This window comes from Miscanthus floridulus, chromosome 19 (genome assembly GCF_019320115.1).
Source record: "Miscanthus floridulus cultivar M001 chromosome 19, ASM1932011v1, whole genome shotgun sequence".
Taxonomy (NCBI): Eukaryota; Viridiplantae; Streptophyta; class Magnoliopsida; order Poales; family Poaceae; genus Miscanthus; species Miscanthus floridulus.
The window spans coordinates 47,595,792-47,667,880 of record NC_089598.1 but is presented as its reverse complement, the minus strand read 5'-3'; the positions used below and the strand labels follow the sequence as shown (position 1 = coordinate 47,667,880).

The following is a 72,089-nucleotide window of genomic DNA, read 5'->3' as shown; positions in this document are numbered from 1 at the left end:
TGAAACAGGCTTAGAGGAGTTTGTTCGATCATGAAACCCTTCTGGCTAGGGGGACTCGAATAGGCAAGAGGCTAAAGAACCATCACAACCAATCGATCACTTCTGCTTCGGCTAAAGGGCCGATTCTAAAAATAGCCGATTCTAGACTCCTGATCTTAATCCCACTTAGGTCCGAAAAACATGGCTTTCATTAAGAGAGACCTTTGATCTCCTATTCTTAGTCACCTGACGCCGTATTCTCTTTGGCATTGATGAAGTGGCGTTCTGCCTTCTATTAACTACGGTTGCCTTTTGCGTGTCCTGAGGCGTCCGCCTCTTCGCTTCGTGCCTTCAAATACCAGGCGAGGGCTTTGGCCTCAAACACATATCCATTCGCAACTATTCTTTTGCTCTCTTCCACCTAACAAAAATCCTACAGCAGTTTTCTTCCCCCCTTCCGCAGATCCAACTATCTCTTATGGCTGGCGAGGGTAATCGAGGCAAGCGCGTGGCAGAGGAGGTTCCCAAAGGGGACATGCCGACGAACCGGCGTCTCTGATGCATGAGGTAAAACTATTAACTTTTCTGTCCCTGTTGATGACCTGTTCTGACTCTCCTATAGGCTCGTCGCGAATGACAGCTTTCATCTTTTCTTCAGGACCGGCAAACTCGCTGTTGCTGCGTCTTCCGCGCCAGTTTCATCGTCGGGCTCGTCTAACTCATATGACGGTGACGATGCCCGGTGCTTCTTCTAGAAATGGAGGTCAGCCAAGGATCGCTATTCCGAGGTGATCCAGAATAACTGCCAGCTCAAGATTCGTCTGGGGGTTTTCCAAGTGGCCCTCAATGCGGCTGAGGAGGAGTCCAGCGCCGTTCGAGCATGGCTGGCAGAGTCTGACGCCACGATAGTAGGTAAGATGAATTCCGAGAATGCTTCTATTCTAGTTCTCATTATCTTCGTCTTGATAGTTTTCTGTAATCGCCAGCTCATACAGTGCAGTTGGAGTCTCTCCAACTGGGGGCAAACGTGGCTATGGATGCCATCAATGTGCGGGGTTCCCTTATTAATGCTCGTCTCCAAGACATTCTGGCCCACATCTAGGAGGTTGCTCTTCATGGCGTTCGCCACGGTGCGTCTGTGGTGCTAATCGTGGTGCAGGTCTAAACCGGGCATGATCTTCATGCCATGGAGGTTGGCTTCTCGACTGGTGATGGCCCTAAGGGGCATGAAGATTTGATAGAAGACTTCACCGCAGCAGTGGAGGCCATTGTGGACATCACCTCCGCTCAGGATGTGGTGAACAAAGTCTTTGATTAGTTTGTACTTAGGGTAATCCTGACGAACAAAGACTCCTGTTCCTCCATGAACATGCTTCAATGTAGTGTCCTTGTGTATGATCGTTTTTGCTTTTGTTTTTTCTCTATAGGCGATACCTATCGTATCGGCTTTTATTGTCTTTGAAGATTTTCATTTTTGAACTAAAGGCGATACCCTCCTGGTACTGGCTATTAGAGCTGAGAATGAATCGGCTATCAAATGTTGACCGGGTGTCAGGATAATGTACCATAGAAACTTTCATATCAAAAGTTGAACGAGTAATCAACCCAGGTCGAACATCCTATTAAGTGAAAAAGAACTTCTTCAAGTCCATTAACTCTGAATTCACCATTCCATCTAGCATTCATACATCGGCCTAAATCTCAGAACTAATGTTTGTTTTCCTTTATTCTAATGGCTGATGTGAAGCCATAACTTTTTCTACTAAAATAAACTCTTAGAGCCGATTGCTTGCATCGGCAGTTGGCTTTCATTGCTGATCTTAATAAAGCCTCCTTCCCATGACTTGCTAGAAAAACATTCGAAGTCTCCTAGTTCCCAAAAGACTGGATCGACTATTGCGATACTTATAGACTCATCAGCATGAACTAGTTTGACATCATCTCCATGCCATTGAATCAAACACTAATGCATGGTCGATGGTATACAGCAATTCACATGAATCCAATCACGACCGAGGAGCAAACTATATGACCCTTTTCCATCAATGACGAAAAATGTTGTGAGTAGAGTCTTGCTTCCGATTGTTAGTTCGACGTTTATTGCCCCCTGGGTCTTAGACGTGTTACCTCCGAAGTCCTTAAGCATCATGTTAGTCTCCATCAGATTCTCTGGTCCCTTGCCAAGTTTACGAAAAGTAGTGTAAGGCATAAGATTGACAGAAGCACCTCTGTCCACCAACATCTTGCTCATCGGCTTTCCATCAACAAGACCTTTCATATACAACGCTTTCAAGTGTCAATGCTTGACTGGTCTGTCAAATATTGCTTGCTGCACGACCGTTAACATGGCAACTATCTCTTCATACTCCAATTTATCGAAATCCGAATAAACTTCTTGATTTGCCAGAGCTCTGAATTCTGATGGCAACAGAAAAGCCATTTGGATATTAGCCGATGGTTGTTTTCTATCGGCTATTTGCTTGGTACGCCACACTTGAGCTTTACTAGGTGCCTGAGCCTATTCCATCTCTTTGTTCCTTAGGCACTGCACCCTCCTCTTTTGGCTTCTTATCAAACCTCTTGGACACCACTGGCCTTCCTGCCATGTATATCTTCTTTTAGTGCCTTCCTATTCATGATCAGCCTAGTCCTGACCAATGACTCTTTTCCCAAGCCGATCATGAACACTTTTGTTTTTCAAGCGGCGATCCATGTTATTATGATGATGTGCATCTTGAGTAAGGATAAACCGGTGGTTGGTTTGAGACTGCCTATATCTCCGATATTGATTGCTACATTCTGGACAGTCATGTCTTTCTTCTTCCAGTCGATGCTGGTACACTTGATCTTTTAACCAATGTCGATAGTCCTTTTCCTTCTACCGCTGCCATTTATTCAACAAAATCTAAGATGTGACCTATGGCTTTGTCGTCCCTGCTTTTGACGTTTCCTCTTGCTCGTATTGGCTTTTTTGCTTGGCGCGACGTCTTCTAATCTCTCTATATTCGTCAGCCGATATTTGCATATTGGGATCAACTGTTCCGGCTTCTTTTGATTTGATCGATGTTAAGACCTTGGTTTTTTCTTTAAACAGCCCAGCATCAACCATGTTCTAATCTCCTAGGAAAGGATTATCATCGACTTTCATCTTTCAATGCGTATCAAATTTGAGCCTCCCCTACTGAATAGCTCTCTGTATATGCTACCTGAAGATTCTGCATTCATTACTGGAATGAGAAGTGGCGTTATGGAATTTGCAGAACTTCTTATTCTTCAACTGATTAGGGGGCAACATGACATGACCATCGGGCAACTTGATCTGCCCCTTCTCAAGCATGAAATTGAAGAGCTTGTCCGATTTGGTGACATCAAAGTCATAACTCTCCTCAACTCCTCTCCCCCAAGGATTTGGCACCATCACTGTCTTCTTGCCCCAATTCCATTCAGCTGCAACAACCTCTTCTTCTTCATCTTCATAGTCGTCATCGACTGAGTATGGATCATAAGCTTTGGCTACTGAGGTACTCTTCTAGAACCGGGTATCTCTACGCATACTTTAGAATTGGCTATTAAGCGCTGCCACTCGTTGAGCCAATTGACCCAAGTTGTCAAATTCTTGTCCCAGCAACTTTTCTTTCCACATCAGCAGCATTCCTTGAACAGCTAAAGCGGCTTGTTGATCATCGAACAAGTTTAAGGAGAAGCACAAGTTCCTAGTTTCTCAAAATCTCTGAAGAAATTCAGTGCCTGATTCATTAGTCTTCTGTCTTATAGTTGTCAGATCGGTAATCTACTTTTCTCTAGTTCTAGTGTAAAAATATGTATGAAACTTCTTTTTCAGGTCAGCCTAATTGGTAATGGAATTGACTGGCAATGATAAAAACCAAGTGAAGGCTGGCCCTGATAGGGACAAGGAGAAGAAACAAACTCGATGGGCATCTTCAACTGATGCTTTGCCCAATTGTGTACGATACCGACTGACATGTTCTATCGTGCTTGTACTATCTTGGCCAGTGAACTTAGCGAATTCTGGGAGCCTATAATTTGTTGGAAGAGCAACCAAATCATACCATTCTGGATATGGGCATTTGTACAAAAAGGTCAGCCCTTTTGGCTTTAGACCGAACTGATTCTTCATCATCTCAATCACCCTTAGTAATAATTCATCAGCTTGCGGATTTGGATTCCTCTACATCTGCTGACCCATCTATGGATTGAAATCCCTCGTGCCTTGATATCCTGGATTTGGTATCATGTGGAGGGTGTTATAATCTGGCCATAGTGATACCCTTGTGGAATCTCAATCTGCTGGTTCCTTTGCTGGCTTATTGCTTAAAGTCTCTGATTATAGATATAAGGATCTATATCCCTATGGATCCTTTGAATTGATGGTGCTATTTTTTGAGCCGACGATGGTATGTGGCCTGTTGTGCTAAAATTGATCACCTGGTTCTGATTTTGCCCCATCGGCTGTTGCACATGCTGTAATGACGGTCCAGGATTGTACTGTGTCTGATTTGCAGTAGTTTCTTGAGCCTATTTAGATGAACCCTGAACTATCTGGACATCACCACTACCAGCTGGCACTGCTTCTTGATGGCTAGTACTGACTTGATTAGTCGCTTGGGTCGATGGATCTAGAATATTGTAATAAGTCGGTCCGCCTTGACCAACTGGAAATCCATGAATCGCCTCTTTCATGGCGTTGTGGAATACGTCCATGAAAGCTTCATTGTGACTTGACATGACATCGCAAATAGATTTGTCTACAACCTCTTTAAAGAAACGCCTATCTTCAGCTTTAGTTGTGTCTGTCTGCCCATGTAACAGAACTCTTGGTAGTCGAAATTTCTGAACAATTGTGTTGTCACGTGTTTTGGTGTAAGACAACAAACATTTGTTCTGAAACTCTTCTATAGCTTTACTGATGATACCCTTATCTCCATTAGGTAGATCTTCATAATGTAGCATAAGGATGTCGTCGTTGTTATGAACCGCCATGACAATTGTGGGGCCCCACTAGGCGTGCCAGAAACGTGTGTCGACACAAAATTTTGTCCTGTACTGAGGACACACGTAGGAAGCCGGAAGGGTCCGCTCGATGGAGCAGATCCGCCTAGCTTCAGCACAGGGGTGGTCGATCCTACACAATCCTTCTGAGACGTGCTAGTTAATTTGACCCTGTAATTGACAAGGAGAGAAAGTTCATCAGTAATTAAGGGCGGAACTTGCTGGTGTTGCCAGACATTCCCGAATGTGCGGCTATGAGAGCTGATATGAAAGGAGATAGACTAAATAGTCGATTCCAGCATATTCATGAGAATAAATCAGTTAGAGTTCATGGGGTTGTGTAAGAAGAATCGATTATCATTCACGATAAACATCAGTGTTTGAACAGATACGAATCAATGTCAATGAGATATCAACGATGATTGGTCTATGTCAAGCCAATGATTACAAGTAACCGAACCCCTTTTTATGTAAAGAAACAATTCAACACCACTTAACCATTTAATAAAGATAAATCTAATGAACATGTTAGATCTTATCTATCACCATGACCAGTGGGGCATGAGGCAGAATCATGCAGGCCGTAGAAATAACAATAGACTCGATGACCCTAACTCATTACTAATATCAGTGGGGCATGAGGTAGAATCATGCAAGCCGTAATACAATAATAAGATCATGGGGCTAACATATCTTTCAACCTATCCTCACTTCAACGGTCTTGTGATGCGAGCTGTTCATGAAAGCACTCGATATCGGCTAAAACAGCCGATTCAGGCATAACGCACAATTAAAGTCATGCCTTACCAGGAATAGATCTACTAAATAACGGTCCCCACTCCATGGTGCAAATAGTGGGGTGTGAGGCAGAATCACACAAGCCATGATAACAGGCCGTGGAACGGTTCTCGCTAGCCAATAGATCTGCTCAAGACGCAACATGCCTTAACCGCACATTATGCACAATTAAGATTGATATAAAACAGCCGATAGAAACATAACTCATCGTTTAAGATGTAGATTAGATCAGTTTTAGGTTAGCAAATGATGGGTAAAATAAGATATAAGGCTGATCTAAATTAATCTCAATCGGGCAGAGTAGTATTGTTATAATTAGATAAATAATGAAAGCAATAAACAATATCGGTAACTTGATGAATCTACCAAAGACTGCCATCCTAAGGTAGAGCCGATAACTTGACCTTGATCTAATTCAAGCAGTGGGGTGTGAGGCAGAATCACACAGGCCATACTTGAATTAAACAAGAATCGATAACTAGCTTATACTAGAGCCGTAGTGGGGGTCGACCGGATCGATGCAGCCATATGAACAGACGTATAAACCATGACGGTACTTATAGACAAGCAGTGGAGGTCGACCGGATCAATGCAGCCGTACTCACTAAAGAACTCACCGAGATCTACTCTACTCCTACTCCTAAGGGGTGGCCGGAGCCAAAAAAGTAATTGACTTGTATTTGGATTGATTGATGTCCTTCTTACAATAGCCGGGGTTTGGTATTTATACCCGGAGTCTAAACATGCAACGTACTCAATCATGATTCGCTACAATCTTAGGTATAAAGGAAACATTCCTAATTTAAGATAACTTGGACTCTAATCTTTCTCTTTTTGAGAGTCCATCACATTCCATCCTGGTGCTGATCATAGCCTTTGTCCCTATCGGCTTGGCGCCACCTGAAGAAAGCCGATTCTAATTCTTGCATCCGAATCGGCTAGTTCCAATTTGTACGTAATTGATTCCTTGATGACATCATCTTGGGAGCTTTTTGAGTTACTGCGACTTTCTTTCCAAATTTTGGTGTAAACAAGTAGGTTCATTAGATTATTATGTACTCACTATAATTTTTGTGGCACTAGAGTAGGATGATAAATAGAATAGCTAGTACTCTTTGTTTTATCTTATATAGAGTAAACCGATATTAAGAATAGGGATTCCTTTAGTTGCTAAGTTAATACATGAAATGTGACATACCTGTTTAGTGGAAATGATAAGTAACATAATGTCTTAGTCGGTAGAGATAGTTTAGTAACTTGACAGATGTATTTTATTTTAACAGTTGCTGTTGTTGTATTACTAAGTGTTGCATCATCATTTCATGCATGTAGATCACGAGTTGGTAGAGTTCGTGCCTACGGATGAATAGGACTATAAGGAGATTATTGAGTACAAGGAGGAGGTTCTCATATAGGAGGGAGCCCCAGAGCCATTCGTTGCTGACTTTGTTGACCCACCGCCTGCCCAAGGCAAGCCCCGGTGCATAACCCCTATTTTTGAATGATTATTGAATATATATATATATATGATGTGCATTTACGTTATAGGCATTTTATGGAAGCTATATGCATAGATATATCTACCTAGAAGTCCTACTAGTATAGGCCATGTAGCTACTATGCTCAGGATTTTGGTAGCATGAGTAACCTACTAGGCAGGGATATGGTTTGGGTATTGGTGGATGTAAGAGGTTGTGTCCTACGGCCAACAGGGCATAGCTTGGTTACACTTTTTCCCTGTCGGTGTCGGTTAAGGACCGACCATTGCATTGGGCTCTAGGCAAGTCACAGATTTATTATCCCAAGGACATACTTGGGTATGGGCACAAAGAAGACTTGTTGCTCTCTTATCGTGGGTTCTAGCTCTTTTCAGACCGAGTGATTGGAGGTAGGGATGGTGGAGGTCCTTGCACCGCACTAAGTCTGGGACTCAGGAGCGAGGGCTTAGAGTCTAAGTTTGGACGGGACCTAGACCCCATGATAGGAGAGTGATGGGTTGGTCCTGCTTGTGTCTGGGGTACAAGCGGCGTGTGTGTTTTCGGGGTACCCAACTGGGGGCATTGATTCGTGAATCACCAGGCGATCCGGTACGGCTTGTCTACGGTCTAGCACCATAGTAAGAACTAAAAGATAAAAGGTGATGAAATAGAACTGATTGCTCAACTCTTGCTTGAAAATAGAATAGGTGCTTACATAGAATGGCTAAATAATAAATTAATCATGGCTGCTAATAATAATATAAATAAGGATCCACTATCAGCATTGCTTTCTGCAAAAAGAAACCTAGCAAACCATAAAGCTTATCATATCCCTTGGAGTCGGGAAATTATTCCCAATAGTCAGATAAGTCTTGCGAGTACATTATGTACTCAGGGTTTATTTACCCTTGTTGCAGGTAATGCTTGAGGAGTAGCAGCTGTGTGAAGGATTCTTCTGGTGGGCACAGACGGATCCTTGTTTATTATCGATAGATGTGTATTTTCATTCCGCTATTTAATATTCCGCACTCTGAATTTGGTACTGTAATAATATATTTTTAAGAACTCTAGATGTATGAAATGGATTAAGTATTGTAACTCGTTCTCAATATTAGATCCTTGGAGAAAAATGTGGATCTTTCAGGCTCTCCCTTGGGGTGTGCCCAACGGATACCGCCCGCTGTAGCTTGCTTTCGGGGGTGCTTAGTGTCTGGTGGAAGATTTGCACCTCTGTAAGTGCGTTATTTTGGGTGGTTCTGCCACAATTGGTATCAGAGCCAATAATAAGTTTACGAGTTTCATCACTCTTTTCTAAAACTTAAAATTTTGACCAACAAAAGTTTTAAGAAAAGTAGGATGTGATAAAATTATCTAAATAAGTATAAGCCATAGCAATATGGTCTATCTAGGATAGCGGCACTGGTTTATCTAATTAGTTTTCTACAGGTACACTGACTTACATTGCGTAAGAAATCGCTTAGCATACGGAAAGTGAGTGTGCGATGTGCCGAAAATTTTGCGAATGCCGCTATATTCCAGCTTGAGTGAACGTACAGGCCAATGCATGCATCATGATAATAGAATTTTGCTAAAACTAAATCCCCCTCTACATGTATAATTTAGATTAGTAAATTGATAGGATAAATTAAAAAGAATGCTTTAATAAATGTCATGTCATTTCTCTAATCCCTTGTTTCTGATCTAGAGGGTTGTTCTAAATGGATGGTTCCTATCTCTTACAGATGAACCTAAGATCCGGTCGTGGGAGCACCAGTGCTAGGGTGGGCCACGGTCTTGGCGAAGGCCAAGGCGAAAGTGGCCGGGCCAATGAGCACGACAACGGGGAGAGCCATGAGGCTCCACTTCTGGCTCCTCCTCCTCCTCCGCCGCCACCTCCACCTCCAATGACTCATGCAGAGATGATGGCAGAGCTATTGGCTGCTCATCGCGAGTCAGCCCATGCCATGGAGCTACTGGCATAGGCTGTCGGTGGCTTCACCATGGTGGTCACAGGGGCAATGGTGGGAATGGGGGTGGTGCCCATGGTCCTGAGGGACCCTGCTCTTATCAGGATTTCCTAAAGACGCCCACACCCATGTTCACACCATTGGCTAAGCCTCTAGATGTGGAGCATTGGCTTCGCATTCTAGAGCAAAAGTTCCTGTTGCTCACCATGACTGATGAGCAGAAGGTGTGCTTTGCAGCGCAATAGTTGTTGGGGTCCATGAGTGCATGGTGGGATACCTTCAATGCCGTGCAGTAGCCATATCATCAGGAGACCTAGCAGGAGTTCACCGCAGCCTTCAGAGAGTTTTATATTCCTGCTAGTGTTCTCAACAAGAAGCTGACTGAGTTCCTAGACCTGCGGCAAGGGAATATGACCGTGATGGACTATGTCAATAAGTTCAATCACTTGTCGCAGTATGCTAGAACTCATGTGGATGATAAGAAGAAGAGGGACCGCTTCTATCACGGCCTCTATTGTAGCATACAGAAAGAGCTATATACTGGGAACTATCAGACCTTTGGGGCAATGATGAATGCTACTATCACCATGGAGGGCTTGCTGCGGGATTCCCAGGCAGAATGGAAGTGCAAGCGGGTGGCTATGGGGTCTTCTAGTCACCCCCGTGCTCAAAAAGTATAGGTTGTCAAGCGGGTCCCCTATCAATCTTCAGGCGGGCATTCATTTCGATAGCCTCAGCAGACTGTTCAGGCTCCTTCCACGTAGTACCGTGCACCTACTCAGCAGGTGCAACATCAACAGCCCCAAGGACAGCAGGTCCCACCTCATCTAGAATAGGGAAACAAGCCGATTGCTTGTTTCAAATGTGGCAAGGATGGCCACTATGCTCGAGAGTGTCCGCAAAACTAGCCAGCCTAGTCTGCTTAGCCATCGACTAACTCCAGGCTAGTCAAGTGGACAGTCATCAAGAAGAAAGTGCCAGTTAGCCGATCTGGATAGGTGAATTTCCCGGAGGCTGAGCATATATTGCAGAATGAACCGGTGATGGCTGGTATGTTCACCATTGATTCCCATCCAGCTTATGTGTTATTTGATTCTGGTGCATCACATTCATTTATGAGCATGGATTTTGTACACCGGCACAATATACCTCTTATGGCTATATCGTCTGCCTATAGAATCAGTACTCCGAGTGCGCAGATGTGCGTTAGTACTCGGACGGACACAATAAGCTTGGTATTAGCCACTCACACTTACCGTCTCCAGTTCATGATACTGCCTAGGCAAGGCATTTGATGAGGACATCACTACTTCATCGCATACAATCCAAGGAGAGGAGGAGGTCCAGCATGGGCATCCAATTCATCTTTTTCATGGTGGAAGCCCAGTCCAACTCAAGTTCGAGTCCGGCTCGGGCTCCAGGACCAGTCTGCCTTAAACTGGTCACCTAGGACGCATCCGGACTCCGTTTTCGACGATCCACATATGGTTGGAAAGATAATTTGATAAGGAAGCCAATCCAAGTGGTTTCACATCAAAAGACCTTCGGAATCAATATGAATTGTCGAAACAAGTCAGCGTCCAGAATCTATTAGGGTGCTGCAACACCGTCTTTGGGTCTGTTGGACCATGTATTGTGTTTGGGCCCATTAGGGGGCGCGTCCAGGGGGGTGACACCCAAGACTCTATAAATAGCAGCCATCGCTCTCCTTAGGGTTTGGGTTTTATTTAGTTCTTGATTTTCTCATGAAACAGACGTCGTTTTGCTGCAACTGTCACCGCCAAGGCCGCTTGCTGTGAACCAGGGCCCCAGTTCTTGATCTTGTTCACCTGTGGTGATTAGTCCTTTCAAATAAAGACTTGAACTTCGTCTTATTTTCATAAGCCTCATATTTATTTGCAATTTTAGATTGCGTTCATCCCGTTCTTGCTTGTGTTCTCGATTCGCTTGCAGGAAAGCCTTCTCGGTGAGGTCAATCGTGTTCGCGTGGTTGATAACCAACAGAGCAGTGGTGTAACGGTTGCAGGGGTCCGAATCAGTCTTGGTTCAAAGCCTAGATCGTGAACGTCGAGTCTCCACCAGTCGATGCTATCATACCTTTCGGAAGATTGGGCCTAGTCTACATTAGCATTGATGCAATTCTAGGAATGAACTGGTTGCGTATATATGGGGTAGTTTTGGATTTGAAGCAGAGAGTTGTGGAGTTACGGCTTCCTTCTTCTGAGGATAGGATGTCTCTTCTGATACCCTCAGATCTAGCCTTACCTATTGCTGCTCATGCTAAAGCCTCTCCTGATCTCACCTCTATTCCTGTGGTATGTGAGTTCCTGGATGTTTTCCCTGAAGATCTACCTGGGTTGCCACTAGACAGAGATGTGGAGTTCTCCATTGAGCTAGAGCCTAGTACTGCTCCTATCTCTCGACGCCCATACCGCATGGCTCTGAAGGAATTGGCTAAAATGAAGAAGCAGTTGGAAGAATTGTTGGAAAAAGGCTTCATCCATCCTAGCTCTTCACCATGGGGTTGTCCAGCCATTTTTGTGAACAAGAAGGATGGCACTCTTCGGATGTGTATGGATTACTGCCCTCTTAATGCGGTAACCATTAAGAACAAGTATCCTTTGCCCGCATAGATACTTTGTTTGGTCAGCTAGCTGGTGCTAAGGTGTTCTCCAAGATTGACCTTCGTTTAGGCTATAATCAAATCAAGATTAGACCACAAGATATGCGAAAGACGGCTTTATCTATTAGGTATGGGCTGTATGAATACCTAGTCATGTCTTTTAGTCTCACCAATGCTCCTGCATTCTTCATGTATCTGATGAATTCAGTCTTTATGCCAGAGCTAGACAAGTTTGTTGTGATATTCTTTAATGATATCTTGATATATTCCAAGAACAATGAAGAGCATGCCCAACATTTTCGGATAGTACTGGCTCGATTGAGGGAACACAAGTTGTATGCTAAATTCAGCAAGTGTGAATTCTGGTTAGATCGAGTGCAGTTTTTGGGGCATGTTTTGACACCTGATGGTATCTCTATTGACCCCAGCAAGGTGCAAGATGTGCTGAATTGGAAGTCTCCAAAGTCAGTGCAACAGATCCATCAGTTCCTTGGTCTTGCTGGATATTACCGGCATTTCATTCTAGATTTCTACAAGATAGCACAGCCGATGACCAAGCTGCTCTAAAAGGAAGCCAAGTTTGATTGGAGCCCAGCCTATGAAGAGGCCTTCCAAGCTTTGAAGAATTTTCTGACCACTGCTCCTGTCTTGGCCCAACCAGATATTGACAGACCTTTTGATGTATATTGTGATACCTTGAAGATGGGGTTGGTATGCGTGCTTATGTAGGATGGGCGTGTGATAGCTTATGCTTCGTGCCAACTAAAAAAGCATGAAGTGAATTACCCCACCCATGATTTAGAGCTGGCTACTGTGGTCCATGCTCTGAAAATTTGGAGGCATTATTTGTTGGGCAACAAAGTACACATCTTTATAGACCATAAGAGCCTCAAATATATTTTTACTCAGTCTAAGTTAAATATGAGACAAAGGAGATGGTTGGAATTGATCAAGGATTATAACTTGGAGATACATTACCACCTAGGAAAGGCTAATGTGGTAGCTGACGCCTTGAGCTGAAAGTCATATCAGGTTTAAGAAACACATTTGTCTCTCAACCATGCAGAGGTGCTGGCTCACATTGCCTTAGTTTTAGAATTACTTGAGCAGATTATTCTAAAGCAAAGGCATGATACTTTAGAAATTCCTCACATCAAGAAGTTAATCGTCGAAGGGCGTGGTCCTCAGTTTAGTGTGGATGAGCAAGGAGTAGTGAGGTACAAGGATAGATTGGTTGTTCCATCAAATGAGGAGCTGAGAAGGAAGATTTTGAATGAAGCTCATCATTCAAAATTGTCTATCCATCCTGACAGCAACAAGATGTACCATGTTTTGCGCCACTTGTACTGGTGGTCCAACATGAAGCAGGACATCACCTAGTATGTTGCGGAGTGTGACACTTGTGGGAGAGTGAAGGCAGATCATATGCATACTCCAGGATATTTGCAGCCCTTGCCCATTCCTGTTTGGAAATGGGAAGATATCTCCATGGAGTTTGTGGTGGGTTTGCCCCGCACATCCAAGGGCTATGATTCTATCTGGATCATTGTGGACCGTCTCACTAAATCTGCTCATTTTATCCCAGTGGACACTAGATATACAGCCAGGAAGTATGCTCAGATATATTTTGACCAGATTGTGACCTTGCATGGAGTTCCCCTTACTATTGTTTTTGATAGAGGGTCAGTTTTTATTTCTTGCTTCTAGGAGCAACTCTAGGAGTGTCTTGGTAATTGTCTCCTCAGAAGCTCAACATATCATCCACAAACTAATGGCCAGACTAAAAGGGTGAACCAGGCACTCGAGGACATGTTGAGAGCTTGTGGTATTTCTTTTCTTGAGAAGTGGGATGGATGCCTGAAGTTAGCTGCATTTACTTGCAATAATAGCTACCAAGAGAGCATTCATATTGCACCATTTGAAGCTCTATATGGAAAGAAATGCAGGACGCCACTTAACTAGGTTGAAGTGGGAGACTATGGGTATTTTGGGCCGGATTTCATAAAAGAGGCTCGAGAGCAAGTAAGCATTATTCAAAGTCACTTGAAAGCAGCTCAGAGCCGACAAAAAGCTTATACGGACAAGCGAAGAAGGCCCTTGTAGTTTGCGGTTGGTGATTATGTGTACCTCAAAGGTGTCTCCTATGAGAGGGGTGCATCGGTTTGGTGTCCATGACAAGCTAGCCCCACGATATGTGGGTCCTTACAAGGTTTTGGAGCAGTGTGGCCTAGTTGCTTATCATCTCTAGCTTTCTGATATTTTATCTACGGTACACAATGTGTTTCACGTATCATAGTTGAAGAAATGTTTGTAGGTCCCTGATGAAGCTATGGAAATTGAAGGGCTTCCTCTCCAGCCTGATTGGACTTATATTGAGCACCCTATTAAAATCTTGGATGAAAAGGAAAGAGTGACAAGGAACAATGTGGTGAAGTTTTACAAGGTGTAGTGGCAGAACTACTCAGAGAATGAAGCCACGTGAGAACAAGAGAGCTTTGTATTGAACCATTACCCCCATCTTCTCTCTAGTTCTGATAGCTAGTTGTTACGTTGAAATGTAATTCCTATCTCCTTTCCCACACTAGGCACATGAAATCTCGGGTCAAGATTTTGTTTTAGGGGGTAGATTTGTAACACCCTTGGTGTTACACTATACAGTCTTTTGCTAAAACACTGCATGTGCATCATATTTATATAATAATGTATGAATTATAGAGTGTAAATCAATTCTTATCACTCGAAACGTTCATCGAAAACACAAAACGAATGTTATATTTCATGTCGCGTTGTATCACTTAGGGTTCTAAACGAATTTTTACTAAATGAAAATGCTATAGAACACATATACAAAACTTCAATAAAGTTCGTAGTACAAACTTCATAGGTGATGATGAAATACTTGCGATCAAGAAATGAATTCCCTAGCTAGCATGGCTAGTAGCTTAGAAATCAAAGTTGACGCGAATCCGAGCAAAAACTTAGTCAATTTTCTAAGTCGGAAGATCGTTCGACGAAGCTAAGTTTGAAAATTTTTGTTGGGTTAAGTAATGGTGCGGTATTAGGGCTTGTTTTAGTAGTTTAACCTACCCTTTTGAGTATAGAAAAACTAGTTTGGCATTTGAATCATCGAGTTTGATTTTTGGAATGCTTTAAAATGCGTGCTTGGCACGTTTCTAGCTGGTGCCAGCGTCTGGACGCAGTCACCGCGCTCTAGTGCCATCATCAGTGCACCAGCCGCACATGCACATGCCATTCATTCTCGGCTGGCTGCGATGGCCGACAGCCTTGGCTGGCGGTGGGCTCGCCTCACCGTCGCGATGCATGCTGTCACCGCTGTCGATGCTCTGGATTCGCCCCTCGTCGCCCCATGCCAGTCCTACTCCACCGGTTGTCGTCGCTGTTCGCTCAGGTGCGTGGCATCACAAGGCCATAGCCGTCCTCGCCAGCATTCGCTTGTGCCTCTGCATCGTGCTGTTACCTCACATACGCTCGCATCACTTGTGTCGCGTTGTCACTGCCACTGCTGCGCGCCTGGTCGCCGTCGTCTTCCGAGTCAAGGCGCTGTGGTTGCATGTCATTGTGCTGGCCTCATATACGCATGGAGCCATCCCCTGTCATGCTGCTATCCTCTTCCATTTAGTGGCTGCGCCACGCCACGCTCCCTGTCACGTTGACTTGAGTGGCATCACGCCGGCCGGCCACACCGCGCCAAGGCAAAACCCACAGAGCCGAGCCCTACCCTCATAATTGCATGTGTCTGGAGCTTGAATTGTAGTCTAGCATCATGCTAGGCCTACCACTATTGCGGCTGTACGATGTCAGGGTGTCAATTTGAGTTTTCCCCATCGCCGGTCACCATAAGATCGAGCTGAGTCGTCCATCTAATTAGCCTTGCGTAGTCCACCTCCTTTCAATTAACTATGCACCCAACTAGCTCTGGTAGTTAGCTCATGAGTGGAGTCGACTGAACGAGCTTTCATCCTCTAGTGAGATAATGCAGGGCATTTTCCTCATGGTGGCCCGCCATGACTATCGAGGCTGGTGCTCGGCCAGGGCATCACTCCATGCTCTGTTGTTTCAATTGAGCGGTGCTTTTGTGTCGCGTTGACTTGGTTGCCTTGCCCGTGTAGCAGTTTCGCCGATAGAGCAGCAGGTCGCTGGGGACACTATCACCATGCTTGCCATGAACCAAAGCAACCCCGCGCTCATGGCCAACCACCCTGCTGAGCCCCATGACTTCGTCCAGGCCATCCTTCACGTATCTGGTGAGGCACCTTCGCTCCTAGGGTAGCGGTAGAGGCGTTGGGCTTGGTTAATTCACCGGCACCGATATCACCATAGCCAAACCCTGCCATGGTGCATGGCCACGCCTCTGTGTAGCACTAATCGTGGTATTACCTCTATAGAATGTGCTTGTGATGAGGAGTGTCGCGGTGGTGAGGATTGCTGCCGAGGAGGTCCGTACTCATCGACGTTTGGCTAGAGATGTCATGGCCTCTGTTAAGTTCCAGCCAGGGACCTTGAAATGGGAATTCGAAGTGAACTGGGGGGTTAAGTGCGAGCGTCAGAGAGAGAGTGAAATAGTAAAAAGGACTGTGGGTTTATTTGGTTGAAAGCCAGGGTCTCTTTTGCATAATCGTCGGAGCGCGCGTGGGTCTCCCCGCGTTGGGCCACTATCGCGCGTGGGCCGTGCCGGTGTGCGGCACATGCGCGCGTGCGGGGCGCTGGAGTGGGCCTAGCCGCTTGCTCGTGGGCCACGCGGGTGGAATTTGGTTTTTTAATTTCCTGTGAAATTATGAATGTTTATTCAATTTAGTTTTGAGCTAAACTTTGAAAAATAATAGTAAATTCTATAGATTTCCAAAAATAGCGAAACAAAATTTGTTAGGTTCACAAAAATGCTATCTATCTATTGGTATAGTTAGTTTATAGTTAGCTATGATAATGATAGGTTCATAAATTCAATTTAGAAAGCTTAGTATTATTTAGCTTAATATTTGTAGGAATTTTTGTGGCAAATTGATGATAGCTTTAGCCATGAAATTTTTATAGTAGGTTCATTAGATTATAATGTACACACTATAATTTTTGTAGCACTAGAGTAGGATGATAAATAGAATAGCTAGTACTCTTTGTCTTATCTTATATAGAGTAAATCGATATTAAGAATAGGGATTCCTTTAGTTGCTAAGTTAATACATGAAATGTGGCATACCTGTTTAGTGGAAATGATAAGTAACGTAACATCTTAGTTGGTAGAGCTAGTTTAGTAGCTTGATAGATGTATTTTGTTTTAAGAGTTGCTGTTGTCGTATTACTAAGTGTTGCATCATCATTTCATGCATGTAGATCACGAGTTGGTAGAGTTTATGCCTGTGGACGAACAGGACTACGAGGAGATTATTGAGGAGTACGAGGAGGAGGTTCTCATATAGGAGGGAGCCCCAGAGCCGTTCGTTGCTAACTTTGTTGACCCACCGCCTGCCCAAGGCAAGCCCCGGTGCATAATCCCTATTTTTGAATGATTATTGAATATATATATGATGTGCATTTATGTTACAGGCATTTTATGAAAACTACATGCATAGATATATCTACCTATGAGTTCTACTGGTATAGGTCGAGTAGCTGCTATGCTCAGGATTTTGGTAGCATGAGTAACCTGCTGTTACTCACAACAGGTGAAAATTATGATCACTCATGATAAAATGGTGGAAAGGAAAAATGGTGACTGGGCAAGGATATGGTTTGGGTATTGGTGGGTGTAAGAGGTTGTGTCCTGCGGCCAATATGGCATAGCTTGGTTACACTTTTTCCCTGTCTATGTCCGTTAAGGACCAGCCATTGCATTAGGCTCTAGGCAAGTCATAGATTTATTATTTCGAGCACATACTTAGGTATGGGCACAGGGAAGACTTGTTGCTCTCTTGTCGTGGGTTCCGACTCTTTTCGGACCGACTGATTGGAGATGGGGATGGTGGAGGTCCTTGCACTGCATTGAGTCCGGGACTCAGGAGTGGGGGCTTGGAGTCCAAGTTTGGATGGGGACCTAGACCCCATGACAGGAGGGTGATGGGTTGGTTCTGCTTGTGCCTGGGGTACAAGCGGGGCGTATGTTTTCGGGGTACCCAGCTAGGGGCATTGATTCGTGAATCACCAGGTGATCTGGTACGGCTTGTCTATGGTCTAGCACCATAGTAAGAACTAAAAGATGAAAGGTGATGAAATGGAACTGATTGCTCAACTCTTGCTTGAAAATAGAATATGTGCTTACATAGAATGGCTAGATAATAAATTATCATGGATGCTAATAATAATATAAATAAGGATCCACTATCAGCATTGCTTTCTGCAAAAAGAAACCCAGCAAACCATAAAGCTTATCATATCCCTTGGAGTCAGGAAATTATTCCCAATAGTCAGATAAGTCTTGCGAGTACATTGTATACTCAGGGTTTATTTACCCCTGTTGTAGGTAATGCTTGAGGAGTAGTAGTTGTGTGAAGGATTCTTCTAGTGGGCACAGACGGATCCTTGTTTATTATCGATAGATGTGTTTTTTCATTCCGCTGTTTAATATTCCACACTCTGAATTTGGTACTATAATAATATATTTTTAAGAACTCTGGATGTATGAAATGGATTATGTATTGTAACTCGTTCTCATTATTGGATCCTTGGGGAAAAATGTGGATCTTTCGGGCTCTCCCTTGGGGTGTGACCGACGGATACCATCTACTGTAGCTTACTTTCGGGGTGCTTAGTGTCTGGTGGAAGACGAGCACCTCCGTAAGTGCGTTATTTTGGGCGGTTATGCCACACAAACTTCATTAGCTTCAAGTCTAGGACATCGCTATTGACCTTAGCACCCACTTCTGAAAATTCTACTTTGCTTTTGGTACACATGACATGTAAGCCATTGGGTCCCATAGGTCTGATGCTAAAGGGTCCCGTAGGCACATGTTGGATGGAGAAAGAACCAAGCAGAGACTTTTATGATGAATTGCAAGCGTCACGGATGAGTAACTGTAGGTCCCATAGGTACACATCGGATGGAGAAGGGTCCCACAGGTACACATCACATGGAGAAAGGATCAAGCGAAGACTTTTATGATGAATTGTAAGTGTCATGGATATATAACTAGTTCAATGATGAAGCCCTATTCGTTATAGATTGAATATTGTTCGTCACATATGTGTAATTAGTTCAATGATGAAGCCCTATTCATCATAGTATTAAAGGTGATTGTCATAAATGAGTCACATGAGTGATCTGCAACGAAACCCTATGCTCTTCTATGATGTTTTTATGACGATGCCTGCTTTCATCATAGATAGGAAGGGTTGGAGGATCATCACCACTAACCTATGATGGAACAGAAATATTCGTAATAAAAAGCGCTCTTCTATGACAATTTTGGATTCGTCATTAAGATTTTCATCATAGAAGTGGATATTTCTAGTAGTGTTTTTTAGTCCACAAGTACACTAGTGTGAGCAACACATTAATCCATGGTGGAGAGATGACTTAGACATGTTGCTAGTGCTCAACTAATGAGATGAAGGAGCTCGTTCCATATGAGACATTGTTGGCGGTCACTAACGATCAAATCCGATCGCCAATTACTATCCAAAACAGGAGAAATTAGGCAAACTTATACACATATGCATTTACTATTGACATAGTTCCACTTGTATTGCAAGCTTACTATTTTGCAAGACCCATATTGGAATACTAGGGAATTATAGTCAAAGTATGATATACATCAAAGCGCAAAGCAGATCATTTGCAAAAAAGGAGAAGAAGGCCCATCCAAATACCAATTCTGGGCCAAGCACCGGCGTAGACATGGTCTAGGCCCACCCAGCAACCGACTAGAGAAGGACGGTGGCTAGGCGCACCAACCACCGCCACCGCCTCTCGGGCCCACATTGCACAGGCAGTATTGTTAATGCTAGGGAGGTCAGTTACATAGGGGTTTCCATGTATAGCACACCAAACCATCCTCACACTAGTATAAGAAGAGGGGAGGTGCTCACGATTCAACACACCAACATTTAGGGCCTCTACCTCACTACTATACTCTTGTACTTTTTTAGCTTTTAGTAGTAATTTTGAGCTAGCAAGAGCTACCTTGAAGAGCTTGGCTCCTTGGAAGAAGAGTAACTTTGGTATGAATACTATGAAGAGATCTTCCATAGCCTTGTTCTCATATCTTCAATATAGTAGTGCATATGAACTACACTATAGTTCTCATGTTATAATCTTGACATATGAACTAGCATATAGTTTGTATGGTATGATCTTAACATGTTCAACTTTATGCTTAACCATTCATACATCTTGTATGAGTATAATTAGAGTTAATTTGAGGTGGCGGTTCATCATGTCTTCGGGTGTGCCCAAGTCCTTTACCTATCGATCCGTAGGGTCGGGGACCTAGGGGGATTTGGGTAGTTTTTGTGTACGCAAGCGTGGTACTTGGGTATGGAGAGACAAGTGAATATATTTCATACTCTCCGGTTGAGGGGTAAGCGGCAGGTGGTGATAGCCCTATCCATCCCTTGTAATCCCCCATGTCCGGATAGGGTGTAGGAGTCTAAATCATCACATGAGGTTGCTGGTAGACCAGTACTCAGTGGCCTCCCAACCTATCTTACACTTAGTTCTAGCTCTAGTCATGTAACTTGTATGATCATTAACTGTTCTTTGACGGCTATATTAGAACATGCCTGCTCCACTTATGAACATTTTTTTATTCTTTGTTTTTCTTTTATCCTTGAGGCTAGTCTAGATGTGTGTCCACTATCCTAAAACTACCATTTTTACCCATGTTATAGACTATTAGTTTACTAATGCAAGTATGTAATCTTGTTCATGCTCATGCTAGACACTTATACCTTACCATCCTTTAGGAAAATATAAATAACGATACCCTAAATACTTTCGGATAAAATGCTACAACAATAGATTCGTGCACTTGCAGATATTTTCTATAATCATTAAGAACTATCGTAGTTGATGTTTCTTGGCGGGGTCACTAAGGTTAACTCAATCTTAGTGATGGTGCTAAGAAATACCAACAGGCATTTCTGGCTCCGTTACCAGGGATGGACTTAAAACCTCCATACTTGGTGATCGCGCTAAGAAATGCCAACAAGCATTTCTAGCGCCGTTGCCGGGGAGGGCATAGGTTAAAGAATCTAGTAGGACATTATCATGAGCACATGCATGTAATGGTAGCCATAGTTTATGCAGGCTAATTCAACTTGTTTTCTTCCTGTTGTGGATAAAAATGGGATAGTGTATGACTGGTTACAACCAGCCAAATAAACTACACTGATAATCTGGAGGCGCCCTTAAGGAAGAACAGGTCACATACTGCTTCTTCCTCTGCTACTCCGCCAACAGTTGAGCTAGTCACCGCCGCACCATCCGCTACTACCGCTATGGCCAAGACACTCCACGACTACTCCACCCCCGTTGTTGCCAACATGCCCGTTGGGCCCGCTGTCAACATGGGAGCTAGAAACTTTGAGCTGCGCACTAGCCTGATTACAATGGTGTAGGCAAACCAATTCTGTGGTTTGCCTACCGAGGACACAAGTGCACACTTGCTACACTTCCTAGAGCTATGTGACACCATCATGATCAAAGACGTTGCACCAGCTTGCATAAGGCTCCGTCTATTTCCCTTCTCCCTCATGGGAAAGGCAAAATAGTGGTTCTATAAGGAGAAGGAAGCTGTCAGTACATGGGACAAATGTTTCGCGGTGTTCCTCGTGATGTTTTTTCCCCTGGGCAAAACCAATGCCCTAAGGGGGGGAATTTCAAACTTCCAGCAAACTTCATTGGAATCCATCCCCGAGGCATGGGAGAGGCTATAGGATTACATCCAAGCATGCCCACACCATGGGATAGAAAACTAGCTCATGCTCTAGAACTTCTATGAGGGGCTTACGCCCATGTCAAACGGGCACATAGATTGTAACACCCCTGGTGTTAAACATCACTAAAACTTGATCTTGTCATCATCATGCATACTAAACATGCACATTAGTTAACCATGTCTTGCATTCACTAAAAACAATGCTATTTTGTTGAAGATGCAATGCATATGTGGTGTGTTGTGCTTCAACCAAAATTTTCTTTTAAGGTACTTTGTGACCTTGTATTTTTGAATTTCACTAAAAGTACTTGGAATTGTGCCCTAATAAACTTTGAGGTGTGAAGTGTGTGGTTTTCATTAGTGTCAAGTGTGGGCATGAATTCAAGTCCAACCAACTAAAATGTGATTCTAGATTTGAATTTGAAAGTGAATTTCAACACTTACTCATTAGTGGGTAAGCATTGGAATTTAAATTTGAATTCAATTTTGGAGGAATTATTAAAATGAATTTTTCAAATAAATTTGATTCAACTATTGCATCATTGATTGGTACAATCCTTATGTTAACCAATGATGGTTTTGGTTGATGAGTTTGACAATTAATTAATCACTAATTAAATCTCCAAAGTAGCAAAACAAATCAATTCTAGAAACCCTAAACTGAAATTGTTGTTTTAGTTTCAAAGTGCTCCTGTTTGGAAACCAAGATCTTGAAAACTAGTGAGTTTTTTATATCTGTTCCTTAAGCAAAGTTGGAGCCTGCATGAAGATGAACAAGTCTTGTTCTTGGAGAATCTTGAGTTGATGTTTGGAATTAGGAGAAAAAGAGGAGAGAAGATTAGGGTTCAGTTGTCTTGTTCATCGGCGGCAGCAGCATGCAGTGTGCCTGCTTTGCTAGAGTCGACGCTGCTCTCACCACTTCACATGCATATGGCATGCAGCAGCTTGCCTAGCCATGTTCTAGCAGCTGCTTGCGCACCACAACTGCCTCACCTCGTCCTTATCTAGATCGAGTCATCGGCGCCCTTCTCTCCCTCCTGTCTTGATCGCCGCCGGTAGAACTCATTTTGTCGATGCAATTTGCCACCACCGCTGCACCATCACCTAATTCCTCATGCTCCCAACTCCGCTTGCTCCTCGCGCATCTCCCTAAATCGCTCATGCCGCCCCTTGCCGATGAATTTGGCTGCATGCGCTGATTCTCACCGTGACGGCTCGCCATCACCACCAAGGTCACCCTCACCGTGGCCAGTCTGTGGTCATCCTTGCTCCCTCCTCTGTCTTGTTCCATATCCACCTTAGTCTTGTATAGCTCGTCTTCATGATGGTTGAACCATTTCTCTTTAGGTTGTGCTAGAACATCACCTCGTTGTCATGTCCACGCCGCCGCAACCGCCCTCAACGACGGCGGCCACCTTTGTTGCTTCCCCGCTTCAACCACCTAGCTCCGTGCTATCAAGGTGTTGATGGTAGTTAACAACCATTATAAACCATCAATATAACATGCATAAGGGCATAAATATAATCACCAATAAAGGTTTAGGGGTTTAAACTAACAAATTCCACTAGTTTTGGTGAATCTATATTTTCTGTAGGGCTAATCTAGAAACCAATCAAGGTGGACCTAGATGTCAAAATTAATCATGCTTATCCATGATGAAAATAACCCTAGAAGGTTCAAGAAGACTCGAGAGGACTCCACACTAAAGCAAAGAGCGAGACACCGCCAGGTAGGCCAGCCGGTCCCTAGGGCTCACATGTGAGTCCCGCCTCATTACATCGGTCCCCCACCACCTTGAGATTGCATCTACGTCATTTATTCAAGTTAGTTTGATATGAGGGCTCAAGATTGATGCTCTAGCCTATATATACCAGCCCTTGCCACCCGCCAGGAGGACACCTAGTCATTAAGTCATTTGAGGAGATAGAAACCCTAATCATCCTTAGAGCTGCATAAATATTTACATGTTTGCTACAATTGTTATGATAACATTGGTATTCACAATATTCATGTTCTTAGTTATAATGTTCATCATCTACTTTGATTATATACTTAGTATAATTGGATTATCATCATGTTCATGCATAAGTTTGTATAGCGCTCACTCTAAGGATCGATGGGTGGGTGGTTGACATTATGTAAGCATGGTGCTTATATATTGTTTACCTGTGGATACACCCTACATTCTGGATCATGTGGTAGATCACGGATGTGACACTCCCATTGAGTCCTTTGTAGTCCACTCCCCGAATATAGGTATGCACGTAGGATGCAGTTATGAAGGAAGACAAGCTCTGTTCTTAATCTCTCTTAGTAATATCCCTTATGTGTAGATATGACGATGGTCTTAGCAATGACTACTAGGTATAATTGCACTAATCAATGTATGCTTTGACTTATAATTAAGAATGACTTAGGAATTATTCCTCTAATATTCTACCTGACCATGTTAATGCTATAGAAAAAGTACTCTGAGTGATTTATCATTATTATTAATCAATACTTATCATATATCTTATCCTATGACTTACCTCGTTATGAGTAGAACAGTGGTTATGGTTTACTTCTCTATCAATAGTATAAGTTATCAATACATGACCATGCTAGACCTTCCCTGTGGTAAAAATATAAATAACGATACCTGGAATACTCTCGGGTGAAGTGCTACAATGGTATATTATCTGTGCGCATGTAGATTCCATTTCATTCATATCTATATATTCTTTCTAGTCACATGAATAAGAACTACTTAGTATCATTCTAATAGTAATACTACATAAAACCAACAAGCATCTCTGGCACCATCATTAGGGATGACAACCTAGTACAAGTAATGCTAGGAGATATAGTCATATCATAGGTGGCTACTTAAAACAAGTGACAAGTTAATAAATACCAACATGTGGTGAGCTACTGGTTGTGTTGCTCGCCTTCGTTTTACCTCTAACGACCCTTCATGGCCGATGTGCGGCTCGCCACATCACCGTGGCCGCCATAAATGGCGTAGAGCTCGCGCGATGCCGTTATCAGTTCAATCATCACCTTGTTTGGGTGTAGTAGGTCGTAGGGAAGCCACTAGTACCATCCCCATTGTCAGAGACCTTGTTGTTGGTGTGTTCTGCCTTGCTGGAGCACCGCCGGCTGCCATGGTCACCGTCGAATTAGCTACGGTGTAGTAGATGTTCATCCAGTACCCTTGATCGATGTGCTAGACCGCTATGATCATGTAGATGTTTTTGCCATCACCGGAGTCCTCAACGACGGCGAGAACCTACCGGTCAAAGTTCACGCCATCGCAGTCAGTGCGGCTAGTACTATGCATGTGACTAGGCCCCCTCTATCAGTCACTGTGGCTAGCGGGGTCTGAGTGTAAAATGATTTTCTTCGGTTTTATTCTTTCCAGAAAATGTTAATATATGCACTTTTTTGTTAAATTCCTAGAAAAATATAGAAGCATGATAAAATTATGAATATTTTTGTGTAAGCTTATCTTTGGACGCTCTACCTAGAAAAAATATGAAATGATGAAAATCAATAGTTTTTGCATGCTTTAAAATTACCTCTTTTAATTAATAAATGCACATTTCATGATTTTTATAGGCTAAAATAAATATCTTTTAATCGAGAAACTTTTTTGTGTAAATGTTATGTGCAATATCCTAGCTCCACAAAAAGTTTGGTACTATTTTGATAATTTTTAATTATCCACTTAATTACATGCCTTTAATTAATTAATTAATTAATTAAAGCCAAAATAATTAGAATAAATCATAAATTGACTTGACTGTGATTTTGGATTGATTGTGGACCTTGGGACACAAACATCTCAGATGTTCCTTGTGATAGAACCGCCTAATTTATACAAGATCAAGTATGGCTGTCCCCGCTAACACGTTGACACGCACATACTTTCACTTATATAAACCCGTTAGTCCGCCGAGTGTCACGAAGGACCTTGGTAAATCAATATCACAACCAAGATCGCGTGATTAAGCAAATACACATCACATACGTAGAGTTGCAGCGGAAATAATATTACAAATGGGTTCACAAATAATAGTACAAGTTTGGGTTTCAAAATCGATTAGTGAAAACAACATAGCTTTCAAATGATTACATTAATATAAGTTCCAAATACATTGCTAGCATAAGTGACATCCTTAGATTAAAGCATATAGATGAGAAGTAAATATAGAGTCACTGAGCCCACCGGCGGTTAGCCACCATCTTCAGCAGACCAAGAACTCCACCTACAACATGGTGGGATAAAACCTGAGTACTCGAATGTACTCAGCTAGACTTACCCATCATAAACCAAAAATAAAATAGCTCCAAGGATTATGCAAGGCTTTATAGGTGGAGGTAGCTTGACAACATTTTGCATAAAAAGCGATTAACTCAGTTATACAATTATAATTCTGTTATCTAGTTACTTATAACTATCCATCTCTATATTAGCAACTATCATGTGCCAAACATGTGATATATCATTTTAATAGCATACAATAGTAACCATAGCCGGTGTAGTAACTTTATGTTTATTTGAACCATCATATTCCATAATCCAATTACTACGATGTTGGTGCTAGCCAAGTTTCTCACTATCTGAGATAGACGGCGATTCGAATCGATTTCAACCAGCTAGGAATTTATTCCTAACACAAACCTAGGTCTACCAGCCATGGTAGCCTTAGGTCACCTTTGGTACAACTCAGGTACACATTTTGTGGGTTCGTCTAGCGCCGCACAATTAGGGACAACCAGCTGCCAGGACGATCAGGACTACCTTGCCCTTGGGCTCATGTTTGGCTCCCCGTACATCCTTACCGCACTTTTACAGAACAGGGCCTGGCCTGAGTTGAGCTACTCGGCTTCATGGTCAGAATGAGTTATCCGACCAGCTAAGTGATAGGCATACGTTCAATCTTGTTAGAAGGGCCAATAACGGTACTGTCCTTAATTGACATAGACGGGGATAGATCCACACCCAAGACCTCCATGTCTTGTTGCTTCTCTATCAACATCCCGCCTAGTCTCCATTTACATTACCCCATGATTCTTTTCCATGATAGCAAATATAGCCAACCGTGCTTCGATATCCACCTATATCTCGTAGGTGACAGGAAATCACCTGACTTCTACCGGTCTAAGCATGGCTAAGCATATATTCGATCCTAGACCTACACAGGGTTAAAGGTATATTTCTAAACAAGGAATTTATATGCATCAAGTGGTTCCAATCAACTCTTATAACCTAATGCATCAAACATAAAGGACTCAGTAATATTTGTAAAAACATAGGAGGCTTAGAATGCTTCAGGGTTTGCCTATGATCCAACACTAGGTTAGTGTTTGTTAGATGACACTCGCTTAGTGAGCATCTCCTGTTCAACCATGTACTCCAGGGGTCCTTTCATCTTTGGGATAGGTCCACCATACACCGTCTTGCATCTCATTTACACCACAAAAATAATTGCACAAGCAAAATTGCACATGTAGCCCAACAGCAGTGATACAGAAAACTGATTGGAACTTTAGAGAAGCATAACTCGAGTTCTAGATCTCCAACAATCATGAATCATAACTTTTTGAAAATATTATGAAGTTACCTACAACTTTCTTGTTATCATCCTAAGATGATTCTATAGCTAACAAGGTCAATTAATCTAATGAATGCATCTCTATCCAAAACATGGACAGAATCTGACATACCACTTTAAATAGCTATAACTAGAGTTCTACATGTCCAATAAATGTGGTTCTTGACTTTTTAGAAACTTTATAAAATTATAAACAACTTTGTTATAAACACCTAAAGCTAAATCTACTATTAAAAAGGCCCCACAGTACCAATAGGGCAATCCTATCAGGGTTTGGGCAGAAACAGCCACAGAAATGTAAGCAACCATAACTAAAAATCGACTTAACCAAAAAATATACACCTTAGATTTTTGGAAACCTTATGAAAATTACTAGAACTCATGTATTGTCATCAAGACTTGATTCATAACTTAACTAAGCCAATTAATTCAAACATTAAGACCTATTCAGGATAGGAGCAAGGCAACACAGGGCATTTGTTATTTTTATAACTCTTAAACTATCAAGCCTAAAATCCTGAAGTTTTACCAGACATCAACCATCACCTTAGTAGCACTCCATAAAAATTTTTACATTTATTTGAGCACAACAACTGCATTTATGAAAAAGAGAAAATACAACTAGTATTAAAAACCTAACTGCATAAATATATTTTTACAGCACAATATTTAAACTAAAACATGCCACATTATAGATCTACTGCATATATAATTTCATAAGGATTCCAAAAAGTCCTCATTTACTATTTTATGATTTTACTAATAATTACTATGAATTTTCAAAGTTGATCATTCAGATCTATAAAAACCAAAGAAAAGGGATGTAAATCTTGCATTGGGGTCCCTGCAGAAAACACAAATTAAATGCTAATGAACCAGTCCTTCTCAGCACTATTCAAATGAGTCACGGGTTCTTCACTTAACCCCCTCTCTTTTCTCGAATTGCTGGGCGTGGTCCCTCCTCTCGATTCACAGCAGGGGAGATGGCCGGCTCGCGTTTTCCGGCCGATGGAGGCTCGTTGGCGGTGATGGAGTGGTGGGGAAGGACCAGGGGCCCATGCGCACATGCTGGGCTGCCCATCTTGGCCCGTGGTGGCCTGTGGCTGTGCAGCCACTGCACTGAGCGGCGACGACGGCAGCGGCCAACGGCGCTGGTCTAGGAGGTCTAGAGGTGCGGCGTGAGCTACGCAAGGATGTGCCATGGTTAGCAGGGAGCGGTGGAGAACAGAGACGGGGCACACGGCGATGATGCGAGCTCGGCGGTGGCGCTCATGGTGGCTGAGCTCTGGCACGCGCGCACGGCACCGAGAGTGAGCGAGAGCATAGAGGGAGGGCCGAGGGAGTGAGGGCGAGTCGCTCTGGTGCTCCACTACATCGAGTGAGGCGCGGGGCACACAGCATAGAGCAGGGGCGCATGGCGGCCACGTCCACAACACGCGTCGTTCATTGAGGCAAAATTCTAAACAGGTGGCGGGCGACGGTGAGGGTGAGGTGGGGAGCCAATTTGGGCCGTCTCTGGTGCGAATTGGACATTGAGCCTAAAACAAAGTTTGAAGCCCGCGAACTGCTCTTCATTTTTTATTTAGAGACCATGGTCATTAGAGCTCTGGATCAGTGAGTAATTAGGCTCCAAAGTGATAGTGTCAGCGCGTTGATAGCGATGAACAAAAGTCCAAATTGATGGTCCAAACGAAGTCACACGAGTGCCATCTTTTTACATACTCTTCTCCATCATGTACACTCCAACTTTTATTTTGGGGTCAAGTCAAGTTTCTTAACAAAAACATGAGAACGTGACATGCCAACGCCGATGACGATTAATTCCTGGCTAAGAATATTTCTAAGTCTGAAAATAGCCGCTGATTCAATCTTCAAGCCTCTGTTTGACCTATTTCCAAGATGATCTGGCTCTTGGTCCAAAAACAAAGTTTGCTCTACTCCACTCAAACTTCAACTTTGATTTCAGGTGCAACTCCATGCAAGCACTATAAGCCACAGTTCAAACCAAGTCAAAGTAGCATCATGGTAAAGCTTAAATTAGAGTTCTTGACCGATTGAAGCATTTTCTTGACCTTTGCTAAACACGAACCCTTCATGATTTTTGTTGTAGATTTCAATTAGAGTCATTTGGGCAAGGTAGCAAGGTTTGGTTGACGATCTATAATTCCATTCACTTAATAAAGCAATCCAAGAAAGATTATAACTTATCATTTCATGTGACTTTTTGATTCCAAACTTCATAAAACTTTTTCAATCATCCATGTGGATGGAAATTGATGTGAGGCATATGAAAGAATCACCTTCAACATTACTTAGGTATATATCTGAAAAGGGCCAATATGCAAGCAAAGGTGTGTTGCTCAAGTTTAAGTTGGAGCTCGCTCTTGTAGATTTGATCTTGACACCTTCATCACCACTTAACATGTCATGTTTGAGCTCAAACCCATTGCATAACTGATGACAAACACCTAGGGTGTTACAATCCTTGGCAATTTAATTACTATTGGTTGAGCTCATAATCAACATGTTAATAATAATATTAATATTGCTTTGTGAGTTACCAATCTAACTTAATCATGAAAGAAAGTTGAACTAAAGTTATTTAATCTTGTTTAATCGTCATAACCCATGTTAAGTATGGCATCATTCTAAAGCATGCAAATTTATTTATGTTTAGTGATCGAGAGTGGTGATCCCATTTGAAAGGTCCTAATGGCTAGAGGGGGGGTGAATAGCCTAATAAAAATTTCTACAACAACACTTAACAAACCGGTTAGACAATTATGAGGCGAAGCAAGTGTTGCGCTAGCCTACTAAAAATGCAAGCCACCTACCACAATTCTAGTTTAGATAGGATCTATCCACACGATAGCTAAGCCACTACACTAAGTTAGTGTGCTATCAAAGGCTAGCTAAAGAGTCACACTAACCAAACTAACAAGCTCTCACAACTAGCTACACTAAAGAGCTTGACAACTAGTTTGCGGTAATATAGATAGAGTGAGCAAGAAGATTATACTGCCATGTCATGGAGTGAACCAATCAATCACAAGAATGAATATCGATGAAGACCAATCACCTTGGAATCAAATGATGAACACAATGATTTTTTACCGAGGTTCACTTGCTTGCCGGCAAGCTAGTCCTTGTTGTGGCGATTCACTCACTTGGAGGTTCATGTGCTAATTGGCTTCACACGCCAAACCCTCAATAGGGTGCCGCACAACCAACACAAGATGATGATCACATAAGCCACGAGCAATTCACTAGAGTACCTTTTGGCTCTCTACCGGGGAAAGGTCAAGAACCCTTCACAATCACCATGATCGGAGCCGGTGACAATCACCACCCTTCAAACTAGAGTATTTGTCAAAGATATTTAACTCGGTTTGACCCAAGGACAAGCTTCTTCACACCTCCAAATAAGGGTTATCTTGTACCATGTTGAATTAAATACTTAGAGCTTATTTTCTAGATTAAACACTAGGTTTACAAGCCCACAAACATGTCATATTCTACCACTAGATCAAGTCAAGCATAGAAGCAATAGTGGTACCATACAATCATCAAATTCATTTGATTTTCATGAATGAGCCTAATAAAATTGAAAAGTGTCTAGATGCACTAAACATGTCCTTAGCAAGGATGTATGCCATGCCAATCAACTTTTACCTTGAATTGCTCGAAGGAGAGGCATGTCAAATAAGTGGGGAGTGCATTAACACATATTTGAGAAATCCAATATGTTCAACTCATTCCTTAGCTTGCAAAACCTTTTCTCATCCAATGGCTTGGTGAATATATCGGCAAGTTGATCTTCGGTGCCTACACTCTCAATGCAAATGTCCCCTTTTTGTTGGTGATCTCTTATGAAATGGTGGCGGACATCTATATGCTTTGTTCTTGCATGTTGAACTGGATTGTTGGTCAACTTGATTGCACTCTCATTGTCACATAGTAATGGCACTTTCTTGAACTTGATTCCAAAGTCACTCAAAGTGGCCTTCATCCAAAGTATTTGTGCACAACAACTACCGGTGGATATATATTCGGCTTCGGCGGTTGATAATGCAACACTATTTTGCTTCTTTGATGACCATGAAATAAGTGATCTTCCCAACAATTGACATGTGCCCGAGGTGCTCTTCCTTTCAACCTTGCATCCCACATAATCCGAGTCGGAGTAACCAACTAGCTCAAACTTTGCTCCTTTGGAATACCACAAACCAACATTTGGTGTATGCTTTAAGTACCTCAATATTCTCTTTGTAGCCTTCAAATGACTTTCTCTTGGTGAGGCTTGAAATCTTGCACACATGCATACACTAAACATGGCATCCGGCCTTGATGCAGTCAGATAGAGTAGGCTTCCAATCATAGACCAATACAATTTTTGATCCACCATGTTGCCACTTGCATCACTATCCAAGTTACCATTTATTCCCATTGGTGTGCTAATGGCTTTGCTATCACTCATGCTAAACTTCTTGATCATGTCCTTGATGTACTTGCCTTGACTTACAAATGTACCATTCTTCAATTGCTTGATTTGAAGACCAAGGAAGTAACTCAACTCTCTAATCATGGACATCTCAAACTCATTAGCCATCATCTTTCCAAACTCATCACAAAATCTTGATTGGTTGATCCAAATATGATATCATCAACATAGATTTGCAACAAAAATAGATCTTTTCCAATCTTCTTGATGAAAAGAGTAGTATTAACCTTGCCCATTGTGAACCCTTTAGAGAGTAGGAAGTCCCTCAATCTTTCATACCATGCTCTAGGTGCTTGCTTCAAGCCATACAATGCTTTCTTCAACTTGTACACATGGTTAGGCTTCTTATCATCTTCAAAACTGGGAGGTTGCTCAACATATACTTCTTCATTGATGTAGCCATTGAGAAATGTACTCTTAACATCCATTTGGTAGAGCTTGATGTTGTGGGCACAAGCATAGGCTAGCAAGATTCTTATTGCTTCCAATCTAGCAATCGGGGCATATGTTTCTCCAAAGTCAAGACCTTCAACTTGTGTATAGCCTTGTGCTACCAATCTTGCTTTGTTCCTTACTACTATCCCATCTTGATCTTGCTTGTTTCTAAAGACCCATTTGGTTCCAATCACATTGTGTCCCTTTGGTCTTTCTACCAATTCTCATACTTGATTTCTTATAAAGTTATTCAATTCTTCATGCATAGCATTCACCCAATCAACATCCTTCAAAGCTTTATCTATCTTCTTTGGTTCAATGGATGACACAAATGAGAAATGCTCACAAAATGAAGCTAATCTTGATCTTGTTTGTACACCTCTAGAAATATCACCAATGATAGTGTCCAATGGATGATCTCTTGCAATATTTGTTGGTTGGAGCATTGGAACTTGATTGCTTGCACTTGCTTGATCATTGGGTTGAGATGATGTACTAGCCACTTGATCATGTTCATTGTCATGAGATCCACTTGCACTAGCTTGATTTGTATCATCTTGCACATTTGAGTTAGAGAGCACTTATACTTGATCATCTTCGTCATCATTCACTTGCCTAGGCCTCAATTCACTAATATCCATGTTCTTCATGGCATTTGAAAGTTGAATGCCTCTAACATCTTCCAAGTTCTCATTCTCTACTTGTGAACCCTTGGTTTCATAAAATTCAACATCATGAACTTCCTCAAGAGTACCACTATCAGAATTCCAAACTCTATATGCTTTGCTTGTAGTGGAATAACCAAGTAGGAATCCTTCATCACATTTCTTATCAAACTTGCCCAATCTAGTGCCTTTCTTCAAGATATAGCATTTGCAACCAAAGACCCAAAAATATGCAATGTTGGGCTTTCTACCATTCAAGAGCTCATATGGTGTCTTCTCTTTCAATGGGTGACAATAGAGGCGGTTGCTACAATAGCAAGCCGTGCTGATAGCTTCGGCCTAAAAAGATTGACTCACATTGTACTCACTAAGCATAGATCTTGCCATATCAATGAGTGTTCTATTATTTCTCTCAATAAGTCCATTTGATTGAGGTGTGTACTTAGCCGAGAATTGATGTCTAATTCCAAATTCATCGCACAACTCATCAATTCTAGTTTCTTGAACTCACTACCATTGTCACTTCTTACTCTCTTGATGGTTGTTTCAAATTCATTGTGAATGCCCTTGACAAATGATTTGAATGTTGCAAACACATCACTTTTGTCCACTAGAAAGAATACCCATGTATATCTAGTATAATCATCCACTATCACAAAGCCATACTTGTTACCACCAATGCTAGTGTATTGTGTTGGCCCAAACAAATCCATGTGCAATAACTCAAATGCTTTACTAGTTCTCATCATGCTTTTCTTAGGATGGGTGTTTCCAACTTGTTTGCCAGCTCGACAAGAGCTACATAGCTTATCCTTTTCGAACACAACATCTTTCAAGCCTTTAACTAAGTCATGCTTAACCAATCTATTCAATTATTTCATTCCAACATGACCAAGCCTTCTATGCCATAACCAACCCATGCTAGACTTAGTGAACAAGCATGTAGATAATCTAGCTTCACTAGCATTGAAATCAACCAAGTATAGATTCTCATATCTAAAGCCTTTGAAGATCAAATTAGAGCCATCTACACTTATGATTTCTACATCATCTACCCTAAATATGCATTTGAATCCAAGATCACACAATTGAGCCACGGATAGCAAATTAAAGTTCAAGCTCTCTACTAGCAACACATTGGATATGCTCATGTCATTGAATATTGCAATCTTACCAAGCCCTTTGACCTTGCCTTTGCCATTGTCACCAAATGTGATACTATCATAACCATCATTGCCATTGGTTTTGATTGAGTTGAACATTCTTGCATCACCGGTCATGTATTGAGTGCACCCACTATCAAGAACCCAATGCCTTCCTCCGGCTTTATAATTAACCTACAAAAGAAAATCAATTCTTTTTAGGTACCCAAACTTGCTTGGGTCCTTGAAGGTTAGTAACCAAGCTCTTTGGTACCCAAATGGCTTTCTTCTTTGAGCCCATCCATGGTTTACCAATGAACTTAGCCTTTACACCATTTATACCCTTTGTAAGTGTATAGAATGAATCAAGCTTAATAGAGGATACATTATCATTTTTGCTCTTGTTTTTGCATTCATGTTCTTTATGACCCACTTGCTTGCAACTAATGCAAAACTGACCATTGTTCTTCACAAAACTAGTCTTATGAGGAGCAAAGGCCACCTTGCCTTTCTTGGGGTTATAGCCCAATCCCTCTTTGTAGAGAGAAGCTCTTTGGCTACCCAAGCACATAAGCAAGCGGTCCTCACCACCATAGGCCTTAGCCAAGGTGTGAGTGAGCTTATTGACCTCCTTCTTGAGATTCTCATTCTCAACCATTAGTGAGGCATCATAAGTGAGATCGTCACTACTAGATGAGGTGGAAGTAGAAGTGCTACAAGAAGGGTTAGCGGGAGCAACAATGATAGGCATAGATTGTGATTCATCAATTATATTATAAGTTAAACCTACATTGCAAGTTTCAACATGCTTTTTCTCATCATGTTCATTAAGCAAAGAGGAATGCGCCTTATCAAGCTTCTTGTGAGCCTTGCCAAGCTTCTCATGGGTTTCCTCTAGCCTCTCATGAGTTGCATTGAGCTCATCAAAGGCTTGCTTAAGGGCTTTTAGTTCCTTACGCAAGCTTTTGCATTCCCTTCTCTTAATGTCAAAGTGTTCTCTAGCATCTTCTAGCATGTCAAATAGTTCATCCTTAGTAGGTTCTTCATCATCACTATCACTATCATTATTATTTTCATTTTCACCATCATGTTCTTCATCACTTTCATCATCACAAGTTTGTACCTTAGTGGCCTTAGCCATGAAGCATGATGAAGTGTCGAAGAGAGAAGGCTTCTCATTGATTGCAATGCTTGCAAATGCCTTCTTCTTGGTGGTCTTGTCATCATTACTTTCATCATCATCACTTGAGGAAGCATCACTATCCCAAGTGACCACATATGAATCACCCTTCTTCTTCTTGAAGGTCATCTTGTCCTTCTCTTTCTTTTCCTTCTTGTCCTTCTTCTTGTTCTTCTTCTTGTCATCATCATTGTCGCTATTGTATGGACATTGAGCAACAAGATGATCTTTGCTTCCACATTTGAAGCACCTCCTTGACACTTCCTTATTCTTGGATGAAGATTTCTTTCTTCTAGCACGATAGCCCTTCTTCACCATGAACTTGCCAAATCTCTTGACAAAGAGAGCCATCTTCTCATCATCATCATCATCCCATGAATCATCATCTTCACTTGATGTTTCTTGTTTGGCCTTGCCTTTGAATGATGTGGCCTTGAATGCCACACTCTTCTTCTTCTCATCCTTCTCATCTTTCTTTTCTTCCTTCTCATCATCATCTCTATATGTATCATCGGTCATTATATCTCATAATACTTGGTTTGGTGTCATAGTGTCCAAACCACTTCTCACTAGAATGGTGACCAATGTACCAAATCTTGAAGGCAATTATCTCAAGAACTTATGGGAGAAGTCCTTGTCCTTCACCTCTTCTCCAAGTGCTTTGAGATAATTGACAAGCACTTGAAGCCTATGGAACATCTCCGGCACACTCTCATCCTCCTTCATCTTAAAGCTTGCAAACTTCTCTTTGAGAATGCATGCCTTTGCACCCTTCACGGCTTGAGTGCTCTCAAATGATTCTTTCAACTTCTTCTAAGCCTCATGAGTCATCTCAATATTCTTAATTTTCTCAAATGTTCTCTCATCAATTGCATCATGAATGGTACTTAGAGCAATGTCATTGTTTTGGAGAAGCACTTCTTCGGCCACGGTGGGATTCTCCGGATCACCAATCTCAATTTTGGTTTCTACCACCTTCCACACCTTTCTATTGATTGACTTGATATGTGTGGTCATCTTTGACTTCTAATAAGGATAATTTGTGCCATCAAATTGGGGTGGCTTCTTGGCGTTGTTGATTTAAGCCATTTTTACACTGAAGGTTGTTAAGCCTCAAATCACGGTGACCTTAGCTCTGATACCACTTGAAAGGTCCTAATGGCTAGAGGGGGGTAAATAGCCTAATAAAAATTTCTACAACAACACTTAACAAACCAGTTAGACAATTATGAGGTGAAGCAAGTGTTGTGCTAGCCTACTAAAAATATAAGCCACCTACCACAATTCTAGTTTAGATAGGATCTATCTACACAATAGCTAAGCCACTACATTAAGTTAGTGTGCTCTCAAAGGCTAGCTAAAGAGCCATACTAATCAAACTAACAAGCTCTCACAACTAGCTATACTAAAGAGCTTGACAACTAGTTTGCAGTAATATAGATAGAGTGAGCAAGAAGATTATACCGACGTGTCGTGGAGTGAACCAATCAATCACAAGAATGAATATCGATGAAGACCAATCACCTCGGAATCAAATGATGAACGCAATGATTTTTACCGAGGTTCACTTGCTTGCTGGCAAGCTAGTCCTCATTGTGGCAATTCACTCACTTGGAGGTTCACGCGCTAATTGGCTTCACACGCCAAACCCTCAATAGGGTGCCGCACAACCAACACAAGATGAGGATCACACAAGCTAGGAGAAATTCACTAGAGTACCTTTTGGCTCTCCGCCGGGGAAAGGTCAAGTACCCTTCACAATCACCACAATCGAAGCCAAAGACAATCACCACCCTCTGCTCAACGATCCTCTCTGCTCCAAGCCGTCTAGGTGGCGGCAACCATCAAGAGTAACAAGCAAAATCTGTAGCGAAACACGAACACCAAGTGCCTCTAGATGCAATCACTCAAGCAATACACTTGGATTCTCTCCCAATCTCACAATGATGATGAATCAATGATGGAGATGAGTGGGTGGGCTTTGGCTAAGCTCACAAGGTTGCTATGTCAATGCAAATGGCCAAGAGAGTGAGCTTGAACCGGCCATGGGGATTAAATAGAAGCCCCCGTGAAATAGAGCCGTTGCACTAGGCACAACGCGGGGTGACCGGACACTCCGGTCATACTGACCGGATGCTGGACCTCAACATATGGTTGCCCAATGACAGCCACATGTCACTCTTCATTCAACCAAAACCACCTGATCTCAATGGTCAACACACGACCGGACGCTATGGCAAAACTGACCGGACGCTGAGCCCCCAGTGTCTGGTCGTTTCTAGTAAGGTTCTAGAAACGCCTTTTGTCGACCGGATGCGGCCGATCATGCTTGACCGAACACTGCCAGTGTCTGGTCAGTCAGTGACTTCCTTTTGCGCTGCCCGATAGCATGACCAGACGCTGCCTTCCAGTGTTCGGTCGCTGAGTGACCCAGCGTCCGGTCAGTTGACCGATGCCAGCATCTTGCTGCAACCACTGACTGGACGTGCCGATCCTTCTGAGACCAGCGTCCGGTCACTATGTGGCCAGTGAGACTAACTCCTTTTCACCTCTATCTTCTTCACCCTTGATCAAATGTGCTAACCACCAAGTGTATCACTTTGTGCACATGTGTTAGCATATTTTCACAAACATTTTCAAGGGTGTTATCGTTCCACTAGATCCTAAATGCATATGCAATGAGTTAGAGCATCTAGTGGCACTTTGATAACCGCATTTCGATACGAGTTTCACTCCTCTTTATAGTACGGCCATCAATCCTAAATATGATCACACTCTCTAAGTGTCTTGATCACCAAAACAAAATAGCTCCTACAATTTATACCTTTGCCTTGAGCTTTTTGTTTTTCTCTTTCTTCTTTTCATGTTGAAGCACTTGATCATCACCATGGCATCACCATCATCATGTTATGATCTTCATTTGCCTCATTGCTTGGAGTGTGCTACCTATCTCATGATCACTTGATAAACTAGGCTAGCACTTAGGGTTTCATCAATTCACCAAAACCAAACTAGAGCTTTCACCATTGTTGAGCAAGTCCCAAGTGGATTTTCTTTTAGTGGGTGTTGGTTATCTTATCTATGGTTTTCTAAAGTAACTAACAACCTCAACACTGAAGGCAAGCCCCGGAGCATAACCCCCTTCCTTGTGTTTTATAAACGTTATTCACTTAAGTCTTTTGGTTGATGCATTTAAGTAAAATAGGAGTTGTTTGATTACCAACTATTGCATGCCTGCCTTGATATTTCCATACCTATCCTTGTCACCCAGGCTATAATAGTAGGTTAATGATGCTTAGTTATGCTTAGTAATTAAAAGTTGAGCAACAAGTTGGTTTACAATGTTTTCCTGGGAATGCCCTATGGTTTAATAATGATCATGAATTTAAAATGAGATCGGGCGGACTCTTTGCTTGCGTCAAGTTTGAGTCTTGACATAGTGCCCCACTTGTGTCGATTAAGGACCATTTGTTGTAGGCTAGTTATGTGTTCGAGACTTTATAGTACTAGCCACATACACTGGTAAACCCGATACCTAGGCTATTCCATTACGTGAAAAGACAACTGTGCACTGGGAGTGGGAGATGGCGAGAGTAGCGTGTACCCATCTTGTGAATCCATCTGGGATGGCATAGGGAGGTAGATTTCTGTATTCTCGGGTAGCGCAGACTAGTTCACATTCTAGAGGATCTGAGTGAGGGTTGATATACGTAGGTCCAGGACCTGCGTATATCGTGTGGTAAGGAAACCATAGTTGGGCCAAATCGATTTGAATCGCCACTGCTTCTCAGAGAAGAAGACTCAATCCTCTACCCTGCATCATAGTTAATAAATGAAACAATGATACTGGTGATCATGTGATGTGATGATTAAAGAAGTGGTTACTTTAGATCAGGTGCAAACTAGAGATTGATAATGATTTAACTTGACCTAAAACCTTGAAAGTAAGGATTAACCTTTAGTAAGCTTTTCTGCAAAAGTTAATCTTGATTCTTGCTTCACACTTATCTTGATTTCCCTTAAGCCTGCATATCCTTGGAGTCTTTCCTTTTCGTCGGATAAGTCTTGTTGAGTACCTTTCTGCTTAGGGTTTGTTAACCCTTGTTGCAGGTGGAGAGCCAGCAGTAGTGAAGCTTGTTGTGCACCCTTGGGCAGGGTGAATCTATCTTGTGTGTTACTCGTGGTACCTATCATGCTACCCTACTACCTAGTTGGCTAAAACTTATGAAGTGTAATAACTTAATGAATGATTTGTAAACTTATGGTTAGTAAGACTTCCATTGTTTATTCTGATGTAATATATTTGTATAAACTATTGTAATATTGTAATGTCTTCTGTGATGTATCCTGCTCGGAAAGAAAAAGTGGATAATTTAGGTTTCCCGAGGACACCCAACAGACTACTGAGATTGTGTGGCTTATGTGTGCAACAGTCAGAAGTCTGTGAGACAATGACGGACACATGTGGGCCATATGATTTGGGTGGTTCTGCCACAGCTAGTATCGGAGCATGTCATTGTAGAAGTGTTGTAGTACTACTTTATAAAACTTCAAAACAAACAATACAAATGAATTTCAAGTCTATTTTGGTCAAAAGGGTTAGTTCCACCTTACCTTCTGTTTGCTGAGGGATGTCCTGCCTTATTTTAGGAGTTATTGTGGTGTCCACCTCACTATAGTACTTCAATTCATATAGTCCCTAAACTTGTAGGATATTCTGCTAGAATCTTCGTGCTTTTCCCCTAGTTATTTTATGGGTTTTTTGTATAATTATAAGGGTGGTAGATACACCCCAAAATTATGTAAAAGTGGGATAACATGTTTTAATATTGCCCTATATTATAAAATTGAGTGTGTTGTCACTCAGTTGTGTAATATGTTTATTAAAATGATAAAGTTATCTAAGTAGGTAGGTTAGTTTAGTTGAGCATTGGACTGTTCATGCATCATGTCATTAATTAATCTTTTGTTTACTCCCCCCCCCCCCCTTGCTAGTAGTTTGGGTAAGTATGTTGCCAATCCTATTCATGCTATCTTTCTTTTCCCCCTTGCTATTCTATCTGTCTATGGAAATCTAGTGGCTGATGGTCTTTCTTACCTTACAGCATGAGGACTCATTCTAGAAAAATAGTTGTACTTGGTACCTCACATGGTCAGGCCAACACGACTGATCCCCCACGAGCACCAACCTTAGATGATACAGTTGTTGCTCTAGTGAATGTCAGCACCGATAATGTGCGTATTCTCCAAACTTGGGTGCAATATGGAGTACCTATTTCTCAGGGTCGTCAGCACTTATCCTGAAGCCGCCAACACTTATCGTGACTTTCTGACTTATTTCATAAAGACGAAGAACCTCTAGAGGCAGAAGACTGGATCCACACTATAGAGCAAAAGTTTGGTCTTATCCGCTGTAGTAATGTCCAGAAGACTCTGTTTGTAGCACAATTCCAGGGTCCTACTGGCGCTTGGTAGGCGAGTTTCCTTACAACACAGCCAGAGGGATATCAGGTTCCACAAGCTGACTTTCATGCCACTTTCTAGACACACCATGTTCCTGATGGTGTTGTGGAGATGAAAATAGAACAGTTCCTCACGTTGCAGTAAGGAGAACAGAGTGTGATGGAATATTTGGGCAGATTCAATCATTTAACGCAGTATGCCTCAGAATATGTTTGTACTGATGCCGATAAGAAGTTTTGGTTTGTGTTGGTATTTATTAACGTGTCACTTGTTTTAAGTAGTCACCCTATATTTTTTACATTCCTTAGCATCTTTTACTATGTTGTCATCCCTAGTGTTGGTGCCAGAAATGCTTGTTGGTAGAACCTAGTGCCACTTCTAGAATGACACTAAGAAGTACTTTAATATTTCATGTGACTAGAAAGAATATATATATAAAGGAAAGGAATCTACAAGCGCACAGATAATATACCATTGTAGCACTTTACCCAAGAGTATTCCAGGTATCGTTATTTATATTTTACCACAGGGAAGGTCTGGCACGGACATGTATTGATAACTTATGCTATTGAGGGAGAGTAAACCATAACTAATATTCTACTCACAACAGTGGTAAATCTTAGGATAAATTATGTATACGATAAGTATGGATTAATGATAAATCACCCATAGTACTCCTTTCTATGGCATTAGCATGGTTAAGTAGAATATTAGAGGAATAATTCCTAAGTCATTCTTAATTACAAGTCAAAGCATGCATTGAGTAGTGCAATTACACCTAGTAGTCATGGCTAAGGTCACCTTTATATCTACACATAAGGTATATTACTAAGGAAGATTAAGAACAGAGCTTGTTCTTCCTTCTTAACCGGACCCTACTTGCACCTATATTCGAGGAGTGGACTACAAAGTACTCAACAAGAGTGTCACATCCACGGCCTACCACATGATCCAAAATATAGGGTGTATCCATAGGTAAACAACGTATAAGCACCACACTTACACAAATGTCGACCACTCACCCCATGTACACCAGAGCGAGCATTATACGAACTTATGCATAAACATAATGATAAACTAGCTATACTAAGTATATAATCAAAGTAGATGATGAACATTATAACTAAGAACATGAATATTATGAATACCAATGTTGTCATAACAATTATAGCAAACATATAAAAGTAATGGAGTTACAAAAGAGAGGTGGTACAAAGATTATACCAAACCACGCTCTTGACAAGATCAGGAATCCAAGCGAACCCTGCTTGCCTCCCTCTAGACCAAACCTAACTAGCTATGCCCTAGAATATGGTGGAGCTCTGAGGATGATTAGGGTTTCTATCTTCTCAAATAACTTATCAATCAGGGGGTGGCAGGGGCTGGTATATACAGGCCGGAGCATCAATTGTGAGCCCTTGGATCAAACCGACTTAAAGGATAGCATAGATGCAACCTAGGAGGCAGTGAAGAACCGACAAAACAATGGGGGATGACATGTGGGCACCAGGGGGCCATCCGGCCTATAGGTGGCGGTGCCTCACCCTCCGCTTTGGTGTGGAGTCCTCTAGAGTCTTCTAGAAACTTCTAGGGTCATTTTCACTATGGATAAGCACGATTAAATCTGACTTGTAGGTCCACCTTGACGGTTTTCTAGATAAACCCTGCATAAAATATAGATTCACCAAAACTCATGGAATTTATTAGTTTAAACCCCTCGACCTTCGTTGGTGATTATATTTATGCTCTTATGCATATTATATTGACGGTTTATAATGGTTATTAACTGCCATCAACAAACTCCCCCAAGATTAACCTTTTGATAGTCCCTTAGCAAAGCTAAACTCATTAAATGGATCAGGAGTTGCATCGATGATTTCACTCCTCAAAAGTACACATGCGTTCAAACAAGAATTCTCCTCCGGATTAAAGTAAACTGATCTGACTTTCAAACTTATCCATATTACCTTCAACCATGGGGCTTCTTAGCCTTCACTTGGGTCTTGAGCAATTGAAAGACAAAATGATCAAGTCAAGCACTATGTCTCAAGTTCTTCGCTCAACTATTGTGGGGTACGGCCCCCAGTGTCCACAAGACAAGACATGGGCCGCACCATCAGGGGTGACCTAGCCCACAAGATCAAGGCGTGCACGGCGCTGCTCGGCGTGCACCGCAAGCTATTGTATAGTAAAAAATAGGATACTTTCCTTGTAACCCTGCCCCTCCAGAGTATATAAGGAGAGACAGGGGTCCCCTAGTGGACAGATCCATCTAGTTCAAGACATCTACATCTCAATACAATACACCAAAGACATAGGACATAGGGTATTACGTCGATCAGATGGCCCGAACCTGTCTAAATCACTAACTCTGCGCCTTATGTCACCATCTGGTTCCTGATTACGCGCACCCCCACTGACAAATCTACCATCGTGGGATACCCCTCGGTGGACTACCGACGATATTCTGTCGATAATTGGCATGCTAGGTAGGGGTGTGCGCTTGATCCTCCGGTGAGCCAGATGGCATACCTCAAGATCATCGGCACATTCTCGACGATGGCCCTATGCATCTATAGCTCGAACAGACTATCGCTAGGGAGGCGCTCGTACAGCAAGCTCGTCGCTTCATCCGATCTCGAGATGTCGTTCGTGAGCTCTACCACGTTCACTTGTCGGGTGGCGTTCAGGGTCTCCACCTTCGAGTCAGCCTTCGTGGCACTCGCACGTCACTCCACTTCTCGACTGGATCTGCTGGCCCCATCCTAATCTGAGTCCATCGTGATCACGATGCCAAGCCGAACACAAGCATAACGCCGAGATACAACAAGATCCAATCGGGCCCAAGCACGTGCATGCACGGTTGAGCGGCAGCCTATCATCGTTTGGTGTTTCCATCGACCAAAAGCAATCAAGCAAATAGCAAACAAATAGCCATGCAAGCTAGCTACGGGATCAAGTTATTGAGGAAGCCTTGTTCTACATGTACGCATGTACTGATACATGCACGAGAGAAAAAGGCCAGCACGTCTGCTCGGCCTACATCCATTACTCAGATACTACGACACGCCAATTATTCTGCTCGGTCTGATCAGTAGTATAAGGATGATGTTGCCCGGACTACTTACTCCGACCACCTGCTGCATCACAATGATGATCACCACGAAGAATGATGCTGTGACAACCATGACCACCGCCATACGATAGTTCAGAAAGCTTGAGGGCCAGGCAATTTCATCAACGCCGACCAGATAATGCCATACGCCACTGACTAGACGTTCTGTCTAAAGCTAAGTCATGCTTTAATATTTTTCTAAATATTCTCCAACCTCCATATATCGCCATAATGTTTCTCCGAGCTGTTTTCTCCATGTTTGCTCTCCAAACGATTTTTTGAACCCCCGAGCAGTCATGTTGATGCTCGGACGCCTCCAGAGACAGCCCTATCTCTGGCTCCTCCCTACACGTGCTATGGGCTCTGTGCTCTGTGTTATGGGTGGTCGGCAGCGGTTCCTTGGTCATGCATGTTCCTCCTACACGTGCACGGGCTCCGCGCTCGATGTTATGGACTATGGGCTAGCTAGGGCTAGAGACTTAGCTACACACTAACTGGTCAGGCGGTTTATATTAAATATAAATACATCTTCACACCAACTTATCACCGAGCTACATACGTTATTTTTTCTCCGAAGTTCATATATTTTTACATCATGTACTACCCGTTCTACAAGTTTGTATTGTAGGATCATCGTCTAGGTGGTCAGACCACCTAGTGCTCGGACTTCTCCACCGATCAACTGGTCGGACCGCTTGGTTCATGGACTCCTTCACCGACTAGTTGATCGGACTATTTGTCGGTCGCTTCTACTCAATGCTCACTTCACCGTCGACCACTTGACTAGACTGTTCACCGCTCGTGCTTCATCGCCAGCTACGCCGGTTACTCCTCGGTGCTCAGATTCTTCATGCTCGAGGACTAAGTGGGCACACTTCACCCCACAGACATCGCCAGCTATGTCGGGGACTCCTTGATGCTTGAACATCACTAGTGACACTAGGGACTCCTCGCTCTTTGGTGTTCGAACATCACCAACGACGCCGGGGACTCCTCGCTCTTTGGTGCTTAGACATTGCCAACGATGTTGGGGACACCTCGCTCCTCGGTGCTTGGACATCACCAGCAACGCTGGGGACTTCTCACTCCTCGGTGCTCGGACATCGCCAGCGATGCCGGGGACTCCTCGCTCTTTGGTGCTCCGACATCGCTAGTGATGCCGAGGACTCCTTGATACTCGAACATTGCCAACAACGTCAGGGACTCCTCGCCCCTTGGTGCTCGAACATTGCCAGCGATGCCGGGGATTCCTCGCTCTTCGGTGCTCGGACATCGCCAGCGACACCGGGGACTCCTCGCTCCTCGGTGCTCGGACATCACCAGTGATGCTAGGGACTCCTCACTCCTTAGTGCTTAGACATCGCCAGCGATGCTGGGGACTCCTTGCTCTTTGGTGCTCAAACATTGCCAACGACGCCGGGGACTCCTCGCTCTTCGGTGCTCGGACATCGTCAGCGACGCCGGGGACTCCCTTGCTACTCGGATCTTGCTACATCGCATCGGTATGCTATCAAGCTGCTCCATGCTGTTCGGATTAGGGTGCTGATCTTGGGTAGCACGTCTAGGGTCTTGATACGCGCATGTCAGATGACATTAGCAAGCTTTTAGACTTCTTTTTCTTTGACCCTGCTACAAGATTTATTCGTCATCTTCTAGTAGGCTCGGGAACTAAGTGGACACACTTCACCTTGCGGTGAATATGCGCTTTTCTTATCTCGAGGCTACACCCAGGGACTGGCTACCTGCTCGGCTGGTCTTCTACTTTCTGACCCTAGCACCACATCACTACGTCACCTACTGTTAGGCTCAGGGACTAGCTATGGGGGTACAGCCCCCGGTATCCACAAGACAAGACATGGGCCACACCATCAGGGGTAGCCCAGCCCATAAGATCAAGACGTGCATGGCGCTGCTCGGCGTGCACCATAAGCTATTGTATAGTACCAAATAGGATACTTTCCTTATAACCCTACCCCTCTAGAGTATATAAGAAGAGGCAGGGGTCCCCTAGTGGATAGATCCATATAGTTTGAGACATCTACTTCTCAATATAATACACCAAAGACATAGGACGTAGGGTATTACGTCGATCAGATGGCCCGAACCTGTCTAAATCACTAACTCTATGCCTTATGTCACCATCTGGTTCCTGATTATGCGCACCCCCACTGACAAATCTACCATCGTGGGACACCCCTCGGTGGACTACCGACGATATTCTGTCGACAATTGGCATGCTAGGTAGGGGTGTGCACTTGATCCTCCGGTGAGCCAGATGGCGTACCTCAAGATCATCGGCACATTCTCGACGACGGCCCTGTGCATCTATAGCTCAAACAGACTATCGCCAGGGAGGCGCTCGTACAGCAAGCTCGTCGCTTCATCCGATCTCGAGATGTCATTCGTGAACTCCACCACGTTCACTTGTCGGGTGGCGTTTAGGGTCTCCACCTTCGAGTCAGCCTTCGTGGCACCTGCACGTCACTCCACTTCTCGACTGGATCTGCTGGCCCCATCCTAATCTGAGTCCATCGTGATCACGATGCCAAGCCGAACACAAGCATAACGCTGAGATACAACAAGATCCAATCGGGCCCAAGCACGTGCATGCACGGTTGAGCGGCAGCCTATCGTCGTTTGGTGTTTCCATCGACCAAAAGCAATCAAGCAAATAGCAAACAAATAGCCATGCAAGCTAGCTACGGGATCAAGTTATTGAGGAAGCCTTGTTCTACATGTACGCATGTACTGATACATGCACGAGAGAAAAAGGCCAGCACGTCTGCTCGGCCTACATCAATTACTCAGATACTACGACACGCCAATTATTCTGCTCGGTCTGATCAGTAGTATAAGGATGATGTTGCCCGGACTACTTACTCCGACCACCTGCTGCATCACAATGATGATCACCACGAAGAATGATGCTGTGACAACCATGACCGCCGCCATACGATAGTTCAGAAAGCTTGAGGGCCAGGCAATTTCATCAACGCCGACCAGATAATGCCATACGCCACTGACTAGATGTTCTGTCTAAAGCTAAGTCATGCTTTAATATTTTTCTAAATATTCTCCAACCTCCATATATCGCCATAATGTTTCTCCGAGCTGTTTTCTCCATGTTTGCTCTCCAAACGATTTTTTGAACCCCCGAGCAGTCATGTTGATGCTCGGACGCCTCCAGAGACGGCCCTATCTCTGGCTCCTCCCTACACGTGCTATGGGCTCTATGCTCTGTGTTATGGGTGGTCGGCAGTGGTTCCTTGGTCATGCCTGTTCCTCCTACACGTGCATGGGATCCGCGCTCGACGTTATGGACTATGGGCTAGCTAGGGTATATAAGAAGAGGCAGGGGTCCCCTAATGGATAGATCCATATAGTTTGAGACATCTACTTCTCAATATAATACACCAAAGACATAGGACGTAGGGTATTATGTTGATCAGATGGCCCGAACCTATCTAAATCGATGTCTCTACACCTTGTGACACCATCCGGTTCCTGATTACGTGCACCCCCACTGACAAATCTACCATCGTGGGATACCCCTCGGTGGACTGCCGATGATATTCTACCGACAACTATTATTCTAGAGTTTTTATAGATTTTTAAAATAAAACTCAGAGCTTCCTTTGTGTGACACTCTCAAGTCTCTCAATATATGTGGTATTTGTGGATCCTCACCAAGGCAATAGTGATGTTATGCCTTTCTTTCTTCCTACAACTAAAGCTTATGTGGAGCTCATTGAAGTGGAGAAAGCATAAAAGAGCATACTTGCAATACATATATTATAAAGTCAAACCTCGGATCCAAAGAGAGTTGAGTCATACAATCAAATCAAAATGTGCATGTGTGTGGATGTATGTGGTGGATATATGTGGTGGCTAACCTATTTCTACTATGCTCCTTAAAAATATATCTCTATTTTAAACTTGGAAACAACATTGCAAGAAAACATGGGCTATCTTATTTATCTTTTCTTCTTTTGTTTTTTTAGGCGGGCATCTGAGTACCCATTGTTTTCAATATCTCGGACACTTGTCCATTTTTTCTCATCTCTTTTTTTTTATTTTTCTCTTTTTTATGAATAACTTTTGCATAGCCCCATGTCTCTTTTCTGCAACAAAACTTTTAAGAGATAGCAACAAGAACTTGGAGCATTTATTTGGTGGATATCCTATCAAGAATATTTTTGGTGTTTTCTTCCAGTGTAGGAGTAAAACATTTTTGGGTGGATCTATATGGAATGACATGTTGTTGTGCCTACCCCAGTGTAGGAGTAGTGCATATTTGGGTGGTGTGTACGTGATCTTGATTTTAAGAACATGACAAACCTCTCATAAGGGTCAACAAAGATTGAATAAACTCAATGCAAAACAAGCAGTATATATGTGGAAGTTTCCCTAATCTAAATATCATGTATGGCTTTGGTAGGAATTCAACCTTTGTCATACAGGAGCTCATCATATAGGATTTTCATATTTTTCAAAAGATAAATCTCTAGAACTTTAGTGTCACTTGGAACAAGATAAACAGCAGCTCAGAACTTTTCATATCATATCCGTCAATTACCTAGACTTAGATCAAGCATACGCTACCCACGAGTTTTAAGTTCAGAGTAAATTCTTATATCAAAACAGTCGTATCCAAAACTCAGGAGAATTCAAGGCTGAAAATAAGGTACTTGAAAGGAATTACAACAGAGCAACTATTCATTATTTCCATTTCAAGAGATTATTTTCAGAGTCCTTTTATTTTGTTGAGCTCTTAAAAATAGAAACCTAGACACACTCTTTATTTTGTTTTTATTTTTAGATCACACCTTACTAATATATATAACACAAAGATAAATTTTTATTTTATTTTTAGTTATGCATCTTTTTATGACTTAGAAATAATAGAACAAAAGGAAAAGATATACTTAGCAAAATTTATGGGGGATGCCTTTCCCCCAAGCTGGATGTTGGCGTGGTCGAATGTTGAAGTTGAATGATCCTTTTCAGAGTAGATTTGCTAGCGGATGTCCCTCTCATCCCGGGATGGATTGAGATGATGACAACTAGGTGAATTTGCTCTTGATCTTGGTGCATCATCCTGCAAAATACCAACAAAAATACCAAAATTCGTTGATCGGATTAGGATAAAAGGGTTAGACGTCAGCCGTTCAGAAATTAGTCATTCTTTAGGTTTAGAAATATTTCCTTATGGGCATAATTTTAGCAGGATGTCTATCTAATAATTTTGGATTTTCTAATTTTCTAATATACAGAAAAGGAAAGTATGTATGCATGGTATTTTTTTAATTTTTATGCCCCCACAGTGAATATTCCCATGGGTATTTACACCGTAGATCTATTCACCTGGGGCTTAAGATTTATAATGCAATGATAAAACTTTTTACTTTATTTTATTAAATGTAATGCTAATGTAGAAAAGTAAATATGCTAAAGTGAAAAGAATTCATGCAACGCTAGAAAGTAAATATGGATAACTACCGATGTTACCTCCTGGCAAGGGTTTAGATTTTTAAGTCCTCCGGACAAGACTTGGCCGGAGAAAGTCCTTTATTCTCTTGGTGCATCTATTGTCCTGAAGATGGAGACCTTGATGGTTGCACCTCTTGTGATGGTGTCTCTGATGAGGTCACCTTTTCCTTCCACACCTACTTGGTTTGTGGATTCGTCTTTGGCAGAGTAGGTACATTGTTCATAGGTTCTTTAGGTTCTTTATCTTCCTCCCATTCATTCTTGGGGGATTGATTCTTCTAGTGTTGGGATGATTGACATCTCCTCCTAGAGCAGGACTTCTTAGGCTGCTCATAAGTGGTCTAACTATTAAAATAACAGCATACCTTTTCTCCAGGGAATTGGAAGTGGACTTGTCCAGATCCGACATAGATGATCGCATTAGTGGTGTTAAGGAACAGTCTTCCAAGAATGATGGGTGTATCATCTTCTTCACCCATGTCTAGAACCATGAAGTCGGTAGGGCATAGTGATCATGTATTCTTACATGACATCTTTTGCTATTCCCTCTAGAAATCAAATTGATTGGTTCACCATTTGCAATTGCGTATATGTAGGGAACAAAGGTTCGTTACCAGATAAATATTCATACATTACCTTGGACATTATGTTGACACCCGATCCAATGTCGCAGAGGGTACACCTAGATCATCCTTCTTAGCAAGGAATGGTCAAGCGAGGTGGTGGTTGTACTCTGATCGGAGTGTGTTGATCATGTTAACTGATTCTTCTTGTGCTGCCTGACCATGTTCTTCCTCCTTCTCCTAGTATTCTTCTTCTTGGTCACTATTGTCTCTTCGGACAGGTACGGTGTCTGTGGATGTCCAAGAGATTGCAGGATGCGGTTCTTGAAAGAAAACTTCTCCTTTTTATCCTTGATTGTGAAGCAAATCTTGGCACTGTCCACATAGATCATGGCTTTTGCGGTGCTTAGGAAAGGTCAGCCCAAAATAATGGGTGCCCTTACATTTCCACCTGTTTCCAAAACCACAAAGTCTATGGGAACATATGATTGTTCCACTCGAACAATGGCATCTTCAAGAACTCCCTTGGGGTAGCAGAGTGACTGATCTGCAAGCTACAAATGCATATTTGTGTACAACAAAATATCTCCATTAATTTTATCATACATTACTTTAGGCATGATGTTGACACTTGCTCTGAAGTCACAGACAACTTCTTGGAAAATGTGCGGTCCAATGGCGATGGGGATGATAGGTTTTACTGAATCGTTCTTTTTTCGCAAGGTATAATCTATCCACCTTCCCGATGATGGTTGTATATAGTAATATGCTACATTGTGAATATTGATAAGATTTGCAATTTCTAGATCTTCTGGTTGCCCCAGAATCTAACCTTTGTCAGACGAAGGAACAACAGCTGCCAGCTGAGCTATTTGTGATTCTACCATTTTATTAAAGCTATGCTGGTTCTTAATGGTAGAAGAAAAGCTATCCATTCTATTATTTATGTTCTCTAGAATTTTACCGTTGGTAGCTACCATTCTAGATAATCCCTCCACAAGTTTTGTTTGGCTAGCAATTAATTCTCACAAGGGTGGTTGATTGAAATTATTAAAATTATTACCTTGATAGTTACCTTGGTAGTTCGGCCTTTGTTTCTGATTCCATCTTTGATTTTGTTGAGGACAATAGTAGTTGTTATTGACAAAGTTCACATCCTCATGAATTTTAGGGCAGTTGCTCCCTGAATGCCTAGTGTTTCCACACTCTGCACACGTCATTCGGGAATCATGAATATGCATGACTTCCTGCTTCTCATTAGCTCGATCTTTGAGCTTCTTCATTAGCAGGTCCATCTTAGCACAAATATATCTACCTCATTGAGTTGATGCATACCTCCACCTCTCTTGCGGGTCTGAAGACGTTCTTCATTCTAGCCTTGGTTGGAGGCCATCTTCTTCACAAGAGTTTTTTCCGCTGGCATGGTGAGTGACAGGAATGCACCTCTAGCAGTAGCATCCATAGTCTCATGGGTACTGTTGGTCCACCCGTGGTAGAAAGTCTATATGAGTAGCCAATTTTCATCCCAAGATGAGGACATTCTACAATATAATCTTGAAAGCATTCTCATGTCTCAGGGACAGATTCATCTTATTGCTGTTGAAAGCTTGAGATTCTCCCATGCAGAGCATTGGTCTTGCCTTTGGGAAAGAACTTTGCTAGGAAGATAGTGGAGCAGTTATCCCATGTAGTATTTCTATATTTGTTGGCGTAGAACCATTGCTTTGCCTTCCCCAAGAGTGAGAATGGGAAGAGGCAAAGTAGTATGATGTCTTGGGTCACTCCTTTGATGGTGAAAGTGCTACAAATCTCCAGGAAGTGTTGGAGATGTGCACTCGCATCTTCATGTGCCTTTCCATAAAACTGGCTTACTTGCACCATGATGATGAGGGCTAGCTTGAGCTTGAATCCACTGTCTCTAACATTGACTGTTGGTCCAATTTGGATGTTGGTTGTAGTTGGAGCAAAGAATTCATGGAGAGTCTTGTTAGCCATGGCTTCAAATTCTTGTGTTAAGCTTCGCCTTATCTAGTTGTCTTCTGATTCTAAAGTTAAAACTTTCTTGAGTTTAGACTTAGTTTTCCTAAGTAATGCTTCTAGATCGTCAACGTAGTTTGTCGGAAGGTCAAAACCGATCATACATTACCCTGCATAAGATACACAAGTAGACAAAACAAGGGTAAGCTTGTTTGAGCAGAGGTCAATGGGTATCTTCTATCACATTAATAAGTATAAGTTTATCCATATTTCCTTTGCCTAGCTACCTTCCCCGGCAACGGTGCCAAAAATGATTGTTAGTATTTATTAATGTGTCACTTGTTTTAAGTAGTCACCTTATATTGTTTGCATTCCTTAGCATCTTTTACTAAGTTGTCATCAGTAATGTTGGTGCCAGAAATGCTTGTTGGTAGAACCTAGTGCCACTTCTAGAATGACACTAAGAAGTACTTTAATATTTCATGTGACTAGAAAGAATATATATATATATATATATATATATATATATATAAGAAAGAAATCTACAAGCACACAAATAATATACCATTGTAGCACTTTACCTGAGAGTATTCTAGGTATCGTTATTTATATTTTACCACAGGGAAGGTCTAGCACGGACATGTATTGGTAACTTATGCTATTGATGGAGAAGTAAACCATAACCAATATTCTACTCACAACAGGGGTAAGTCATAGGATAAATTATGTATATGATAAGTATGGATTAAAGATAAATCACTCAGAGTACTCCTTTCTATGGCATTAGCATATTAGAGGAATAATTCCTAAGCCATTCTTAATTACAAGTCAAAGCATACACTGATTAGTGCAATTACACCTAGTAGTCATGGCTAAGGTCATCTTTATATCTACACATAAGGGATATTACTAAGGAAGATTAAGAACAGAGCTTGTTCTTCCTTTGTAATCGGACCCTACTTGCACCTATATTCGAGGAGTGGACTACAAAGGACTCAACGGGAGTGTCACATCCGCAATCTACCACATGACCTAGAATATAGGGTGTATCCATAGGTAAACAACGTATAAGCACCACGCTTACACAATGTTGACCACTCACCCCGTGTACACTAGAGCGAGTTCTATACGAACTTATGCATAAACATAATGATAAACTAGCTATACTAAGTATATAATCAAAGTAGATGATGAACATTATAACTAAGAACATGAATATTGTGAATACCAATGTTGTCATAACAATTGTAGCAAACATATAAAAGTAATGGAGTTACAAAAGAGTGGGGGTACAAAGATTATACTAAACCACGCTCTTGACAAGATCAGGAATCCTAGCGAACCCTGCTTGCCTCCCTCTAGACCTAGCCTAACTAGCTATGCCCTAGAATACAATGGATCTCTGAGTATGATTAGGGTTTCTGTCTTCTCAAATAACTTATCAATCAGGAAGGGTGGCAGGGGCTGGTATATATAGGCTGGAGCGTCAATTGTGAGCCCTTGGATCAAATCGACTTAAAGGATGGCATAGATACAACCAAGGAGGCGGTGGAGAACCAACAAAACAACGAGGGATGACATGTGGGCACTAGGGGGTCGGACAGCCAACCGGTGGTGGTGCCTCGCCCTCTGCTTCGGTGTGGAGTCCTCTCGAGTCTTCTGAAACCTTCTAGGGTCATTTTTATTGTGGATAAGCGTGACTAAATCTGACATGTAGGTCCACCTTGATTATTTTCTAGATAAACCCTGCAAAAAATATAAATTCACCAAAACTCGTGGAATTTGTTAGTTTAAACCCCTCGACCTTCGTTGGTGATTATATTTATACCCTTATGCATATTATATTGACTTTTTATAATAGTTGTTAACTGTCATCAACAGTTTGTACATGGTCTCAACACCAAACTTTAGACTATGCTGACTGTCTGCACTACTGCTAGTTATAATGAGATTATCAGTATTCCCATTTCTACTAGGGAGAAGAATCGTCAGCACTAGGAGAAGAAGAGAAAGAATGTACCTATAGAATCCTTTGGAGACAATACTCAGCGTTAGAGGATTATCTATCAGCAAGTCCATCATTCTCACTACTATCTCCACTAGCCAAATACCCCTGGTGTTCCCCCTGATAACCCACCAAATAATCCCAACCCATGTTATAAGTGCGGCCAAACTAGGCACTATGCTCGGGATTGTTGCCTATCTAGACGAGCTAAGCCTCTAAAATCTCTAGTGTGTCAATAACAGAATCATACGCAGGGTGCTCGAAAGAACAAAGTTGTTTCAAAGCTAGGTCAAGTTCATTATACTCAGGTCAAAGTGATTCTAGAAGGAGAACCTATAATGATGGGTCGGTTTTCTATCACTAAACAACCTGCAGTCATATTGTTTGACTCTGGTGCCTCGCATACGTTCATTAATAGAGATTGTCATGAAGTGTCGGTTGCCGATTGAGTCGATGGAAGGAAGTTTCTGCATACAGTCTCCTAGGGGACATATGTATACTAAGGAAGTAGCAGAGCATGTCCCTATAAATCTTGTTGGTCTTACCTTTCCAACAGATTTGCTTGTTCTTAAGGGTCGGGATATAGTGTGATCCTTGGCATGAATTGGTTGTGTCAGCGTGGAGTTGTCATTGATACTCTTCAAAGAACCATACAACTGAACTTACCTCATAGTAGTTCTAAGTTACTTATTTGTCTACCTACTCCTAAGAGGGCAGTTGAAAGAGTGTATGAAACAATTGTTAAGGAAGTGGCAGATATTCCTATAGTAAGAGAATTTCCATATGTGTTTCTAGATAATTTGCCTGATTTACCTCCAGATAGAGATGTACAGTTTGTGATTGAGCTAAAACCTGGTACTGCTTCAGTGTCCAGAAGAGCATATCGGATGCCTCCAAAAGAGTTAGTAGAACTTAAGATTCAGTTGCAAGAGTTGCTTGATAAAGGTTATGTCAGACCAAGTTCATCACCGTTGGGATGCCCTACTATCTTTGTGAAGAAGAAAGACAAAACTCTAAGACTGTGTGTTGATTATCGTCTATTGAATGAAGTAACTATAAAAAATAAGTATCATCTCCCATGCATTGATCTACTCTTTGATCAACTTACAGGAGCAAAAGTGTTCTCTAAGATCGATCTCAGATCTGATTACCACCAAATAAAGATCTGTCTGGAAGATATTCCAAAGACTGCTTTCACCACTCGATATAGTCTATATGAATAGCTAATGGAGATGGGGATCCTGATCTTCCATCAGGTGATGGTAACTATCGTTGTGGCAGAGAATGATACACCGATCCGGCTTCAGATCGAAAGATCAAACCCTATAATCTTAGCACCACAGCTCCTCTGGTTATCAACCAAGTCATGGACCAGGTTGACCTCGCTAAGAAAGCTAATCCTTGCCTACGCAACAAAGAACACAAGCAAGAACAAGAAAGAACACAACCAAATTGCAGATGAATGATTATCTCACGAAGTTGGGGTCTCACAAACCGATGAACGGCAAAACTGTTCTTGACAGAATAATCTAAGCAAAACCTAAAACCTAATGATGGCAGCGGTGTATGATTATAAAGGTCTTAGGGTCATCGCCTACCCTGGACGTGCCCCCTAATGGGCCCAAACACGATACACGGTCCAACAGACCAAAAGAAGGTGTCGCAGCACCCTTGCAGATTCTGGATGCTGACTTGTTTTGACGATTCCTGTTGATTACGAAGAGGTTTTGATGTGAAACCACTTGGGTTGGCTTCCTTATAAAATTAGCTTTCCATCCATATGTGGATCATCAAAAACGGAGTCCGGATGCGTCCTGGGTGACCAGTTTAAGGCAGACGGGTCCTGGAGGCCGAGGCAGACTCAAATTCTTGTTGGACTGGGCCTCCGGCTTGTGTTGGACGTCCTTGCTGGTCATCATCACCTCCACCACTTCCTATAAGTCCTTCATGACCCTCTCTAATGTTCCTAAGCAAGATAACATCATTAGGTAGTAGTATATTCTCAAAAGTATGAAAAGTATCGCTTAAGAACGAGCTCACCTCTAAATTGAGTTGTCGCTTTCGAGCCCGGGTCATTAGACCTTGCATGACGGTTGGAGGATCAGCGGGTACCTCTGAAGAAGTGATGTCCTCATCAATAGCTGGTCATGTCCTTTGGCCTAACCAATGTTCTAGCTCACTTTATGTACATGATAAATTCTATTTTCATGCCAGAGCTTGATAAGTTTGTGGTAGTCTTCATTCATGATATCCTCATATATTCCAAAAACAAAGAGGAACATGTGGAAGATTTGTGCATTGTTCTAAGCCATATGAGAGAACATCAATTATATGCTAAGTTCAGCAAGTGTGAGTTCTAGCTTGATGAAGTGCCATTCTTTGGGCATGTTCTGTCTACCGAGGGTGTTGCTGTAGACCCTGGCAAAGTGAGAGATATCCTAAGTTGAAAGCCACCTATTTCTATTTACCAGGTTCGTAGTTTTCTGGGAATGGCAGGATATTACCGTCGTTTTATTCCTGACTTCTCTAAAATATCCAAGCCTATCACTGAGTTGCTAAAGACCCAAACCAAATTTGTCTGGTCATGTGAATGTAATGAAGCTTTTGAAACCCTAAAAAGGCTTCTAACCACCGCTCATGTTCTAGCATAGTCGAATATTGAAAAGTCGTTTGATGTGTATTGTGATGCTTCTGGTATTTGTATTGGATGTGTACTGATGCAAGAAGGCCGAGTTATCGCTTATGCTTCTAGACAGCTCAAGCGTCATGAAGAAAACTATCCTGCTCATGATTTAAAGTTAGCAGTTGTTGTTCTTGCACTCAAGATCTGGTGTCATTATCTATGGGGTAGTAGTTGTCATATTTATGCTGACCACAAGAGTTTGAAGTACATCTTTACCCAATCAGAGTTGAATACGCATCAGAGAAGATGGCTATAATTGATCAAAGATTATGATCTAGAGATTCATTATTATCTGGGCAAAGCCAATGTTGTCGCAGATGCACTAAGTCGAAAGTCTCATTGCAATTGTCTGATAGCAAGGCCGTTCGATAGTACTTTGTGTCAGGAAATGGAAAGGTGAAATCTAGAAATTGTTTCACAAGGGACGTTAGCCAGTATTACTGTTGAATCTACTATTTAGAGTCAGATTATTGCTACTCAGAAAGGAAACAAAGGGATAGATCATATCAAAGAAAGAGTTATGATTGGAAAGGCCCCATGTTTTCGGCTTGATGATGAAGGAATTCTTTGGTTCAAGAATCGTCTGGTAGTACCAAAAGTTCCTGAGTTACCTCAACAAATCCTCGATGAAGCTCACTTGTCTAGATTCTCTATTCATCCAGGAAGCAGTAAGATGTATCAGGATCTAAAACTAAGATTCTGGTGGACCAAAATGAAGATAAAGGTTGCCCAATATATAGCCAAGTGTGATACTTGTCAGCGAGTGAAAGTTGTCCATCTAAAATCTGTTGGACCTTTATAATCCTTGCTTGTTCCGTTTTGAAAATGGAACGACATCAGTATGGACTTTATTGTTGGTCTACCTAAGACATTGAAAGGATTTGATTCTATTTGGGTTATTGTTGACCGCCTGACCAAACAAGCTCATTTCCTGTTAGTGAAGAATAGATACCCAGTTCTGGATTATGCTAAACTATACATCAATCGCATTCTGAGTCTCCATGGAGTGCCTAAGACAATTAATTTTGATCAAGGTTCCCAATTTGTATCACAATTCTAGGAATAGTTGCATAAGTCTATGGGAACCAAGCTCATTCATAGTTCAGCTTATCATCCTCAGACTGTAGGGCAAACTGAAAGAGTAAATCAAGTTCTGGAGGACATGCTAAGAGCATGTGTTCTCACTTATGCAGATAAGTGGGATGAATGTTTACCTTCAGAAAAATTCTCCTATAATAATAGTTATCAGAAAAGCATTAAGATGACACCTTTTGAAGCTCTTTATGGTAGAAGGTGTAGAACCCCGCTGAATTGGTCTGAACCCGAAGAAAGATGGTTCTTTGGTTTAGACCTAGTAAAGGAAACCGAAGAAAAGGTTGAACTTATCTAAAAAAATATGAAAGCAACACAGTCTTGTCAGAAGAGTTATGCTGACAAAAGACGTCGGCCCTTGTTGTTCAAGATAGGAGATCATATATATCTGAAAGTATCACTAATGAAAGGAGTTAACTGTTTTGGAGTTCGAGGAAAATTAGCACCTCGCTACATTGGTCCTTTTCAAATTATAGAGCAGTGTGGATCAGTAGCTTATTGTCTAAAGTTACCTAAACAACTGTCAGTTGTACATAATGTGTTTCATGTATCACAGTTGAAAAAGTGTCTTCGAGAGCCAAAATAGGCCATTGAGATTGAATGAGTCAAACTTGAACCAGACTTGACTTATGCAGAGTATCCTGTTAGGATCTTGGATCAGAAAGATCGAGTTACTCAAAAGAGAATGATCAAGCTCTATAAAGTTCAGTGGAACAAGCATTCAGAAGAGGAAGCTACATGGGAATCCGAGGATTATCTAATAAAGAATCATTCGGATTTCCTTGCATCTGCTTAGGTTGCTAACTCCTCTACAGTTGTAACTTTTTTTTATGAAAGTTGATATAATCTTGTAATCTTCCTTACTGTTTTATGGAAACCTTGCTTGTAATATGTGTTTGACATATTTTCTTTTTCATTACTTAACCCTAGACTTTAGGTGCTTCATAATATCGGGGCGAGATTTCTGTAAGGGGGAAGAGCTATACCACCCCTAGTGTTAAGCATCACTAAAACTTGATCATGTCATCATCATGCATAATAAGCATGTACTTGAGTTAACCATGTCTTGCATTCACTAAAAACAATGCTATTTTGTTAAAGATGCAATGCATATGTGGTGTGCTTCAACCAAAATTTTCTTTTAAGGTACTTTGTGACCTTGTATTTTTGAACTTCACTAAAAGTACTTGGACTTATGCCCTAATAAACTTTGAGGTGTGAAGTGTGTGGTTTTCACTAGTGTCAAGTGTGGGCATGAATTTAAGTCCAATCAACTAAAATGTGATTCCAGATTTGAATTTGAAAGTGAATTTCAACACTTAGTCATTAGTGGGTAAGCATTGGAATTTAAATTTGAATTCAATTTTGGAGGAATTATTAAAATGAATTTTTCAAATAAATTTGATTCAACCATTGCATCATTGATTGGTACAATCCTTGTGTTAACCAATGATGGTTTTGGTTGATGAGTTTGACAATTAATTAATCGCTAATTAAATCTCCAAAGTACCAAAACAAATCAATTCCATAAACCCTAAACTGAAATTGTTGTTTTAGTTGCAAAGTACTCCTATTTGGAAACCAAGATCTTGAAAACTAGTGAGTTTTTAATATCAGTTCCTTAAGCAAAGTTGGATCCTACATGAAGATGAACAAGTCTTGTTCTTAGATAATCTTGAGTTGATGTTTGGAATCATGAGAAAAAGAGGAGAGAAGATTAGGGTTCAGTCATCCTATTCATCGGCAGCAGCAGCATGCAGTTTGCTTGCTTTGTCGAAGTTGGCTGCCGCCCTCACCGCTTCACGTGTGTATGGCACGTAGCAACTTGCCTAGCCACATTCTAGCAGCTGTTGGCACACCACAACCGCCTCGCCTCGCCTCACCCTTATCTGGACCAAGTCACTGGCACCCTTCTCTCCCTCCTATCTTGCTCGCCACCAGCAAAACTCATTTTGTCGATGCAATTTGCCACCGTCGCTACACCATCGCCTAATTCCTTGCGCTCCCAACTTTGCTTGCTCCTCATGCATGTCCCTGAATCGCCCATGCCACCTCTCACTAATGAATTTGGCCGTGTTCGCTGATTCTTGCTGCGGCGGTTTGCCATCGCCGTTGAGGAAACCCTCACCGTGGCCAGCCATCTGTGGTCATCCTCGCTCCCTCCTCTATCTTGTTCTGTATCCACCTTGGTCCCGTATAGCTCATCATCTTGATGGTTGAACCATTTCTCTTTAGGTTGTGCCGGAACATCACCTTATCGCCGTGTCCACACCGTCGTAACCACTGTCAACGACGGTAGCCGCCTCTATTATTTCCCTAATTCAACCACCTGTTTCTGTGTTATCGTGGTGAGCTACTGGTTGTGATGCACACCTTTGTTTTACCTCTACTGGACCTTCATGGCTGGCGTGCGACTTGTCGTGCCGCCATGGCCACCATGGCCGGTGTAGAGCTCGCGCAATGCCGTTATCAGTTCAATCGTCACCTTGTCAGGGTGCAGTAGTTTGTAGGGAAGCCACCGGTACCATCCCCATAGTCAGAGACCTCGTTGTCGGTGTGTTCTGCCTTGTTGGAGTGGCGGCGGCCACCATGGTCGCCGTTGAGTGAGCTATGGTGCAGTAGAGGTTCATCCAGTACCCTTGATCGATGCGCTAGAACCCCGCGATCATGTAGATGCTTTCGCTGTCGCTAGAATCCTCATCGGTAGCGAGAACCCACCGGTCAAAGTCTGCACCGCCGCGGTTAGTACTGTATGCATGACTGAGTCCCCTCTATCAGTCACTGGCTGGCAGGGTCTGAGTGCAAAATGATTTTCTTCGGTTTTATTCTTTTCCAGAAAATGTGAGTATATCTAGTTTCTTGTTAAATTCTTAGAAAAATATAGAAGCATGATAAAATTATGAAAATTTTGTGTAAGATTATCTTTGGATGCTCTACCTAGGAAAAATGTGAAATGATGAAAATCAATAGTTTTTCAATGCTTTAAAATTACCTCTTTTAATTAATAAATGCATCTTTCATGATTTTTATAGGCTAAAATAAACATCTTTTAATCATGAAACTTTTTGTGTAATTGTCATGTGCAATATACTAGATCCACAAAAAGTTTGGTACTGTTTGACAATTTTTAATTATCCACTTAATTATATGCCTTTAATTAATTAATAAATGCTAAAATAGTTAGAATAAATCATAAATGGACTTGAGTGTGATTTTAGATTGATTGTGGACCTTGGGACACAAACATCTCTGATGTTCCTTGGAAATTTAATTACTATTGGTTGAGCTCATAATCAACTTGTTGATAATAATACTAATATTGCTTTGTGAGTTACCAATCTAACTTAATCATGAAGGAAAGTTGTACTCAAGTTAGTTAATCTTGTTTAATCATCATAACCCATGTTAAGTATCGCATCATTCTAAAGCATGCATATTTATTTATGTTTAGTGATCGAGAGTGGTGATCCCGTTGTTGAGCAAGTCCCGAAGTGGATTTTTTTTCAGTCGGTGTTGGTTATTGTTTACACCAAAATTTACGTTTAGTGATCGACTTATATTGTGCTTGTAAAGCTGCATCAGTTGATTGATCTTTTATTAGCCATAATATAAGTTAGTTATTAATCTGTATCCTAGTTTGTAAGGCTGCATCAGCTGATTGATCTCTTACGAATCATAATTACATCAAAGTTATTGGTTTTGTGTTAAATAACTTGTTGTTTAATACAATATCACCGGTTATCAAATCTGCTAAGATTAGTAAGATTTTTCCATGTTGTTTTTGGTTGATTCACCAGTTATTGATCTTGCTATAATTAATGTTTTATTAATTATAACAAAATCACCCGATTGAGATAGAGATAGATCGACATCATATCATCTTAATTAGTCGTCCTTTGATCTGGTCATGTTTTAAATCTTATAATTGATGGCTTAATTCTGCTAGATCGGATGTTTTATCTCTATTCCAGTCAAACATAGTATGCATCCAAAGACATGTTTCAATCTTGAATAAACTCACTAGTTAATGAGATCTAATCTAATGATACTACCATAGCTGAATCGATCCGGTCGAACCACACTGGTAAGACTTTAGATTAGAAGTTATCGATTAGTGATCTTGTTCATGATCAAGATATGCACTCTGTTTGTTTGCTATGACTGCATCGGCAATTTTAGCCGATTTGCCTATACTCTCACGCATATAGCATATTTTCATGAATCTATCAACATATAGATGGTTTTATAGATTTTTTGGCTTTAGTTTATCATCATTATCATAGATGCATCGATCCGATCGAACCTCACTATTGATGATAATAGATTAGATTCAAATTGTTTGTAGATTCATTTATATTAGATAGTCGATTTGTTCGCATGTCATACTTTTTTCATCAAGCTTATCGGCTCGACACTTTATATCGATCATGTTCCATTTAGCCGATGATGCTTTCTGATGTTCCGTGAGCATCAGTTATTTTGATTCATATCACTATCATTTAATATTAGCTGATAATACTTGATTTAAATATCTTCATTTCATGGATACGCTGGATATCGACTATTTAGTCGATAGCCTCATTGAATCGGCTATTTAGCCGTACATTTGGAACTATTTGGTGTAACACTGACATGTTCTACCTTAAATTATTGATAAGACTTTCTCTCCTTGTCAATTGTAGGTCAAATTGACTAGCACATCATTGGGTTTTCAAAACTGGCTGGTTTTATGTTGAAGCCAAGCAGATCTCTGGTCTCGTTCCACTCAGATCTTCTGACTTCCTGTGTGTTGATCACATCGCCACATTTTTATGTCAACAGTTATCTTATCTGTGGTTTTCTGAAGTAACTAACAACCTCGACACCGAAGGCAAGCCTCAGAGCATAACACTTTTCCTTGTGTTTTATAAATGTTATTCACTTAAGTCTTTTGGTTGATGCATTTAAGTAAAATAGGAGTTGTTTGATTACCAACTGCTGCATGCCTGCCTTGATATTTCCATACCTATCCTTGTCACCCTATCCATAATAGCAGGTTAATGATGCTTAGTAATTAAAAGTTGAGTTACAAGTTGGTTTACAATGTTTTCATAGGGAATGCCCTGTGGTTTAATAATGATCATGAATTTAAAATGAGACCGGGCAGACTCTTTGCTTGCGTCAAGTTTGAGTCTTGACGTAGTGCCCCGCCTGTGTCAATTAAGGACTGTCTGTTGTAGGCTTGTTATGTGTTCGAGAGTTTGTAGTACTGGCCACATACTCTGGTAAGCCCGATACCTTGGCTATTCCATTATGTGAAAAGACAACTATGCATGGGGAGTGGGAGATGGCAAGAGTAGCGTGTACCCATCCTATGAATCTGTCTAGGACGGCACAGGGAGGTGGAGTACTATATTCTCAGGTAGTACAGACTGGTTCACATTCTAGAGGATCCGAGTGAGGGTTCATATACGTAGGTCCAGGACCTACGTATATCATGTGGTAAGGAAACCCCAGCTGGGCCAAATCGATTCGAATCATCGTTGCTTCTTAGAGAAGAAGACTCAATCCTCTACCCTACATTATAGTTAATAAATGAAACAATGATACTGGTGATCATGTGATGTGATGATTAAAGAAGTGATTGCTTTAGATTAGGTGCAAACTAGAGACTGATAATGATTTAACTTGAGCTAAAACCTTGAAAGCAAGGATCAACCTTTAGTAAGCTTTTCTGCAAAAGTTATTCTTGATTCTTGCTTCAAACTTACCTTGATTTCTCTTAAGCTTGCATATCCTTGGAGTCTTTCCTTTTCGTCAGATAAGTCTTGTTGAGTACCTTTGTACTTAGGGTTTGTTAACCCTTGTTGCAGGAGGAGAGCCAGTAGTAGTGAAGTTTGTTGTGCACCCTTGGGCAAGGTGAATCTATCTTGTGCGTTAATCGTGGTACCTGTCATGCTACCCTACTACCTAGTTGGCTAAAACTTATGAATTGTAATAACTTAATGAATGATTTGTAAACTTATGGTTAGTAAGACTTCCGCTGTTTATTCTTATGTAATATATTTGTATAAACTATTGTAATACTGCAATGTCTTCTGTGATGTATCATGCTTAGAAAGAAAAAGTGGATGATTCGAGTTTCTCGAGGACACCCGACAGACTACCAGGATCATGTGGCTTACGTGTGCAATAGTCAGAAGTCTGTGAGACAATGACGGGCACATGTGGGCCATATGATTTGGGTGGTTCTGCCACATAGATGCTGCTGCTGGAGGAGCATTCCTTTCCAAAACAATCGATGGAGCCACGGCACTCATCGAAAGATGGTGGCCAATCAAAGCCAGGGGGAGGAACAAAAACAACAAAAAGGCATGCATACCATGAAGGAAGCGGATATGCTTGCCGCAAAAATAGATTTGCTGCTAAAAGACTAAACAAAAGGGCCCACGAGAAGGAAGCCATGAAGGCCACCGTTCAGGCCACGGACTCACAAATGACTTGCGAAGTTTATGGAGAAGTCAGACATTCGGGGAACGATTGCCACAAAACCCATGAAGAAGCATCGTACATCAACAATGGGTTCCAACAAGGTAATAATAATGGGTGGAACAATTAGTCCCGCCCACAAGGAGTTAATTCGAAATTTAACTCAAATTATAATTCGAATCAACCCTCCTTGAAAGACTTGGTCCTAGGCCAAGCAAAAATAAATGAAAGTTTAACCAAAAAGCTTACATATAATGACAAAATGCTTGAAAACATAAATATTAAAATTGAAGGTTTAGCTTCTTCTGTTAAAACCAACTGAGCTTTAATAAAATGATAGAAACTCAAATAGCTCAAATTGTTGCCGCTCTACCTGTTTCTGATTCGGGAAAGATTTCAGGGCAACCCAAAACCCCTCTTGAATCTATTAAAATGGTCTCAACGAGGTTCGATAAGCCTCTATGTCGGGAAAACCACGATTATCTTGTAGATCCACCTTTCATCGCTAAGAAAGAAAATCCTGGGCGCCCGATAATCACATGCTCAATTGGCCCGCATGTCTTCCACGATGCCTTCTATGACCTTAGAGCAAGCATCAATGTCTTGTCCAAGGTAATATATGATAAGATTTTAGGTGGACCTTTGTCTACTGCACACTTTCGACTGCAGATGGAAGATCAATCTTCACAAAAACCGGAGAGATTAGCTAAGGATATCCCGGTGAAAATTCAAGACATATACATCCCTATGGACTTCACCATTCTAGACATGGGCCACAACAAGGAAGTTCCCCTCCTCCTAAGGAGACCATTTCTTCATACTACAAATGCAGTTTTACACATGGGATCAGGGCATGCTAGCTTTCACATTCAAGGACAAACAATGAGATGTCCATTCAATGGGTTTGGCATGCATAAATATGCTAAAACAAACAACTCAAGAAACAAACCACAAAAAAGTGTTTAACAGGTATGGCAGGTGAAAAAGGTACAACCTACTTCTCTAGGCACAAATGTATCATCTTCATGCAAGAAATGAAGGGAGAAGAGTCCTGCTAATTGGACTTTAAACGGTGAGCCCGTGCTGAAGATAAATCGATAGTTATCCTTTACAATTATAATTTGCTTAGAATTCTTATATAGTAAAACTATAAACTATGCATTAATAAAAAGTTTAAGCTTACCTTTCTTTACCATAGAATAAATTCTTGGTCTTCCTTCCATGCTCTATACAAGCATGTTTTGGTTTAAAGTATGATTTCTAGCGATCATATATTCATAGGCTTTTCAAATTAAGCATGGTGCTTAGGTTGAAAAAGCCTACCCTGATCAAATTAAACATGATGTCTAAGTTTGATCATTGAACCAAATCTACTAAGTATAGACATGGGTATGATAAACAAAAAGTACAAACCTATAAGTAAAACTATATAAAAATATATATACAATAAACTACCTCGAAGTTGTCATCAAGCAACTCGTTGCGTCACTGGCCACGAGCTAGCTTGGGGGAGGAACCCCACGGAGGTACTTTGTATCTTTTCGCATTTTTAAAATTTCACATTTATTTTCTGTATTTATTTATTAAGCATATAAAAAATCTTAACAAAATTTCGAAAAATACCCAAAAAATAAAAATATGATAAAAACAACAAAAATATTTATTCCACTCTCATATGTGATTAAGAAATGTTTAGTTTCTCCTAAATTGAAATGATGAATAGTTGTTCTGTCTATAATTCATTTGTGTCTAGGCTGTAACTTAGTATTTCCTAAGATTTAAGTTTGTTGGTTAAAAATGTCTCATCCTAAAACTTGAAAACTTATCGGTTGCAAAAGCATGCTCCTTTTCTAAGTTATTGCAAGTTATGATATGGTACAAATAGAATTTACTATGACTTTGTTCTAATAGAGACTTGACATCCGGAGTTTTTAATTTTAAAAATGTAAAATTTAAAGTTCTTCAATGATTATGAATACCTATCAAGGCCATATGACATGATAAACATTCAAAACCTTAGTCATATGCTACTTGTTTGAGCATTGAGCTTTGTCCAATTGTTATGACCCTTGTTGAGATTCTCGTCTTGCACCCATGATCAAGACTCACATACACCCACAAATAAACTGTTGACTCTTACACTAAGAGTTATGCAAAAACATGCTTTTTCCGTCTACGAAATAATTACTCTATTTATGTATCATGTGTCTCTCTCTCAAAAAAATTCGCGTGCCAAAAGTTTAGTATGGGCTATGCTAAAAAAAGAAGAAGAGAGAAAAAAGAAAAATATCCGTGCCAAAAGGCATGAGAGAAAAAAATACATGCCCAAGAGCATAAAGAAAAGAAAAGAAAAATAAAGAAAAAAAAGAAAGATAGCCCATACTTTCAAATAAAAAGGCATTCATCCAAAAGAGAGAGATTCATGATTCAAAGGAGTGTAAAAAATATTCAGAATTAGTACAAATTTCACATACTTGCATGACTTGATCAAAGTGTATGACTTGCATCTCCTTGAGGTCTAGTCTTTGACTTAGCAAAATATGTGATGCAAGTATGCCCCACTTTTCATACATACCCAAAACTCCACTCAAAAGCCATTAGTGGTAGGATATGAAAAAGAAGGCAAATATCAAAATGTCTTGATGAGGTTTCATACACATTGAGCGATCGAGAGAATAATTTGTGAAACTTACATTTATTTTACAAAAATTATAAAACCTCCGGATAGATGGTTAATCAAAAATGAATGATTGGTGATTCTGTTATAACCGTTCTATCTTGCAACCGCCCAAGAACTTAGAAAAGCTATACACCCCATAGGGATCAAGGTAAAGGGTGGATAAAAATGCCAACTTATTTGAATTGCGGAAGAATACTTTGTTATAGGCATGGCACTTATGAAATATATTCGGCATAGTAGCAACTCTTGATCAACAACCAAGTACTTAGCTATTTGCTCGGGACGAGCAAAGGTTAAGCTTGGAGGATTTGTTGGTGGTCACTAACGATAGATCCGTGCGCTTGCGGATATTTCCTGTAATCATTAATAACTATCGTAGTTGATGTTTCTTGGCGGCGTCGCTAAGGTTAACTCAATCTTAGTGATGGTGCTAAGAAATACCAACAGACATTCCTGGCACTGTTACCGGGGATGGACTTGAAACCTCCATACTTGGTGATCGCACTAAGAAATGCCAATAGACATGACGTGGAGTCATGTGACTAGGCGAAGAAGATATGATTAAGAGACATGACTTGGTTATGATGGACCAGGTTGCAAGCATAAAGAGCAAGCTAGAGACTCAGGTGCAATGGACCATCAAGGGGATGAAGCGTGAGTAGAGAGTTTGGCGCCGATGGACCGAGGCAACGGTGAAGAGCAAGCGAAGCTACGATCGATGAATCAATACGGTCACATGAAGCTATGAAGTGGGACATATCATTCAAGAGAGATCAAGCTGAGTATTGATTCGAGTTGATGAACAAGTGGCTTAATAGTGGACGATGAAGGACTTAATGCCATGGACAACAATCAAAGGTAACATGGTTGGCTATGCTAATGGATGATCATTGTTCATCATTTGATGAAGATGGAGGTTGGATGATTGCATAGCATCACCGACGAAGGAGATAAAATGGAACGCGGAAGGCAAACGTATATTTGTAGGGCTTTTTATTTCGTCGGTCTAAGGTTGAGTAGGGAAGTGTTTGATCACCAACTCCAGTTCCACCTGCTAAGAGGTATGTTTCATGGAGTTTCCATGCATTTTGTCTATACTATTGGTTCAATGAGCTAAGAATGCATCCCATCATTCTGTTTTAACAAGAAGTTGACCCTAGGTGAGCCTTTACCACTAGAGATGATATTATGTGAAGATCAACCTGCACCTGCTAAGAAAAAGAATGTTGGCAACAAAGGTGAAGAAGACCACTCCAACCAAGACCTAGTTTGGCAGATAAGCAACAATGAAACTGATTTTAGGCTATTTTGTAATGGCTATGTAGCCTTCACAAGATGCAAACAATGGCTATGTAATCTATTTAGTGCTACCAGTATTGGCCAAGAACATGTAATGCCTGTGTTGCCCTACTGCTCTAGTTAGAAACTACTGAACTTGTTAGCTAGAAGACTATGCAAATTGTACTGGATATGTTGCCTTCGTAGTGTAGCTGGAACCTGTAATGATTGTGTTGCCTTAGTTGTTTTATTGCAAACTACATGCTTATGGACAAGTTTTTAAGCACTGTTATGTTCAGTTTCTCAACAAGTTATGGAGGGAACAAGAAAATGCATTTGCCATAACATATTCCATACATCAGGTTCATAGGTCCATGCCAAATTATATATACCCAAACATTACTCCTACTCCATTTCTACTTCACAAGGTACATAATTCCTACAACAAGTAGTCCAGCTAGATCCCACACCAACATCTTCTCACAATTGTGATCAAGCTCTCCATCAGTTATTCCATTTGCCTTGCACCAATAGATGGAATAGATTTTGCTTCAACCTCTCCTCCTTCATGATCAGCAGCAACATCTTGCACTGTCACCTTGCCTAACTCAACCAGTTTGTCCAGGTATTGTCTTTGCCATTCAAAGAACCCGCGAGTAGTTGGATCCTACAAAAAAAAACAAGCAGTACAAGCTTCAAACTCAGACATGTACTCTCCAATAAGCAAATATGACTAAGAAACGAGATTAGGAGCAAACAAATCTCACCCCCTTGCATGGTTGTTGGGCACTTGAAGAAAACTTTACCATAGTTCTCCTTTGTCCATGCCCGTAGCTCAATGACTTGAGCCATGCCACATGGCATTCGATGAGGAGTCGTCTAGTCTCCTCTCCAACCAAGTCGCTGGGCCTAGGGCCAATGGCTGATCTAGCATTAGGCGAGATGCCCTGCTCCCTTGCCTCGATGACTCTCCCCTCCATGCCAGCAAAACATGCCTAGGGTGGTGAGGTCAGCGCGAGGGAGCGTCCCTGGGCACGATGTGGGAGTGTGTTGCCTGTTGGGGAGTGCGGCGTTCCCGCTAGTGCAGAAGAAGAATGCGGGTGGAGAAAAAGAAGAATGGGGCGGCGTGGAACGGGGAGTGAGCCCACACGTGCCTAAGGGATAAGGCAGGGCCACGAGAGGTCTGTCTCGTGCCCCGGCCATGTTGGAAGGGTGACTTGGCCAGCCACGTCGACAAAATGTCTAAAACAACGCACTTTTGGTGATTGTCGTGGCAAAATTAAGGACTCTTCCAAAGCTGTCAATTTAGTCCTTGCTAAACGTAAAAGTGGCAAAAAAAAAATCCCTGAATCTGGGTCGGTAACAAACGTGGCCTCCTAGCCATCTTTTTATCAATCAACCAGTCACTGGCGTCCATGATTGGCACACAGGTGGAAGCTACTCATTGGCGCGGAACATGTCATCGCATCAACAGCCAACAGACCAGCGTGTCGCAGGCCGCAGCTGAATCATCATCAGGGGGGAAAAAAAACTCACACGCCTTCGTCTCGCGTGAAGGTGATGGACCTCGCCTTACCTCGCTCAACGGCTCGAGAGTCGAGAGCTCGAGATAGATAATAAAAGTAGAAAAAAGAAAAAAAACGAAAAGAAAAGGAAAGTAAATTCCAAAATCCAAACCCTTTCTCCTCCCAAAATCGCAGGGGGCAGGGGCGACAGCGTATCCACTTTCATCGAAGCCTGCCGACATGGCGTCCCTGTCGAATCTCTCCTAGAGCTAGAGCCGACCTCCACCGCGCTCGCGTGGAGTCGATCAGGTGATTGCCTCACAAGGGGTAAGCCGCCCGCCAAATTACGGTTTCGATTTACGGGCTAATTTTGGAGAACGATTTTCCTATTTCGCTTGATAATCTAGATTGTTCTTTCTAGATATCGGATTCGGTGGTGGTGTGCTGTGGCGCGGTTTTGTTGCGGAAATTCATTTTGGTTGATTTTTCTGCGGGCGGGCGGGCGCTTGCTCCGGAGGTGACGATGATCCGTCTTCAGACGTACGCGGCGTTCAGCCTGCTGGCGACGGCGTCGGCGGTGTACTACGCCTTCAGCAGCCGGGAGCAGTTCTACCCGGCCATGGTCTACCTCTCCACCTCCAAGATCTGCTTCGTTCTGCTCCTCAACACGGGCCTCGTCGCCATGTGCGTCGCCTGGCAGCTCGTCAAGCGCCTCTTCCTGGGGTCACTCCGGGAGGCCGAGGTCGAGCGCCTCAACGAGCAGGCCTGGCGGGAGGTCATTGAGATCCTCTTCGCGGTCACCATCTTCCGGCAGGACTTCTCAGTCTCTTTCCTGGCCATGGTCGCCGCGTTGCTCCTTATCAAGGCACTGCACTGGCTGGCCCAGAAGAGGGTCGAGTACATCGAGACCACACCCTCGGTGCCCTTGCTCTCACACATCAGGATCGTCTCCTTCGTGGTGTTCCTCCTCATTGTTGACTGCCTCTTCCTGTCCAACTCACTCAGGCCACTCATACAGAAGTGGGAGGCATCGGTTGCCATCTTCTTCTCCTTTGAGTAAGCTCGATTTAAAGTTTACACTGCCATGAATTGTCTTTTTTTTGTTGCATTGTGCCGTACAAATGCAGGAAATGTATCTGTGTTATTTCCTTTGTCACTATATCAATGTGCACACTACAACAATTTTTTCCTCTTTCGCAACATTAGAGTAGGGGTAGGGATTTAATTAATATGATCAAACACTGTGAAATGACAATTCCCAAGATAATGGACAAATATTTGCAAATAGGAGATGTACTACATGTTAGGTCCATGTCCATATATCATATGACGATCTTTTTTAGTTTCGTTATACGAAGCCTACCACAAAGGTCTTTACTCTATAGTAATGCATCCTCTTTACATTTTGTTTACCATCCTTTGCACTGAGCCTTACCCTGAACCCTATGAACAATATCAGATTCACCGTTATTGCTTTTGTTTATTCAATATATCTTAGACTCACTAGGTGATACCCTGTGCATTGTTGCGTGAATTTGTAAGAAGAAACATGAATTTTTTATATTTGTTAGAATAGGTTATTACACTATAGATAGCAGATACAATGTACAACAGATACTGAATACAGTAAGAACAAACTCGATTTCTGAAAATTATGGAAGGGCCGAAACTAAACAAAATAGCCGTTAGCTGAGAAGGCAAAGGAAGCACTGAAAAGCAATGATAACACAAGAGATATGTGTTAGCTACAGGAGTACTGTTAGAAATGGTCATCCTTGTAAATCATAAAATCTCTATGGATAAAAAAAATGCTACTCCATTTCCTTTGCGACGACATGGTCCATCTGTATTTCTATTGAACATGGTAAAGAAATGTGCAAATTTCTTTCAAACTGACCCTTCAGTAACTAACATGCATCTCTTATTCAGCCTAGCAAGTCCATCCAGTCAGGTGGGGTTAGAAGAACAAATACAAATGCTTAGCGGTGAGAAAAATGATTAAACTGGTCATTACAAAGAAACAAATTAGTCGCACAACGCCGCAAAGAAACCACCACCAACAACAACAAAGCCTGTCAGTCCCAAACAAGTTGGGGTAGGCTAGAGTTGAAATCCACCAAGAGCCCCTAGTCACGGTTCAGGCACATAAACGCCACAAAGAAACCAATTTTAGAAAAATTGATGAAAAAGTAATAGTGTCATTGCATAGAGGGAGGGAGAGTGAGAGGGATAGCCTCGTAGTCTGGTCTGGTGGCATGGAATGTGTCTTCTCTTCCTTTTTGGCTGTTAAATAGTAGCCAGGATTGAGAACTGAAGAGGGTACTTTGAAGGAAGGCAGGGCTGGATATTAATTAGTTAGCAGAACTCATCGGTTACTAAGAAGAATATTGGTGATGAACCAAGGTCTATGCAAGAGAGAATCAAAGGGCACATATACGGTGTGTGTGTGTGTGTGCATCAGTGAATTTGGTAGTAAAGTTGGAACTGGGAGGAGCAGCAAA

General features: G+C 41.8%; 1 protein-coding gene and 2 non-coding genes across 7 annotated transcripts in view; 2 read left to right on the top strand and 1 right to left on the bottom strand.

Moving 5' to 3' along the window:
- Window positions 1-21,668: 21,668 nt before the first annotated feature.
- On the bottom strand, window positions 21,669-21,775 carry LOC136530024 (small nucleolar RNA R71). The gene has a single exon (XR_010777534.1). It is a non-coding gene; the product is annotated as a small nucleolar RNA R71 (small nucleolar RNA).
- A 29,647-nt stretch (window positions 21,776-51,422) lies between these two features.
- Window positions 51,423-51,531, top strand: LOC136530049 (small nucleolar RNA R71). The gene has a single exon (XR_010777557.1). It is a non-coding gene; the product is annotated as a small nucleolar RNA R71 (small nucleolar RNA).
- An 18,090-nt stretch (window positions 51,532-69,621) lies between these two features.
- LOC136528852 (ERAD-associated E3 ubiquitin-protein ligase HRD1-like) overlaps window positions 69,622-72,089 on the top strand; it is a 6,840-nt gene continuing 4,372 nt past the window's right edge. The window contains exons 1-2 of one of the 5 annotated variants that reach the window (XM_066521858.1): window positions 69,622-69,915; window positions 70,010-70,644. In XM_066521858.1, coding sequence (XP_066377955.1) covers window positions 70,112-70,644 — 533 coding nt within the window. In that variant the 5' untranslated portion in view covers window positions 69,622-69,915; window positions 70,010-70,111. Of the gene's footprint in view, window positions 69,916-69,995; window positions 70,645-72,089 lie in introns of all 5 variants that reach the window. The other 4 variants (XM_066521857.1, XM_066521855.1, XM_066521854.1 and 1 more) reach the window with 4 other exon arrangements.